Source organism: Pleurodeles waltl, chromosome 2_2 (genome assembly GCF_031143425.1).
Source record: "Pleurodeles waltl isolate 20211129_DDA chromosome 2_2, aPleWal1.hap1.20221129, whole genome shotgun sequence".
In the NCBI taxonomy this organism is placed as follows: domain Eukaryota; kingdom Metazoa; phylum Chordata; class Amphibia; order Caudata; family Salamandridae; genus Pleurodeles; species Pleurodeles waltl.
The window spans coordinates 659,791,367-659,863,455 of NC_090439.1; the positions used below are offsets into that span (position 1 = coordinate 659,791,367).

A 72,089-nucleotide genomic window follows, 5' to 3' on the forward strand; every position below is an offset into this window, starting at 1 on the left:
ATCAGAGGACTTCTACTCAAAGTTGAAACATTGTAACTTTGAACATTCACAAAAATGTGCAAAGCCTTTCCCACATCCACCTGCATTTGTGACTGAAGTCACCAACTGACTGAAAGTCAACTGTCTCAAGCTTAACACTGACAAGAGAGAAGTAGTGATTTTCGGCAAGAAAACCTCACTGTGGGACTCCAGTTGATGGACCCTCACCCAGCACCCATGTCGGGAACCTCGAAATATTCACGGAGTTCAAACTGGACATGACCACACAATTCAGCTCCTTCACTGCATCCTGCTTCCACACCCTGAAGATGCTGAGGAACATCTATGAATGGCTCCCAAGCAACACTAGAAAAACTGTCACTCACTGATACTGCCTTTTACCAATACACGACTTCTAAATGAACCAAACAAAAGTGGCACAGAAAAAGCAGAAATGTGAAACGAAAAGCCCTATTTGTGCAAGATATGCAAGGGTGTTTTTTTATGTCATGGTGAAGAAGAGAGGAAAAATATTGTGAACTACCACGACTTTCCTGATCCTGTGAAAAAGAAAATGGACTAGTGTGCACATTTTATTGGACTGTTGGTTTTATATTGGGAGGAGTAGATTCTTAAAGCCTATTTTAATAAAATATGATATTAACATACATTACGTACCCTTGTGGTTTTTATGTGCTATGAGTTCACTAGATGTAATAATTGTAGTTGGGACATTCTTCTATGCAGTTGGAAAGGGAAATATGGGGCATTAACATATTTGATCATTTTAACGATTCATAGTTTACTATATGTTTATTAATAAGTGTATTTAGTCCTTTTTAATGTTGTGATTTAGACTTTTGCTTAGGTTTTATGTAGGGAATAATTTAACAGACCATGTTCCTAATAAACTTATTTTTACTACTACTACTGATCCTTTGTATGCAGATCCACCCACTACTTATGGAACACAGCCAAGTTACTGAAGTCCTACTTTCAGAAAGTCGTGAAGGTATAATTCTGTGCCTCTGGAGACTAGAAACGTTTTTAGGAATCGAGCACGGGTTTAAACCGCTCTGGAGGAGAGGGTTTCACAATCAACTCTTTCCTTGTGGTGACGTGCTTACGCGTAGGTAGTGATACCTGCTGAGGCTACCACAGAACCCAGCAATTCATCGGACAGGCTGAGGAGGCGCATTTCTCGTGGAACTCTTTGAAGTGGTTTAGACGTGCACAATCAACACTGGAATAATATCCCTGCTTGTTTGAACTCATATTCTAAAAGGTGGCCTAATGCCAATCAGATTTGGCTGTGCCTATTCAATGAATACAATTTGATGTAAAACAACCTCTAAGAGTGTCAAATGAATGTTGCTCTGTTAAGAACATTAGCCAGTTCACTCTCGGGCGTACAGTACCCAGTTAATCAACAACACACTCGGTGTTCCAGATGGCGACGAATAAAAGACGGGCACATCAGAAGAGGCCTTTGAACTCAGCACAATGCCACATCCGACTGAGATACACAGTACTTCACAAAAATGTGTAGCAATTCAGCGAAAGGAATAATGAGGCAAAGTAACATGGGCCCAGATCAAAGTGGCTTTGTAGAGTCGTGTTCAACGTGTGGCTACTTGGAGCCTGGATTTAAAAAAGCATTGGCCAGGTCCTTAATGAAATGCACATTGGAAAGCTGCACTGTGCCAAAGAGTGGCTAGTCTCACGACATTTAACTCTACAGGGGATATCTGCACGCAGGATTAAGTAGCTGTGTTGTATGTAATGCACAAACCTAGGAGTATGGGTTTGTCATCTCAAAGTACGGCGCTGCCTCTGAATACAATCGAACTTGTGACGTATCAAGTACAGCTGCGCGTGCATTCTTAGCCATAAGAGGCACAGACTTAGGTAATGGAGTAAACTTCGCCGCATTGGGTCCAGTCTGACACTGATGTTGAGCTTTCGAAATATTAGCCAATGTCTAAGTCCTTCGGTGTCAGTAGTAATTAAAATATGTTGTCACTTGTGTGCTGTTCTTTGACAAACATTAAGGCCCTCATTACAACACTGGCTGTCGGTGGTAAAGTGGCGGTAACACCGCCAGCAGTACAGCGGTAAAAAAATGGAATCATGACCACGGCGGAAACCGCCAACACATACAGCCACTTTAACACTTTGACCGCCACGGCGGTAGCAACAAACACCACAGCAGTAACTGCCAACAGTCAGGCGGAAGACAAGGTTCCGCCCAATGTATTACCTACCCGCCACCTTTTCCGGGGCGGTACCAACACCATCAAAAGCACGGTGGAAACAGTGTTCTGAAGGGAAACAACTCACCTCTCGACACTCAAGGAAGAACCAGGACGACATGCAGCCCGAGCTGCAGGTCTTCCCCATGCTGGTGTATCTGCTCATATACAAGGAGTACCAACGCCGGCGGCGATGACCACTGTGAGTACCGCACCTAGCACACAGGGGAGGGGAGGAGGAAAAAGAGAGTGACACACACACGCAACACCGCCACCCCCAACACCATACACACAAACACATGCAACAACATTACATATAGACCCCGTAACCCTCTGGTATAACGCAAGTACAAAAGGAATGGATTAAAATGAGTGTTATATTAGAAATAGTTAGAAAAACGTTTATAATTCAAAAACAGTATTTACAAAATATTCAATATTTACAAAAGGCGGGACAATGTCCACTCAAAATGTCCGTGGCCCACTGGCCCAAAACACATAGGCCAAGCCCACACTTGACTCCTGCCTCAATACGGAGAGAACACTGCAGGGGCATCAGGTTGAAAACACACAGGCACCTCAGGGCGTGGGGGGGGCACCTCAGCCGGAAGATGGTACTACACCACTACTCTTGGAGGGGGCTCCATGCCCACTGCTTGGTCCTGGGGAGTGCAAAGCCACAGTCTCTCAAGTGGGTGGTTTGCCCACTGCCTGGTCCTGGGGAGTGCAAAGCCACAGTCTCTCAAGTGGGTGGTTTGCCCACTGCCTGGTCCTGAGGAGTGCAAGGCCACAGTCTCTCAAGTGGGCGGTTTGCCCACTGCCTGGTCCTGGGTAGTGCAAAGGTACAGTCTCTCAAGTGGCTGGTTTGCCCACTGCCTGGTCCTGGGGAGTGCAAAGCCACAGTCTCTCAAGTGGATGCCTTCTTCCACTGGTTCTGGAGGGGGCTTTGTGCCCAGTGTGATTCATATTGGCAAGGATAGGGTGAGTGGATGCCTTCTTCCACTGGTTCTGGAGGGGGCTTTGTGCCCAGTGTGCTTCATCCTGGCAAGGATAGGGTGAGTGGATGCCTTGTTTTACTGGTTCTGGAGGGGGCTTTGCGCCCAGTGTGCTTCATCCTGCCAAGGATAGGGGTAGTGGATGCCTTCTTCCACTGGTTCTGGAGGGGGCTTTGTGCCCAGTGATGCAGCACAGGGTGTGTGCAAGGTCACAGTCACTCACCTGGCTGTCAGATGCACACTATTTTCTGTGGGCAGGATGCATGACACACCATGGATGCAGGACTACAGTCCATCCATCGGCGGGGACGGCTGTACAGTGGTTGCAGTGCCGGTGCAGGTGTCTGTGCTGCCAGTGGAGGGGGGAGGCTCTAGCCCGTCCCCTGCAGCCTTGGATGGCTGCCCACTGGGGCTGCTGCTGCTGGTGGTGGTGCTGCTTGCGGCGGTGCTTGCGACAGTGCAGGTGGCGCTGCTGGCCGCGGTGCAGGTGGCGGTGCTGCCAGTGGAGGTGGGAGGCTCTGGCCCTTCCCCTGCAGCCTCGGACAGCTGCCCACTGGTGCTGCTGCTACTGTTTGCAGTGCCTGCGGTGCTGCTGGTCACGGTGCAGGTGGCGGTGCTGCCAGTGGAGGGGGGGAGGCTCCAGCCCATCCCCTGCAGTCTTGGACGGCTGCCCCCTGGGGCTGCTGCTGCTGGTGGCGGTGCTGCTTGTGGCGCTGCTGGCCGTGGTGCAGCTGGTGCTGCTGGCTGTGGTGCAGGTGGCGGTGCTGCCAGCGGAGGGGGGAGGGTCCAGGCCCTTCCCCTGCAGCCTCGGACAGCTGCCCACTGGTGCTGCTGCTACTGGTGGCAGTGCCTGCGGTGCTGCTGGTCGCGGTGCAGGTGACAGTGCTGCCAGTGGAAGGGGGGAGGCTCCAGCCCTTCCCCTGCAGCCTCGGACGGCTGAAGTGCCCTGGCTGGTGTTCTGTGCCCCTTCTTGCCCTTCGCAGATGGCGGTGCCTCCTTGCTTCTGCCAGCTGGAGTCTTTGCCTTGGCCTTGCTGGCTGGTTGTGCGTCCTTTTCCTTGCTGGATGCTCTCCCCTTTTTGCCTTTTCCTGGTGGCGGAACCTTCTTGGCCTTGGCAGGTGTTGGTGGCACACTGGCTGGCCTGACGGGTGCCTCCTTAGAGCCTCTCAGAGCTGCAGAAACCACAGCGGATGTGGACTTGGTGGCTGAAGTGCTGGGCTGGGTTCTGGCCACCCTAGCCTGCGGTGAAGGACGGGGGGAGGAGTAGGGAAGAGGTCAAGGGTGGAGAAAAAAATCTTCTCAGGGACACTGGGGTGGGAAGAGGGTGAAGGTTTGGGAGTGGAGGAAGAGGGAGTGGTAGTAGGAGGGGTCAGTCTGCTGTGTTTGGGTGCTGGTGCATGAGCTGGATGCTGTTGTGAGGTGGATGGCTGTTGGGTGGGTGTGTGCTTGCGTTTGTGTACTATGGGAGGAGGGGTCACATACACAGTGGGAGCAGACACGGGATGTGTTCATGGATGTGGTGGTGGTGTATGCCAGTGAGGGGCGTGTAGTGATAGGCGTGCTGGTGATGGAGGTAGTGGATGAGGATGTAGGGCATGCAGGTGTGAGTGGTGGTGCTACTGGGAGGGAGGTGGACGACGAGGAGGAGGGGGACACAGTGGAGGCAGTGGATGTTGGTGTGTCTGCTTCTGGATGGTGTTTGTGTGAGTGCCTGTGGGATGATGTGTGGTGCTTGTGTTTGCCTGAGCCACTTCTGTGTGTTGATTTGGGTGAATGCTGGTCTGAAGGTGTGCTTGGGATAGGTTGGGGTTGAGGGGATTGGGACTGGGTAGAGGAAGCTGGAGGGGGGAGGCTAGACACAGGGACAATGGCTGCCATCAGTGTGGAGGTCAGAGCCTGAAATGCTCCCTGTTGGGCCACCACGCCAGAGTGAATGCCCTCCAGGAACGCATTTGTTTGTTGCAAATGCCTATCAACACCCTGGATGGCATTCAGAATGGATGACTTCCCAACAGTTAGGGATCTCAGGTGGTCAATAGCCTCCTCACTCAGAGCAGCAGGGCTGACTGGCCCAGGGCCTGAGGTGTCTGGGGCGAAGGAGATGCCCACCCTCCTGGCTGAGCGGGCAAGGGAAACACTCTGAGGGGCTGCTGGGAGGGCGGTGCTGGTGCAGTGGGGTGTACCTGTTGTTGGTTAGGGCTAAGAGGTGTCCGCCACCGCCAGGGAACTTCCATCGGAGGAGGAGTCGCTGTCTGTAGTGTCCCCTTCTGTCTCCGTCGTGATACTTCCCTCGCCCTCTGTCCCACTGGTGCCCTCACCGTCGGTGGATTCAGCCTCCAGGCCCATGTGAGATGCAGCTTCCTGTCACCGGTGCCTCTGCTCCTCCACCAGATGATGCTAATGCACACAAGGACAGGGTGACAAAACAAAAAGGGGGGAGAGACAGAGGATACACTTGGTCAATGCCAGCAACAACACTACCGTTGGGGTCCACAACACACAGGGATCAGCCCTATGCACTAGGCCATGCACTACCAGTTACAATGCTAGTCACCAGCCCATGGGGTACATTGCCCAACACCATTAGCTGCACACCTGAAACCAACAGGACCCTGCCCAGTAGCAGATGCCCACTAACACTATTAGGGTTGGAGTGCTTCGGAGCCTGACCAACAAGGGACCTAACCCTGCCAATTCGCCCTGGCCTAGGGGCACCCACAGCTCACATTCCCCACCCAGGTACAACCTGAACACGTGCAAAGTAATGAATCTGAATATGTACTCACCCCCTTGTGGCTGCTGTGATGCCTTCAAGCGCCCATCCAACTCCAGATAGGCCACCACCACGATGCAGAACATCAGGGGGGTCAGGGTACGATGGGCACCCCTTCCTCGTTGGGAGGCCAGCGTCAGCTGGGCCTCTGCCGTATTCCTTGCCCAGCGGCGCAGGTCCTCCCACCGTTTGAGGCAGTGGGTGCTGCGCCTATCAAAGACCCCCAGGGTCCGCACCTCCTTGGGGATGGCACGCCAAATACCCTTTTTCTGATAGCCACTGACCTGCGGGAAAATATGGATAGAAAAAAGGGATTAGTCATACCGTCCTGACTGTTACACTCATGTCCCACAATATCCCTCCCATCCCCTTACACACAGACATTGACCACCAGACATACAGCACTCTGCCCAGGACCCCTCAGCCCCCCCCCACACGAGGCTTACACACACAGCAATCCATACATTCATGGCCCATGCATCATGCTCACAGTGTACTCACCTGTTTCTCTGGAGGACCATAGAGTAAAGTATACTGGGGTAGGACCCCATCCACCAGTCTCTCCAACTCCTTCAAAGTGACAGCTGGGGCCCTTTCCCCAGACACTCGATCCATTGTCAATTCCACATTTCGCCATTCACTCCTGGAACCCATAGGGCCCAATGATAACCAATGCGAAGTTGCACGGTGGTCATCGACCGCCGACCGCAACGGCGCACAACGCCAGCGGAATTACCTCATTTCCACTTGTCTCTCCTCACAGGTCAGGCAGCCGCCATTTCAGGGGGGCACAGGCCATGGCACCTAACTGTGTCACAGCAGACATTGGCACATCAACTGACTTTCGAATTCACAAAATGCATTTTTATTTTCACATATGTGTGAATATGACCCCCTGCTCACTGTTTTCCACCCTAGAGTTCAACCGTTGAGGATGAATAGGGGATGGAGACATCCCCCGTGTACAGACCCCTGGTGGACGTGGCGACTATGGAGGACAGGCACATTATCCATATCTACAGACTTGATCGGGCCACAATCCAAGAACTGTGTGCCCAATTGGAGCCAGACCTGATGTCAGCTATCCGCCAGCCCACAGGTATCCCCCCTCTAGTGCAGGTCCTGTCAGTGCTTCATTTCCTGACAAGTGGTTCCTTCCAAGCGACAGTAGCCATGGCATCAGGGATGTCTCAGCCAATGTTCTCCAAAGTGTTGACCAGAAGGTTGTCTGCCCTGCTGAAACACATGCGCAGCTACATCGTATTCCCCCAGGTGGAGGATTTGGCCACAGTGAAGGCTGACTTTTATGCCCTGGAACATATCCCCAACATCATTGGTGCCATTGATGGTACACATGTAGCATTTGCGCCCCCCCCCCGGAGAAATGAACAAGTGTTCTGGAATAGAAAAAGCTTTCACTCTCTGAATGTGCAGATGGTGTGTTTGGCAGACCAGTACATTTCCCATGTGAATGCCAGGTATCCTGGCTCTGTGCATGATGCCTTTATCTTAAAGAATAGCAGCATCCCATATGTGATGGCTCAACTCCAGAGGCACCGGGTGTGGCTAATAGGTGAGCCCAAGGTCCCCACCCAGTATATGTTGGTGTATGGATATGGGGTTGTCCCTAAGGGCGAGTGTGTGGCTAACAGGTATCCCTTGACATTTTCAGGTTACTAAAACCTCTCATGGCTACTGACCCCAGTGAGGAATGCCAGGGCTAGGGCAGAGGAACGTTACAATGAGGCACATGGGTGACCAAGAAAGATAATTGAAAGTACCTTTGAACTTCTGAAGGCCAGTTTCAGGTGCCTCCATCTGACAGGTGAATCCCTGTACTACTCACCCAAGAAGGTGTGCCAGATCATCATTGCATGTTACATGTTGCATGTTGCACAACCTGGCCTTGAGACGCCAGGTGCCTTTTCTGCAGGAGGATGAGCCTGGAGATGGCCTTGTGGCAGCGGTGGAGCCTGTGGACAGTGACAGGGAGGAGGCAGAGGATGAAGATGTGGACAACAGAAGTTCTCTCATTCAGCAGTACTTCCAGTGACACACAGGTAAGACACTGTAACTTCACCTTCCATTGCAGTTTTGTGTTTGACATTTAACCTGGCAGCCTGAATTCCCTATTTCTATGGCCACTTTCTGTACCCTTTGGCATCTCTATCTTCAGATCTCTGTGCCCCACTCTGGCTCCTGGTGTGTTCCTGCTGCCCACTACAGGTCATACCAATATATATATATATATAACCGTACATATGAATTGAAATGTTTACAGCTTTTTAAACTAATACATATTTCAATCAATTGACAGACTACATAGTTGCATTTGTTCCAAGGGTGTTTATTTAAGTGCTAAGAGTTGGAGGGGGTATTGCAATGGGCTGGGGTGATGGTGGAGGAATGTCCAGATAGAGTCCAGTCTCTTTGTATCACAGGTGCATTGTCCAAGGGGGCACAGGAAGGGGAGCAATGGCAGTTCAAGGTGGACAGGGTGACATAGTGGGACACAAGGGTGTCATTCAGGGGAGTCATATTTCCTGGCAGGGGTCTTGGCAATGTTCTCTGGCTTCTGCCTGGATCGCAGGGACCGTTTGCTGCGGGGTGGTTCTCCTTCTGCAGGGGGTGGGGTGCTGGTGGTCTGTTGGTCCTGTGGCGGGGTCTCCTGTCCACCAGCGCCGGCGGAGGTGGAGGGCTGATCTTCAGTGTGGCTAGTGTCAGGAGCCCGTTGGTGTGCCACTGCCTCCCTCATGGTGTTGGCCATGTCAGCCAGCACCCCTGCAAACGTGACCAGGATGATGTGGATGTGTTTGAGGTCCTCCCTGATCCCCAGGTACTGTCCCTCCTGCAGCCGCTGGGTCTCCTGCAACTTGGCCAGTATCTGGCCCAAAGTCTCTTGGGAATGGTGGTATGCTCGCAGGATCCCTGCAAGTGCCACGTGGAGAGTGGGTTCCCTGGGCCTGTCCTCCCTCTCTCGCACAGCAGTCCTCCCAGCTTCACTGTTGTCCTGTGCCTCTGTCCCCTAAACTGTGTGCCCACTGCCACTGACCCCAGGTCCCTGATCGTCCTGTGTTTGTGAGGTTGCCTGGGGTCCCTGTAGTGGTGGACACACTGCTGATTGACGTGGCCTGGGGACAGTGGTATGAGCCTGCTGGGTGTGTGCTGTGCGGGTGTTTCCTGAGGGGGGTGGCTCTGTGGTGGTATGGGACTGTGGCAGGATAACCGACTGTCCAGAGGTCCCTGATGGTCCAGGTTGGTCAGCGTGATCCAGGCGTGCAGAGCTGCTGTCATCACTGTGGGCCTCTTCTGGGGGGGACTGGATGTTGGTGGCACCTCCTCTCCGGTGACGTTGAGTGGGGGTCCTGTGGGGATGTAAATGCAGTGTTATTGTATCTGCATGTGCCATCTTGTGCATGGGTGTGTTTCCCTGTATGGTTGTGATTGCCCTGTCAGCTTTACCTTGTGTGGTGATTTTGAAGGCTAGGTGATTCTCTCTAATGTGCATGCTTTAGTGATGGGTGTTCATGCAGGTCTGTGATGGGTGTCCATGCATTGGTGTGGCATGCAGGGCTTGGTTTTGGGATGGGTGGGTTGTGATAGTGGGGTATATGTGAGGTGGTGGAGTGATGGGGATGAGGGTAGGGATAGGAGCTTTTGATGGCATGCAGGTAGGATGGGGATATAATAGTAAAGATTTGACTTCCCAGAGTCAGTCCTCCTGCTACTCCTGCGAGGCCCTCAGGATGCATTATTGCCAAAACTTGCTCCTCCCATGTTGTTAGTTGTGGGGGAGGAGGTGGAGGTCCACCACCAGTCCTCTGTACGGCTACCTGGTGTCTTGCAACCACGGAACGCACTTTCCCCCGTAGGTCGTTCCACCTCAATGTCATCCCTTGTTCTGGGGTGCTGTCCCACGGCATTGACCCTGTCCAATGCTCTCCGCCATAGCTCCATCTTTCTAGAAATGGACGTCTGCTGCACCTGTGATCCGAATAGCTGTGGCTCTACCCGGATGATTTCCTCCACCATGACCCCTAGCTCCTCCTCTGAAAACCTGGGGTGTCTTTGGAGTGCCATGGATGTGGTGTGAGTGGTATGTGTGAAGGTGTGTGGGGTGCTGTGTTGGGCTGTGTGCTGTGAGGTGTGTGGATGGTGTATGGGTGATGGTGTTCTGTGGCTCAGATTGAGTGGGTGCTCCTGGCTTGACTCTCTCTGTTAGCAATCTTTTTTTTCGTTCAAAGGGTTGTGGGTAATGTGGGTATGAGTTTTATATTGGTGTGGGTGTGTGGGTGTGGTGTGTGTGTGTCAGGTGTGTGTAGTTTGAATTGTCCAATGTAGTGTAGTTTTGTTACTGTGTGTATTTTGAGCGCGGCGTTCTGTACCGACAATGGTTTACCGCGGTTGAAAGACCGCACGGTGATTCGTGGATCCTGATACTGTGGGTGTATTTCTGTTGGCGTAACGGTGTGGGTTTTGGTACTGCCAGTTTATCACTGACCTTTGGTCTGGCAGACTTGTGTGTGTGTGTGTCTGCATAGTGGCGGATTTCTCTGTGTGGGTCATAATACCTGTAACGGTATACTGCCCCGGTCACGGTATCTTGGCAGCCGTCAGCACGGCGGTAGGCAGCAATTACCGCCAATGTTGTAATGAGGGCCTAAATGTGCTGATCAAATCAAATCATTAGCATTTATAAAGCGCGCTACTCACCCGTGCGGGTCTCAAGGCGCTAGGGACAAAGGGGGTGGTTATCGCTGCTCGAACAGCCAGGTCTTTAGGAGTCTCTGGAAAGCGGAGTGGTCCTGGGTGGTCCTGAGGCTGGTGGGGAGGGAGTTCCAGGTCTTGGCCGCCAGGAAGGAGAAAGATCTCCCACCCGCCGTGGAGCGTCGGATGCGAGGGACGGCGGCGAGTGCGAGGCCAGAGGAGCGGAGGGGGCGGGTGGGTACGTAGAAGTTGAGGCGTCTGTTGAGGTATTCCGGTCCCTTGTCGTGGAGGGCTTTGTGTGCGTGGGTGAGAAGTCGGAAGGTGATCCTTTTGCTGACTGGGAGCCAATGCAGGTGTCTCAGGTGTGCGGAGATGTGGCTGCTGCGGGGTACGTCGAGGATGAGGCGGGCCGAGGCGTTTTGAATGCGTTGTAGGCGATTTTGGAATTTGGCTGTGGTCCCGGAGTAGAGGGTGTTGCCGTAGTCCAGGCGGCTCGTGACGAGGGCGTGGGTCACGGTTTTTCTGGTGTCGGCGGGGATCCAGCGGAAGATCTTGCGGAGCATGCGGAGGGTGAGGAAGCAGGCGGAGGACACGGCGTTGACTTGCTTGGTCATGGTGAGAAGAGGGTCCAAGATGAAGCCGAGGTTGCGGGCGTGGTCTGCGGGGGTCGGTGCGGTGCCGAGGGCCGTGGGCCACCAGGAGTCGTCCCAGGCGGACGGGGTGTTGCCGAGGATGAGGACTTCAGTTTTTTCAGAGTTCAGCTTTAGGCGGCTGAGCCTCATCCAATCTGCGACGTCCTTCATACCCTCTTGTAGGTTGGTCTTGGCGCTGGCGGGGTCCTTGGTGAGGGAGAGTATAAGTTGGGTGTCGTCGGCGTAGGAGGTGATGATGATGTCGTGCTTGCGTACGATGTTGGCGAGGGGGCTCATGTAGACATTGAAGAGTGTCGGGCTGAGTGATGAGCCTTGAGGTACGCCGCAGATGATCTCAGTGGGTTCTGAGCGAAACGGAGGGAGGTAGACTCTTTGGGAGCGGTTTGCGAGGAAGGAGGCGATCCAGTCCAGGGCCTGGTCTTGGATCCCGGTGGAGCAGAGGCGGGTGATTAGGGTGCGGTGACAGACGGTGTCAAAGGCAGCCGAGAGGTCGAGAAGAATGAGGGCGACTGTTTCACCGTTGTCCATCAGGGTTCTGATGTCGTCTGTGACTGAGATGAGGGCGGTTTCAGTGCTGTGGTTGGTTCGGAATCCGGTCTGTGAGGGGTCGAGCAGGTTGTTGTCTTCCAGGAAGGTGGTCAGCTGTTTGTTGACGGTCTTCTCTATTACTTTGGCTGGGAAAGGCAGAAGGGAGATGGGGCGGAAGTTTTTCAGGTCGCTCGGGTCAGCCGTAGGTTTCTTTAGTAGGGTGTTGACTTCGGCGTGTTTCCAGCATTCGGGGAAGGTAGCAGAAGAAAAAGAAGAGTTGATGATGGTCTGGAGGTGCGGGGCGATGATGTCGTCGGCTTTGTTAAAGATGAAGTGCGGGCAGGGGTCCGAAGGGGCGCCGGAGTGGATAGAGTTCATGATGGATTTGGTTTCTTCCGTGCTGATGTGGGTCCAGTTGTTGAGGGTGATGGTCGAGGATGTGGGTTCTGTGGTGTTTGGTTGGGTCTGGTGTCCGAAGCTGTCGTGGAGGTCGCTGATCTTGCGATGGAAGAAAGTGGCGAGGGATTCGCATAGATCTTGTGAGGGCGTGAAGGCGTTGGCGTTGGCGCTGGGATTGGAGAACTCCTTGATGATGCTGAAGAGTTCTCTGCTGTTGTGGCTGTTTTTTTCCAGTCTGTCGGTGAAAAAATTCCTTTTGGCAGCGCGGATCAGGTGGTGGTGTTCGCGGGTAGCGTTCTTGAGGGCGGTCATGTGGTCAGCGGTGCGGTCCTTGCGCCAGGCTTTCTCAAGTGCGCGACAAGTTTTCTTTGATTCTTTGAGGGTGTCAGAGAACCAGAGGGGTTTCTTGGTGTTGTTCTGTCGCTGCGAGCGTTTGAGGGGAGCAAGGTTGTCTGCGCAGTTGGAGATCCAGTTTGTGAGGTTGAGGGCTGCGTCGTTGGGGTCGGTAGTGAGGGTGGGTTGGTTGGCGGCGAGTGCGGAGAAGAGTTGCTCTTCAGGGATCTTGTTCCACTGTCGGCGAGGGATGGGTTGAGTGCGGAGGTGGTGGGTCTTGCGTCGGAATGTGAAGTGGACGCAGCTGTGGTCGGTCCAATGTAGGGCGGAGGCGTGGCTGAAGAAGACGTGTTTGCTGGCGGAGAAGATAGGGTCGAGTGTGTGTCCGGCGATGTGGGTGGCAGTGTTCACCAGTTGTTTGAGGCCGAGGTTGGCGAGGTTGTCGAGCAGGATGGTGGTGTTGGGGTCGTTGTTTTGTTCCAGATGGAAGTTGAGGTCGCCTAGGAGGATGTAGTCCGGTGAGGCGAGGGCGTGCAGGGAGATGAAGTCGGCGATGGCGTCGCTGAAAGGGGCGCGAGGTCCGGGAGGACGGTAGACGAGGGATCCTCTGAGGGTGGTCCTCGGGTCGGTGCAAATCTGAAAATGCAGGTGTTCAGCGGCGAGAGGGGAGTCTTCAGTGGAGGTGGTGACGCTGATGGAGTCTTTGAAGACGATGGCGATACCTCCTCCTACTTGGTTGGTGCGGTCTTTCCTGGAGATCTTGTAGCCTTCGGGGATGGCGGTGGCGATGTCTGGAGCAGAGGAGGCGTTCATCCAGGTCTCCGTGATGAAGGCGACGTCCGGTGCTGTGGAGTCTAGGAGGTCCTAGAGTTCAACGGCGTGTTTGTGAACGGAGCGAGCATTGACTAGGATGCACTTGAGGTGGTTGATGGCGCGTGGGCTTGTGGTCGTAGTTGTTGCGTGGTGGAAGATGCGTTTGCAGGAGTTGCAGGCGAAGGGTCCATGGGTGCGTTTGGGGTGAGCTTGGAAGCAGGTGTTGGAGCATCCTGGGTTGAGGGCATGGAGGGTGGTGGGGTCGTAGCGGATCAGCGGGGCTTGGGAGAGCTGGGGACCAGGGGTCGTGGCGCTGGGCGCGGGCCAGGCGCCGACGGGCGCAGACGGGCTTGCCTCTGGCGCGCCTCCGGCGCGCCAGCTGCACGGACGCGCATCGGCCGCCATATGAGGAAGGAGGGGGCGGGGAGGGGTCAGCTGGGGGCGAATGGGAGCTGGGGGGCGGGGGCGTGCAGGAGGTCGCGGCGGGAAAGCGCGAGGGAGGGGGGGACAGGTAGAGTGAGAAGAGCTGGGGGAGGGGGGTTTAAGGGTGGAGGGGGGAGAGTGTTAGGAGGTTTAGGAGATTAGGGAGAAAGATAGGTGTAGGGTTGTGAAGATAGGGGAGGGGGGGTTGTAGAGGTGGGTGAGGGTGAGAGGTAGAGTGAGGGGATAGGAAGATAGGTAATAGAGGGGGTGGCGGGAGGGGGGGAGAGATAGAGAAATAGGTAGAGAGAAAAGGTAGATAGAGAAATCGATAGATAGGGAAAAAGATAGAGAGATAGGAAGATAGGAGGAGGTGGAGAGTGAGGGAGTTGGATAATGGGATAGAGAGATGGAGAGATAGGTAGATAGGAGGAGTGAGGGAGGTAGAAAGTGAACGGGTTAGATAGGGGAGATAGATGGGGGATGCGAGTGGGGGAGGGGGATGAGGCAGGAGCAGGAGGGCAGGCGCGGGGAGAAGAGGACGGAGGAGACAGAAGAGCCGAAGGCAGAAGTCAAGAAGACAAGAAGAACAGAAGAACAGAAGAAAAGAAGAACAGAAGAAAAGAAGAACAGAAGACCGGAAGGACTGAAGACCGGAAGGACTGAAGACCGGAAGAACAGAAGAAACACAGAAGAACACAGAAGAACAGAGAAGAATACAGAAGAACACAGAGGAAGACAGAAGAACACAGAGGAAGACAGAAGAACACAGAGGAAGAAAGGAGAACACCGAGGAAGACAGAAGAACACCGAGGAAGACAGAAGAACACCGAGGAAGACAGAAGAACACCGAGGAAGACAGAAGAACACTGAGGAAGACAGAAGAACACCGAGGAAGACAGAAGAAGACAGAGGAACAAAAGACGAAGAGACAGAGTGCAGAAGACCACAGCAGAAGATGAGGAAGAAGAGAAGAGGAGAGAAGACGGGGAGAAGAGAAGTACAGAAGAAGAATACAGACGAGGAGAGAGGAGGAAGAACAGAGAAGAAGAAAAGAGGAAAAGAAGCAGGAGAGAGGGTGAGTAGCGCGGGGCAGAACGAGGGGCTGGGAGGTGGGGGGTACTTACTGTGAGATGGGTCTCAGGAACTCAGGAATCTGGAGGAGCTGCAGCGGCAGGGGGAGCGACCTACCCTTGGGTCAAGGGTCGCTACCACTGTCGCGCAGCGGCCGCCATATGAGGTAGGAGGGGGCGGGGAGGGGTCAGCTGGGGGCGAATGGGAGCTGGGGGGCGGGGGCGTGCAGGAGGTCGCGGCGGGAAAGCGCGAGGGAGGGGGGGACAGGTAGAGTGAGAAGAGCTGGGGGAGGGGGGTTTAAGGGTGGAGGGGGGAGAGTGTTAGGAGGTTTAGGAGATTAGGGAGAAAGATAGGTGTAGGGTTGTGAAGATAGGGGAGGGGGGGTTGTAGAGGTGGGTGAGGGTGAGAGGTAGAGTGAGGGGATAGGAAGATAGGTAATAGAGGGGGTGGCGGGAGGGGGGGAGAGATAGAGAAATAGGTAGAGAGAAAAGGTAGATAGAGAAATCAATAGATAGGGAAAAAGATAGAGAGATAGGAAGATAGGAGGAGGTGGAGAGTGAGGGAGTTGGATAGTGGGATAGAGAGATGGAGAGATAGGTAGATAGGAGGAGTGAGGGAGGTAGAAAGTGAACGGGTTAGATAGGGGAGATAGATGGGGGATGCGAGTGGGGGAGGGGGATGAGGCAGGAGCAGGAGGGCAGGCGCGGGGAGAAGAGGATGGAGGAGGCAGAAGAGCCGAAGGCAGAAGACAAGAAGACAAGAAGAACAGAAGAACAGAAGAAAAGAAGAACAGAAGAAAAGAAGAACAGAAGACCGGAAGGACTGAAGACCGGAAGGACTGAAGACCGGAAGAACAGAAGAAACACAGAAGAACACAGAAGAACAGAGAGGAATACAGAAGAACACCGAGGAAGACAGAAGAACAGAGAAGAATACAGAAGAACACAGAGGAAGACAGAAGAACACAGAGGAAGAAAGGAGAACACCGAGGAAGACAGAAGAACACCGAGGAAGACAGAAGAACACCGAGGAAGACAGAAGAAGACAGAGGAACACAGAAGAAGACAGAGGAACACAGAAGAACACAGAAGAACACGGAGGAAGATACAAAAAACGAAGAGACAGAGTGCAGAAGACCACAGCAGAAGATGAGGAAGAAGAGAAGAGGAGAGAAGACGGGGAGAAGAGAAGTACAGAAGAAGAATACAGACGAGGAGAGAGGAGGAAGAACAGAGAAGAAGAAAAGAGGAAAAGAAGCAGGAGCAGGAGAGAGGGTGAGTAGCGCGGGGCAGAACGAGGGGCTGGGAGGTGGGGGGTACTTACTGTGAGGTAGGTCTCAGGAACTCAGGAACCTGGAGGAGCTGCAGCGGCAGGGGGAGCGACCTAGCTGATGAGCTAAATTAATGTTGCGTTGCTAACATTGATAACAATCCCATCTCGAAGATGGTGGCTCTATATTGGTATAGGCGAGCCTATGGCATGGGTAATGGTTTAAAAAATGTGCCAGAGCCTATGTAGTAGCCAAGAGGTACCTGGTTGAGCACTGGAGGGGTGAACAGGCCAGCCCGTGCATGAATGGATAAAGGGTATGGACTACTGCACCACAATGAAGAAACTGGTGTTCAAGGCCAGGGAGTTCCCCGATAAATATTACGGCATACGGACTCCTTGGAAACGCAGCCATGAGCTGCCATGTTGAATGTTATTGCAGAGAGAATGAACTTTCTGCCCTTGGGCGGGCTGCAGAGCGGGTGTTTTCTGCTGGTGACCAACACTCTTTGCTATGCGTTGCTTGTGTTGTTGCCACTTACCATTGCATGGCATCCTGGTACATTACTGACTACTTTGTAAATAAGACCATGTGCACTCGTGGAGGGCTTATAGGGCTACAGACGTACGCATCGCGGTCTATAAGTTTATTTATGTATAAAACAATACAATGTGTTATAAAATATAACAGATTGAAGGAAGTGGTGATATTTCCTGTACAGCAGTGCATGAGGTCGAACAAAAATATTTTATTGTGAATAAAGAGACACAACACTTTTGGTTGGGAATCACTCAGTTCAGACATTCCCGGGGGAGGGAGGGTTACCTGATTTTCTGATCCATACTGTTCACAGGTCTTCTGTACATTGGTGCCTCACTCTAAGGGCAAATAAAGGTACATTGAGGATTGCCAAGTGGCATTATTGATAGCAGGGATTTACCTTTTAGTTGAAGTTTATTCCTGACTTAAAGGTACACCATGGCAGGTTGTTAGTGTTGCTTTAGAATTACATAAAACAGAAGTACGACTCAGTGGTGGTTATCCCCTTTCATGTTACAGATTGATGTATTTCCAGAGAAGAGAGTGTAGGAGCAACAAGATGCATCCCTTGTTACTTCCGATTATGGGACACATCAGGCATGGTTTGCTCAGCTAGGACAACATTCAGGAGGATTTAATCACCTACGACAATGTGCCAGGGAACGTTATGTACGACTTTGGTGCTTTTTACAGAACTGGGGTTCAAATAGCATATATGACACATGAGGTACCTCTGGATGAGGACCATAAAATGGTGTATGAATGGGTAGCTTCTAACAACCAGAGTAGGATAAGACTGTGGACTACAGGGTTCACACCAGCATGCCCTGTGCTTAGATTGACACATCTCAGAGACCTATCATAGATCAAGCTTCAATTATTAATATATTAAGTAAATCTGGGGCCAAGGTCTGCTTTGAATATTTGATTGAATATTGGTCCTGGATGCTGGAACATGGAAATGCTCATGGATGTGTTAGTATGTGTAAAGACATTTTTCTGGTAAGGTATAGTTGGTCCCAGTTCTCTGAGCCATTGTACATAGTCTGGTAGTTTGAGAAGTGGTGGAAATCAGTGATGGCAATATGTGGCACAGTCTAATGTGGTATGTCTGCCGCGCTATGTCAGAGTGTTGCAAAATGCATGGAATATAGATTGTTGATGAAGACTTGGGAAAGGATTGTGATATTTTTAAGAAAAGACATTTTCAGGAGAGTGGGAGTGACGTTATGCAGACTATTCAGTGGGATAGATGTGAGTGATATGTGAAATTGATGGAATATGTTGATGTTGGTAACCACAAAACACTAAATGAAGGCCAGAGTGCTTGAATGATTTTGATGTACATTTACCAGTGTTCTAACAAAATATCTTCTGAACAGTATCATGAGACAAAAATGTTGGTTCATAGGGTGGGCCGTCAGAATTTCCCAGAAAAGCATATTGGTTTTTTTAAAACTATTTTTTAACATTATTGTAAAAATATTGTTTTGTTATATCATTATACAGCATAGCAGTTTTTAAAGTGCATTTGGGGGATGTTATTTTTGCTTAAAGATATTGTATTTACTTGAAAATGTTTGTATTTGTTTTTTTTATAATAATTTTAGGAGCTGCATGTTGGGCTTATGAGAGAATAGGGTGGGGAGTGAATACATTTTTTAAATAAGTTTATATATAAATAAAAAAATCACACAACAATTTTAAACGGTTCAAGATATTTTTTAATCAAATGTATGCAAATGTGCTTTTTATTTTTGTTATTTTTAATTATGGAAGATTTATTTTTTATATGTAATGTCAAAAAATACATTTTTCAATAACTTTTTATAGCTTGTAAAATTTGTAATGTTCTTATTAATATAATTCTGTAAAGCATTTATCATTCTTTGTTTAAACATTTTTTCATTTTGTATAATTTTTATCACAATGAACGGTTCATTATATTTATTTTTGTTTTTACAAATGTGTAATTTGCCTCCTAATTGGGAATTAATAATTTATAATTTGATTTTAAAATGTAAAACATTAAGGTTTCTTTAAAGAGATTTTTGAAATTATAAATTTATACTTGCACATTGTAATTTTGAAATAATATTTGTAAATTTGTGGGTGGTAATCTCAGTTTACTCTGTTATTTGGTTTACATTTTTGTGATACACAAAATGTGTACCTGCAAACTATTATTTTTAGTGTAATGTCTATTAAGGTTTGAGGGCATAGTTAATTATGAAACTTAAGAGCCCAGCACTTTCCAAGATTTAGTTAAGAAAGTCCACAATTTTCCCCAGTGGGGTAAAGTTTGGAGAGGGAATAATAAATATGACCCCTCCAAAGTCAATCACTTTCCTCAATTTAATAGTTTTAAGTGGCAATAGGAAATCTGACCCCCCCAAAAGTCTTACACTTTCCCCAAGTCTAATACTTTCCCCAGTGTGGTTAAGTTTATAGCTAGAATAGTAAATCTACTCCCAAAACTCCAACACTTTCCCCATTGTGGTTAGGTTTGAAGTGGTAATAGTAAATTGGAAATCCCTAAAAATCCAACACTACCCCATGTGTTTCAGTTTGGAGTGGGATAGTAAATCTGATCCCTTATAGTCCAACTATTTCCTCATTGTGGTTTAATTTGAGCCCCACTCCCCTTCCAAGTCCAACACTCTCCCTAACGTGGCTACGTTTGAAGTGAAAGTAGTAAATTAGACATTCTCCAAATCATTACACTTTCTTCAATACGTTTTTACTGAAAATAGTAAGTGTGATAGCCATAAAATATTTGTCACGGGACTGATGCCTAACGGGGGATCTGAGACTGTTGCTGAGTTTGGATGTCCTAGGGCCTGATTACGACCTTTGTGGAGGGGATTACTCTGTCACAACCGTGACGGCTATCCCACCCGCCATAAAACAAGCTCCATTATATCCTACTGAACTTGTAATACAGTAGACAGGATAGCAGTCAGGTTTGTGTTGAACTAATCCCCTTCACCAAAGTCGTAGTCAGGCCCTCACTCTGCCAGAGGTAGGGAGCAACCCCTTCATGTAGCCACATTGCTGTCAACACTAAGCAGAAGGTGCCTTCGAGAAGAAACCCCAAAAGGAGGAAAAAGCCCTAAAGCAAAAACCTCCAAAGTGCCAGCTAGACACCAGGGCAGGTCAGAGGTACCTAACTCGAGGATAGACGTGATCACCTGAAGAGGGAAGGGGTAGATCCAGGTGGAATCAAGGGTCACAGTGAGGAGACAAAGAATGGAAGCTGATTAGCCTTGGAGATGTGACGAACAGAAGGCTGTAAGTAAAGAGACAAGACTGACAAAATCCAGGAAAACCCCAGGAAAAAGTCAGGAGCATGAAACAAAATAGAACTACTCAAAGCATTTGTTCCTTTATATAGTGAAAAAACTGAAAATGACATAAATATACATGGTCTCCATCTAGGACTGGGAGATCTCTATATTGGACTGATTAATGGAGGTCATCTTAGTTTGGAGAGAATATACCTTCCACAAAGTCCCATTGAGGCACTTTGGGAAGGAGGAGACAACAGGAAGATGGAGAAGAGAATATCCCCAGGGACAAGACTCCTGGATGAGAAGACAACACCAGAGGCTGGCCCCTGTGAGGTAGCCTTGTCAGGAAATGTAGCGGCCCACCTGAGCTCCCAAGGCTTCTCCCACCTACAAGGTGCAGTGCATCCCACCCACTCAAGGCAATTCCTGCTACAATGTTAGCATTTGTTTGTATTTTTCATTTTATATATTAAACAATCATGGTAAATTATAGCATACACTGTTTATGAATGTAGTTTTTGTACTTGTATACATTTTATGCTCATTACTTTTAATATATAGCATTTTTACTGTGCATTATTTTACAACAATTAATACATGTTTAGAATATCTTTTTTTTAAAGAAACAATATTTTTTACTTCAGAATAACCATTACGCAAATTACAAACTTGTAGTGTACATGCATTTGTATCTATAGTTAGGCACTTGTTAAACGTGTTCTGCAGTAATGTTTATCAATTTATTTGTTAATTACATTGTTTTAATATTAAAATATATGTTTTAGTACTGCAAAAATATGTTGGTATTTTTAATATACATTTATATATAAAACTATGTGTCCATCTTTTACAACACAGAACATTTTAAAATGTTGAACATGTTTATTATTGCATAAATATTAAAATATAAAGTACCTTATTTTGATTTCTATGGGATGAAAGTCTTTTCTTAATTTCATTTTTCTGCCATTTCTTTCTTGTGTCTTTGGCCTTGCAGTTTTTCTTCATTCCTTAGGTTGTTTTAGGAATTTGCAGTCAAGGTTTTCATTTACTTGTCTCCGATTCAGGTAAAATTATTCTAAGCTTATTTTCTAAATGTTTATTAGTGGGGGGAAGTCTTTAGACTTGCTTAGGCCAGTCATTGTTACTTGATGTTTGTGTATCGTTTTTTAGTGTAATATGTTACTTAGTTTATAGGACTATGAATGTGGAAGGCCTAAGTGTAATGTGTATTATTTTATGTGTATTCTATTTGTTCAACATTGATTTTACTGATTTTTACCGTGCTCTGCTTTATAAGAAGTCTGTAAGGTCAGATTGCATGTTCTCATTTCTGGTTCATTTTTGTATTATTTGTGGCTCTTTTTTTCAATTTGTTTTAGAATTGCATTTTTGGATCATCATTTCACTGACCTGGACTTAATGAGTGAGCAGTGTTCATGTTTATGCTATTTTTGTTTGTGTTGATATATAAAGATCTGTATGCTGTTACCATATTTTTCTTGATAATAGAAAAGTATCTGCTTATTTAAAATAATGTTGCTTATTTTGCCTCGTATGTTTATTTATTTTACAATATTTATTAAAGTAAAATGTAATTATCAATCTGAATTTGTGTTTTATTTATTTTTTTAATTCAGATTGGTTTTAAAATTCCCTTCATTAATATTTGGAAATCTATTTTTATAAAGTGTTTGTGCTTTAGAGAGTTTAAAAGAACCACACGAAACAACAACACTGTTTAAAGTAAGGTCCCTGATATTGAGACTACATATGAAGGGCCTTGGTTGTTAGCAAAGAGTTCTACTTTAATTCTAGGAGTTCATGCACTTGATTAGTTTGTTTGGAGATTTTTTATTTAAGCTGGGTTTGAGATTGTTCCATTCTTAGTTACTGGTTGTGTTATTGTTTTTTTAGTATTTCTAGGAATTGGTAGAATGTAGGATGGCTTCTTACAAGTGTTCCTTGGAACAGTGAAGGAACAGTGTCACCCTTTCCCTGCATTGTCTTTGCTTCTTGGAAAATGGTGCTATTATAGACATTCCATTGTGGAATATGATACTTGGGCTTGTACCAGTGGCCTGAATGGTGCAATTGACCAACACAAGTATCTTCAAAATAATCTATTATTATAACTACTTTTGTTTCATTCTGTTAGTAATAGGGGAACTGGATTAGCATCTTATAATGTTTAGTGACTGAGTGACTTCTGTTAAAGGGATATATGCTAATGCTTTTAACCTTTTAATTTCTAGGTTAGTTGCATATTCTAAACTCAGGGTGAAGTTTGAAGGTGCCTTTGTATGCTCCGGTTAAAGCAATAGAAGAATCTCTAAATTGCAGTATGTGGGTTGATTTTGAGGATGGTTTAAATCATTGCCTGTTAAAAATGATTGATTCTCTGTGGGTTAGTTGTTAGTTTGGTGTTTTACAAGTTACCATGTCATTGTAAAGTGCATTATGTTTGCAGGGTTTCAGCACACATACTAATGGGATGTTTACATCTATTGTTGGCCATGGCTTGTAAAGTATAAACGTGGCATCCATCATTGTTAGACCTGTCAGCCTTAGGGTGGACTCCCCCGCCAACTCTTTGCCTTCATTCTCCACTTTTTCTGGCATAGTTTTTGCTGGTATTGGGACGCTGCGCACTTTACCACTGCTAACCAGTGCTAAAGTGCTTTCTCCCCTAAACATGGTAATATTGGCTTATACCCAGTTGAAATATTTAATATACTTGTAAGTCCCTAGTAAGTGGTACTCCATGTGCCCAGCGTCTGTGTATTGTTACCAGCTGGACTGTAGCACTGATTGTGCCACCCACCTAAGTAGCCCTTTAAGCACGTCTCAGGCCTGCCATTGCAGAGCCTGTGTGTACAGTTGTAACTGCAATTTTAACCTGGCAAGGCCCAAACCTTCCTTTTTAATACATATGTCACCCCTTGAGCAGGCCCTGGACAGCCCAGAGGGCAGGGTGCAATGTATTTAAAAAGTAGGACATGAACTTTAAAGTCTTACATGTCCTAGTAATGAAAAAATCTTCAATTAATTTTTCACTACGGCGAGGCCTATCTCTCCCTTAGGCTAACATTGGAGTTGCCTTATTACACTTAAGTGTAATTTCCAAATGGAAAGTGATGACTCCTTGAGTCAGCCCTCCTCTGGTGGGGGGCATTAAAGCCCTCCCCTAGGGCTTCTTTTACCATCCTGTAGTAGTGTTAGGACCAGCTTTTGCCACCAGACAGTTTAGTCATCAGGATCCAGTATCAGAAACTGTGGGTAACTATTCTAATATTGCTGCTCCCACCTCTAATGGATTTTCCCCTGTGGCTTCCTCAGAGCAGCTGGTCTGACTACCTTTTTCTGGGGCACAACTAGACATTAAAAGTAACCATTTGGTCATAGACCTAATTGATGGGTTTAAACCTCAGGCAGAACCTGCAGCCACGTTAACCTTGGCTGTTAGTGATGTATCAGTACCAGTGGCCATTAATATTGATATTGAGTGAATTACTGACTCATTGTTTATTAGAAGCTGAGTATAAATCGGATTTTCTCTAACTTTGAGGAACCTGGCTATGATTAAATCCAAGTTGAATGATAAGGACTGGTATTCTTTCCTTGAGAAGCCGATGTATGTTTATTTCAAGAAACTTGGGCTGTAATTAAGGTTTTTGTTAGCAGATTTACCACTTATAGGCCCTCATTATGACATTGGCAGTATATCCCGCTTACCGCCATGATGACGGCTGCCAACATACCACTGCGGTGGCCGATATCCATTTGCCATATGACACACACACACACACCAAACCGACAGAATACAGCCACATACACCAAATTAGCCAGCCCAAAGGTCAGTGGTAAACTGTCGGTACCAACACCCATACCGTTACGCCAACAAAACAACTCCCACCACATTATGATCCACAAATCACCACAACGGATATTCAATGGCGGTAAACCATTGGTACACACCGCTGCGCTCAGAATGGACACCCAACTACTAAACTACCCAACATTGGCTATTAAAAAAAAATAAGAAACTGACACCCATGCACACACCCACATTACCCACAATGCCCTCCGAATACAAATCATTGCTACCAGACAGACATCAAGACCACTGCAACAACCACACACACCCATACATCCCTCACGCACTCCACTACACACACCCAACCACAGTACCCAACACCCACACACTTACACACAACACCCATGGCCCCACAAAGGTACCCCCGTTTCACAGATGAGGAGTTGCGGGTCATGGTTGAGGAAATAGTCAGAGTAGAGCCACAGCTGTTTGAAGCACAGGTCCAGCAGATATTCATTACAAGGAAGATGGAGCTATGGTGGCGAATCGTGGACAGGGTGAATGCCATGGGACAACATCCAAGAACAAGGGAAGGCATCAGGAAGTGGTGGAATGACCTGCGGGGGAAGGTACCTTCCGTGGCAACAAGGTACCAGCTCGCCACATAGAGGTCTGGCGGTGGGCCCCCACCTGCTCCCCCACAGCTCACAGCATGGGAGGAGCAAGTCTTGGCAATACTGCATCTAGAGGGACTCACTGGAGTTGCCGGAGGACTTGACACTGGTAAGTCAACTTTTACTACTTATCACCCCCCCATACCTGCATGCCTTCTCACCCACTCACCCTCACTCACATCACTCCACTCCATCCAACACAATGCACCAACGCAGATGACTAACCCCAATGCCAAGCCCTGCATGCCATACCAATGCATGGACAGCCCTCCCAGCCCTGCATGGATACCCATCATCAAAGCATGCACAGAATAGAGGACCTAACAATCCGACAATGCATCGCCATACACATTCAAAGGTGACAGGGCAACAGCAACGATAGAGGGGAAGCTAGGGATGTACAATATGTAACAGGTATGAAGCATAATACATCACTTACATCCCCACAGGTGCTCCAGCCAACCTCGGGGGAGAGGAGGTGCCACGACTATCCAGTCCCCCAATAGAAGATGCCCCCAGTGATTACAGTAAAGCTGGACATCTGGATGAACTATCTGGCCAATCAGGGACCACTGGACAGTTGTTCACCCCAGCCCACTCACAGTCCACCACAGAGCCTCCCCATCTGTATCCAACACCCACCACAGCACCCACCCAGCGTCACCACACCTCTGTCACCAGGACACGTCAATCAGCAGCGTGCCTACCTGTGCAGGGACCCCAGTCCACACCTTGCCCCCAAGACAATCAGGGAACTGGGGTCAGTGGCAGTGGGCACACCATTCAGGGGACATTGGCACAGGGCAACAGGGACACTGGGAGGACCACTGTGCACCAGAGGGAGGACAGGCCCAGTGAACGGACTCCCAGGAGGCACTCACTAATGTCCTGGGGGTTTACAAACGATCCCAGGACACGATGGGCCAGATCCTTGACAACATGCAGGAGAACAAGCGGTTGTAGGAGGAACACCATCAGGAGATCAGGGGGGACTTGCAGGCCCTCAACACCACCATGATCTCCAAAGCAGCGGTGCTGGCAGACATGGCCAACATCATGAGGGAACATACAGAACAGCAGTGGACCCCTACCACTAGGCAGTCTATTGACCAGCCCACCACTTCCACTGCAGCTAGTGGACAGGAGGCCCCACCACAGGACGCACAGGCCACCAGCACCCCTCCCCCTGCAGAAGGTGAACCACCCTGCAAATGTTCCCTGCAACCCAGACAGAAGCCAGAGACACTTGCCAAGACCAAGACCACCGCCAGGAAATGAGACTCTTCTGATTGTCCCACCCTGTCACCTTGTCCACTTTGAACTGCATTTGTTCCCCTTCCTATGGCCCCTTGGACACTGGACCTGTGCTACAAACAGACTGGAAAAATACCCTGGACTTGCCTCTACCATCACACTATTCCATTGCACTTTTCAAACACTTATTTACACTACAATAAAAACCCTTAAACACAATTTGAGTGACACTGTTTTATGTGTTGAAAATGTGCATTTTTGGGAACAGTCATGTTTAGTGCAAATGTCTGAACACTGTGATAGCATACAATTAATGACCTGCAACTGTCTGTAGTGATCACATCAGGACATCATATCACCAACATCTAGAAAATGAGAAGCCATAGGTGACAGTAAGTTGTGATGCAAAGGAAGTGAATGCCATCATGCTACAGTCACACAGATGAAATCAATAGTGAGAGCAATGATCAGTTCCACTGTCTCACCTGTGTGTCATTGGAAGTATTGACGTATAACTGATGTTCTGTTGTCCGCGTCCTCATCCTCTGCCTCCTCCTCCTCTCTGTCCTCAGGATCCACTGCTGCCACAGGGGCATCTCCAGTCTTCTCCTCCTGCAGAAAAGGCACATGTCTTCTGAGGGCCAGGTTGTGCAACATGCTGCATGCCAGAACTATCTGGCAGACCTTTCCGGGTGAGTAGCACAGGGATCCACCTGTCAGATTGAGGCACCTGAACCTGGCCTTCAGTACGCTGAAGGTCCTTTCGATTATTCTTCTGTTTAGCCCATGTGCCTCATTATAACGGTCCTCAGCCCCTGTCCTGGCATTCCTTACAGGGGTCAGGAGCTGCGATAGGTTTGGGTAGCCAGAGTCACCTGCAAGTATTGAGGAACAACATATAGCCTTAAACAATGCTATGGGGAAAACACCTGAAGGCATACACTGACATACAGTGGGAGGGGACTCTGGCTCACCTATTAGCCACACTCTGTGCCTCTGTAGTTGGGCCATCACATTTGGGATGCTGCTATTCCTCAGGACAAAGGCATCATGCACCGACCCAGGATACTTGTCAGTGACGTGGAAAATGTACTGGTCCGCCAGGCACACCATTTGCACATTCAGTGAGTGGAAACTCTTACAAATCCTGAACACCTGTTCATTCTGGCAGGGAGAGACAAACACAATATGTGTACCGTCGATCGCCCCAATAATATTTAGGATATGAGTAAGATAATGGATTTGTAATATAAACCATTGCGTAAAATTTGGAAACCCTGATTAGGGTTGAACAATGGATATCAACGAGTCAAATCAGGACATTGAGAAGCAAACAAACACATAAATAACAAGAGTTGGATTCTATTGAATTTGGAATTTGGAGTTCATTAGTAAAAAAACAGAAGCCTTGATAAAGGCCCGGAATAGGATGAAATGCGTGTCGGCTAAAACATCGCACAGGCTGAAGCTTACCTCGATTGGTTGAGGATTTATACAGACTGAACATCCGGGCTCAATTGCCAAATGGATTTTCTTACGAATGGACAATAACTTTTTTGCATTATCAAAAGAAAAAAAAAATGTTGTTGTTTTTTATGTGATTTTATAATATCATGGATATGATGAGTCATATATTGTATTTCGAATACACAGAAATGTACTATTAAAGCTGTTAATGATTAAGAGAACGTTAACACCCATATGTTTCTGTTTTTTAATTTTGCATGTTTTTTCTTCACATTCTGATCTAATTTACCCTCCTAGATTGTCCTATTGGTCATTTTAGTAATGACTTAAAGAGAGTTTGAGTGCTCCACTAATATTTTCTACTGTGAATATTGAGGATATGCCCCATTGCGTAGAATCCTGCCTTCACAGTGGCCAAATCTTCCACCTGGAAATGGAGCATTGATAGCACTTGCACAAGAGGGGGGGAAACCCAGTGGGATGACGGATAGCTGATATCAGGGTCAGGCTCCAATTTGGCACACAGTTCTGTGATTGTGGCCCTGTCCAGTCTATAAGTCAGTATAATGTGGCTGTCCTCCAGTGTAGCCAAGTCCACAAGGGGTCTGTAAACGGGCGTTCGCCTTCTCCTCCCATTCATCCGCAGGGGTAGGTATCTAAGAGTAAGTAGGCTGTCACAATTTGAACAATGGAACCACAACCTCAGTGTACATGTTGCATTTATGTGATGGGTTAGTGGGAATGACAAGGCATGTGCAAATCTAGGCAGTGACGCAGTTAAGGTTAGTCTGATTGTTGTCCACCACCAAGAAATGGCGAACGTCTGTCCTATATGTAGGGGCAGGTGGAAATGAGGTAACTCCGCCGACGTTGGGCATCGTGGCGGAAGGCGGTTTTGCACCGCCATGCAGTTCCTCATTGGATAATATGGGGCTCTATGGAGTACAGTGGGCGATGGGGATCAGCACCAGCAGTGACGGTGTACACGGCTACGGATGTGACCGCCGTGTTCTATCTGAATCCTCACTTGTTTCCTGAGCTTCAACAGGAGAACACCTACACTGAGTGTGCTGCTGTGACCTGTGTCTGGAACCTACCATGTCCCATGTGACCAGGGAAAGGGCCCATGCCTTCACTGCAGAGGAGTTGGAGCGATTGGTGGATGGGGTCTTACTCCAGTACGGACTGCTGTATGGACCTCCAGACCAACAGCTGAGTGCACCTTGGGCACAATGCATGTGGGAAGGATGCATCGAGATGTGTGTGAAAGCATCATGTCATCAGGGGGATGTATTGTGGTAGTGTACATGGTGGGTGCCGGGCGATATGTCTGCCAATGGTGATGAAAACGGGATTGGTGGGCCATGTGTGACAGGCTGGATTGTATGTGTAATGGTGTCCTCCCGTCTGTATCGCCTCTGCAGATCAGCACCCATCAAAAGAAGAAATTATGGCGTGCCATCGCCAAGGACGTGTGGACCCTGGGGGTCTATGGCAGGCGGAGCACCCACTATCGGAAATAGTGGGAGGACCTGAGATGCTGGGCACGAAAGACTGTCGAGGCCCAGCTGGGGATGGCCTCCCAACGAGGAAGGGGTACGTGTCGGAACCTGACCCCCCTGATGGCCCGCATACTGGCAGTGGCCTACCCAGAGCTGGATGGGCGCTTGAGGGCATCACAGCAGCCACAAGGGGGTGAGTACAGTGGCTGTTACAACAATAATTGGTGGGTGGCATGGGATGTGGGAGGTGGATGTTAGTGTGTGCCCCTTAATGCCAGGCCAGACATTGTAGTGTGATCTAGCTCAAGGGTAATAGTTAAAAGGGAAATCCAGGTAACCTAGCTAGGTTGCATTCCATGTCAGACAGGGTTTAGTGGGTCCCAGGAGGGGTGCAGTTGGCGGTGGTTGACCTTCATCTTGCTGTGGCATCTAGCCAATTGATTGGCAGTGCAATATACAGTGCTCAATCCTGATCCCTGTGTGTGACGATTCTGTGTATGCCTTCTGTGGTGTTGGTGCAGTAATTAACCTAGTGCTTCCTTTCTCTCCCTCCCCCTTTTTTCTTCTGTCATCCTGTCCATGTGTGCATTAGCATCATCTGGCAGAGGAGCAGGGGCACCGGCGACAGAGGGAGCTGCATTCCACAGGACCCAGAAGGCAGAGTCCACCGACACCAGAGGAACCAGTGGGACGGAGCACCACGACAGAGATAGGAGGTGACAACACAGACTCAGATACCTCCTCTGATGGAAGATCCCTGGTGGTGGCAGACACCTCTGTGACCACCCCAGCTGCAGGTACAGCCGCCACCCCCCATACCAGCACCAACCTCCCAATAGCCCCTTAGCAAGTTGCCCGTGCCCGCTCAGCCAGGAGGGTGGGCATCTCCTTTGCCCCAGGCACCTCAGGCCCTACCCCAGTTTGCTCTGCTGCCCTGAGTGAGAAGGCTATTGACCTCCTGGGATCCATCTCTGTAGGGTTCACCATTGTGAACGCCATCCAGGGGCTGGCATCCCAGATGCAGCAATGCAATGCATTCCTGGAGGGCATCCACGGTAAATTGGCAGCCCAACTCCAACTACCACTTCCCAGTCTGTCTCCTGAACCCCAACCCATCCCATGCACACATACAGACGAGCATGCACACAAGACATCACACAAAAGTGACACAGTCAAACACAGGCAGCATACTTCAGCCCACAAACAGTCACGCAAACACCAGACAGTTGCAGACACAACCACATCCACTGCCTCCACTGTCTCCCCCGGTCCGCCTCCTCCTCCACCTCCCTCAATGTCATGTCCACACTCAAACCTGCATGCACTGCATCAACATCCACCAACAGCATCACCACACCAAGAAGCACACACACCTCACCAGCAGACATCGCCACAACATCCATCCACACATCCCCTGTGTCCTCTCCCACCCTTTCTGTCCCACCCGTTAAAGGACACAAATGCAAGCACTCAGACACCCAACAGCCGTCCACCTCACACACTCACATGGCCCATGCACTTGCGCCCAGGTCCAGCATACATACACCTCCAACAACCACTCCCTCAAACTCCACTCCCATCCCTCCTCCCTCTTCCCACCCCACTGTCCCTAAGAAGCTTTTCCTTGCCCAACTTGACCTCTTACCCCCCGTCCTGCCTGTAAGAGCAGGGTCCAAACGACCCAGCCCAGCACCTCAGCCAAACAGTCCACGGGGACAGTGGAGGTACCTCTTAATTGTGGAGGCAAGACAGTGAAGGATCCCACTCCACCAGCCATGAAAGGGAAGGAGCCCTCAACTCCTGCCACTAGGGGAAGAAGCCCTCAACGCCTGCCATGAAGGAGCCCTCCCCTCCAGCAGGGGCTGGCAGGGTGCCACCACCACCAGTGGTCACGGAGCACTCACCTCCAGCTGAGACAGGGCAGCCCTCACCTTCAGCAGAGGCTGCCCAGAAGGTACCTTCCCCAGCTGAGGCAGTGCAGCCCTCTCCTCCTACAGAGGCTGTACCTTCACCTGCTGAGAAAGTGCAGCCCTCACCTCCAGCAGAGGATGGCAGGGTGCCACCACCACCAGTGGTCACGGAGCACTCACCTCCAGTTGAGACAGGGCAGCCCTCACCTCCAGCAGAGGCTGCCCAGAAGGCACCTTCTCCAGCTGAGGCAGTGCAGCCCTCTCCTCCTGCAGAGGCTGCACCTTCACCTGCTGAGACAGTGCAGCCCTCACCTCCAGCAGAGGCTGCCCAGTAGACACCTTCAACTACTGACACAGTGCAGCCCTCATCTCCAGCAGAGGCTGGCAGGGTACCACCACCACCAGTGGTCACTGAGCCCTCACCTTCAGCTGAGACAGTGCAGCCCTCATCTCCTGCTGAGACAGTGCAGCTCTCACCTCCAGCAGAGGGCATGTAGGCCACCTTCCAGGGACTGTTGTACAAGGAGCCCCCTCCAGAACTAGTGGTCAAGTCACCCACCTGAGAGACTGTGACCTTGCACTCCCCAGCATAGGTAAACAGACATTGAGCCCCCCCCAGATCCAGTGGGCAAGCCACCCACCTGAGAGAATGTGACCTTGCACTCTTCAGCATAGGTAAACGGGCATGGAGCCCCCTCCAGAACCAGTGGGCAAGTCAACCACCTGAGAGACTGTGACCTTGCACTCCCCAGCATAGGTAAACAGGCATGGAACCCCCTCCAGAGCCAGTGGGCAAGTCACCCACCTAATAGACTGTGACCTTGCACTCCCCAGCAAAGATAAAGGGCATGGAGCCCCCTCCAGAACCAGAGGGCAAGTCACCCACCTGAGAGACTGCGACCTTGCATAGGTAAATGGGCATGGAGCCCCCTTCAGAACCAGTGGGCAAGTTCCTGACTTTGGCTGATGTGCCCCCCATTCTCCATCCCCCTGCGGTGCCTGCCCACTTGCAAAATGATGCCCCTGCAGAGTTCTGTGTGGATGATGTCAGGAAACAAGTTGGGCCTTGTACTGTGCCCTGTGGCCATGTGGGCCCTTAGTACTTTGGACTGGGCATTGGCCCTTTGTGGACATTTGTACGTAAATCTTTGTTATCCAATTGGTTCATTTGGTGGGTGTTCCCATTCAGTACATTCTCATTACTGCCTTCTTGTTGTCCTTGCATTATGACGTGTGCCCTGTGAGACTGGTTTTCCTCTGCAGCTGGTTGTGTGTATGGTGTGTGTTGTGTATGTGTGTGTCACTCTCCTTTTCCTCCCTCCCTCCCTTTTGTGCTAAGCGGCTGTACTCACCGTGGTCTTCGTCGTCGTTGGTGTTCCAGGTGAAGCATGGCGTAGAATCGGGAAGACTTTCAGTTACGGTTCCATGGCGGCGTTGTCCTTCGCTGTGTCTCTGATGGTGAGTCTTTCATCTCATGTGAAGTTTTCCAGACAGGCTTTTTATGGCGTTGGTTCCGCCCCGGAAATTGTGACGGTGTGCTGTGTCATGATATGGTGGGCGGTACTTTGTCTTCCTCCTGGCTGTTGATGGCTACCGCCGCCGTGCATGGTGTTAACGCTCTGGCAGATGGAATGGTACATTGGCTGTCTACAGGAGGGATCACCGACATGGTCATAATTTGGTGGTAATTACCGCTGGCCTGTTGGCGGTATTTTCACCACTCTATCACTCACCGCCCACGTCATAATGACCACCTAAGTCTTTTTGGCCCTGAGACTTCAGAAAACAGGAGGCAAGCTCAATCCAAGTCCTTGGAGAGCACTTCTTAGCAAAGTCAGAAGCCAGAAGGGCAACAGCAAGGCAGCAGTCTTTCACAGCAAAGCAGTCCAGGTGAGCCCTTTGGGGCACTTTTTCCGGGAACGCAGAGCAGAGGTAGGTGACTAACCGCCGAGTGGTCCAAGAGAGCGGGTTAATTATACCAGCTTGGACTGATGCTCACCGTTATCCCGATGGGGCCCATCCTTTAATACAAGGAGGGTTCCTGTGACATGAATAGATTCCCAATTAGGCTATAACATATGGATTGGGTACGTTTTGGTCCTGACAAATCGCACCGATATTAAATGACATTATTTGCGAGAAACATGTTGACCTTTGTAGTAGTAGTATAGTGATTTCTGTACTCATACTCCTCACATCTCCTGAATCTAGGGACTGTTGACTTAATTAAAATTTTTGGCCTTTGAGGGTGGATTAGACATTACTTCTAATCCTTACCCACATTTCGGTTTTCAATCATGACAGGGGTGTGTGTTTGATTAAAAATGAATTTTACAGACCTTTAGCCATTTTTATCTTCACCCACTTATATACCACTCCCGTATTCCAGCACTCAACAACCAGCATTTCTATAGCCAAAAGATCTCCGGCAAAGACACCCCATGAGGGGCCTGTCAGGCATTGCAGTGCCGGCCTGACAAGGAGCAAAAGCCTGATGATGAAGCATGTCACCAATTGGTGAGTGAGGGCTCTTGTTCTAAAATAAACAGATTCACAGGATCCACTGTTCGCTCTATGAACCTGTACAGAACCCACTGTTTGGAACTGTGTACCTTTGGTTTTTTGGAGTACTTTGGGCAGCCAGGCAGTTCCTCTTGACAGGTTGCAAGGTATGGTCCAGAAGAGTCTGATTTGGTGGGATAAGGGACCCAGTTTATATACCAAAAAATGCCTTTGAAGTGGGGGAGACTTCGAAGAGTGGTTTTGAAGTGCACAAGGTCCCCTTTCAGTACAGGTCTGTCTGCCAGCATCCCAGTAGGGGGTTTGGCAGTCCATTTTGTGAGGGCAGGCCACTAGCCTTTGAAATGTAAGTCAGGCCCTCCACCCGTCCAGCCCAGGAACCCTTCCATTGCATTCAGTATGCAGATGTGTGCAGGTGTGACTGAGCATCTTGTGTTTGTGGTTGTCTGGGTGAAATGCACACGGGAGCTGTCAACCAGCCCAACCCAGATGTTAATTGGAGACAGGCTGTAAGGCACAGAAGGATTTAAGTGCATGGAAATGCTCACTTTCTAAAATTTACATTTCTAAAATAGCAATATAAAATCCAACTTCACCAATAAGCAGGATTTTCTATTACCATTCTGGCCATACTAAACATGACCTGTTTATTCCTTTCCAATTAGAATCTACCACTCAAACAGTATATAAGTGTAGCCCTAATGCTATCCTATGAAAGGAGCAGGCATCACAGTAGTGGAAAACAAAATTAGGAGTTTTCCACTACCAGGACAAATAAAACACACAGGTATATGTCGTGCCTTCTACCTAACTAGCACCCTGCCCTAAGGGTTACTTATGAACCCTACCTTAGGGGTGACGTATATGTAGAAAAAGGGGAGTTAAAGCTTGGCAAGTACTTTTAAATGCCAAGACAAAGTGGCAGGGAAACTGCACACACACAGGCCTTGCATTGGCAACCCTGAGACATGGTATCAGGCCCACTAGTAGCATTTGATTTACAGGCCCTTTGCTAGGGACTTACAAGTAAATCAAATATGCCAATTCGGAATGAACCAATGTTACCGTGTTTAAGGGAGAGAGCATATGCACTTTAGCATTGGTAAAGTGTGCAGATTCCTGATTCCTAAAACCAGCAAAAACAGTGTCAGAACAGTGGAGGGAGACAGGCAAAAAGTTGGGGATGAACACACTAAGACTGTCAGGTCTAACAGTGGCTGCATGCCATGTGTATTATAAATGGAAAATATTTACTTGCAGATGGATTATTCAGCATTAGTATGAGTGCACATAAAAGCCAAGCTTCATGCTATGAACAGTTAAGCAACGGACATATTTAAATGCACACTAGAAAGCCAAATCTCTTCCTTAATAGACCCTTTAACTTCTCAGCAAGTAGTCTGTACTTTCCAGCAAATGTAGACATGGCTAAAATGCAATAAAAGAGAAGGCATCAGTACTTCTCACCAACAGCATATATCCACAAATAATAAGGGGATACCTCTGTTAGGCAATTTGCACAACGCAATGTGCATCAACTAACATTGGTTAGACCTTATTAGTATTTTAAAAACCACTATGCAAGATGATTATTCAATTTTACACTAAAATCCCTTTTAGAACATAAGGTGCAAAATTATGATTTGAAATCACATTGGCCCAGGTGTATTGACCAAAACATGTTATAAATTATACTTTAAATCTCCAGTCATCATTTCTCTACATGTACCCAGCTCTCATTTTGCTCCTGTAGACTCTCTCATACTTTTTCTATTCACTCCCAACCTCAAATATCTGCCCTCTCTGCCTCTCCCAGCCTTTTCCCTACTATTTCTTTCTGTTTGCTGCTGTATCCATCTTCCTATTCCTGTCTCTCCTGCCCTTGTTTGCTTTTCCTATTTACTCTTCTTTCTCTTACTCTTGTCTCCTTTTCTAGACTCTTTTCTCTCTATCTTCTCTGTACTTTGCAATATTTCTATTCTCTCTCTAGCCTTTTCTCCATATGCCATTTATGACAACTGACACATTCTCTGCCAACTTTCTTTGACCACTGAGCTTTTGCTGTTCCTCAGTCCCAGAAGCCTATCATAATGGGGGCCTCCTAGAACTGGAGATGTCCCCTACAATCAAGGAATAACGAAGCTAATGTAATGTGGCCATCATATCCCTGCAGCTTGTTGTCAATTCTTGTTGGAAAGGATATAAGACTGCATGGGTTTGGTGGGTTTTAACTGCTGTAGGATAGAAGACAACCAACGGATGTCCAAAACACTAGTTTTACAGTGTGATGGACTTCAACGGGTTATCCCAGGTTCTGGAAAATAAAATATTTTGGCTAAAAATACCAGAAACCTTTTCTTTTCCATAATTGAAGTGGGTTTGAATGGGAGATGTTTTCCAATAGTCTGAAATTTGATGTTGTTATATCGAACAACACACTGTGCCTACTGAGTTTACACTGCAAAGCAAAGTGAAAGAAGATCACAAAAGAAGATCACAAAACCGAATGTGCAGGAAACCACAAGTGTTTATTCTTCTCCTAATCACAGTAGAATACCACCCGTGTGACTAGGCTATCATCAGTGAAAGGAAAGGCTCCTTAAGATCCCTATGACAAAAGAAAGATCAAGATTTTGCCATGCAAATTGATTCATGATTTCAATGTAGGTAGCTGAGGTATTTTGGCCAGGACTTTGACAGCACCCGTGGAAATATCCCTGGCCCAAACATTTCTGAAAACAAAGTACCTAGGGAAGTCTGTGGTGGTGTAGTTCGTATGGATCCCAGTACTTTTTCTTAGCCAGAATGCCCTGCAAACACCACACTTTGTCTAAATCACAGATTTTCCTTATATTTCTGTGAAGTTTCAGAATCTAAGAGGGTCCATAGAATTCCTAATACTGAGCGTTTCCACACTTCTCCCAATGGAAAAACTGCCCCAAAATGTTCACCGACTATTATACATCTTGGATATTAATCACCTAGGACCTCATAACGGAAACTTATCTGCTTTGACTATACTTAAGATAAAGCAGAATCAATACATTTAAAAAATCAGATTCATACTACACAGATCATAAATTATAATAATCAAAAATCATAAAATGTTAATTTATGCTCTGCAGTGATGTCTAGAGAGGTCAATCATGGTACAAAATCTTTTCGCCTCAGATGCCCCGATTATTGCTTCCACTATATTTGGTTCAAGGAGATAAATCCTCAGTGCGTTGACCCTGGCAGGGTCACCTAGATAGGAAATCATTTTTTAAATATAGTCTGTTATAGCAGCCCTTTGTGCCATGGCACACTATATTGGGTTATTTCAGATTCACACTACTGCTAGCTAGGGTATTTACACCTCTCTGTAGCAGGCACATCAACCTAACAAAGTATCTGCCTCCTACAAATAAAATGATGTTCCGTAGAGCAAATACATTACCTCACCAGGCTACATTTCACAACAGGCAAGTGTAGGCTAGAGCAATGTCAGTCAAATATAAGTTGTACTTGACTTGTGATAACTCTGCATTGGGACAAAAGGCTAATCAAACGCCATTCTGTGTTGAAAAGTCTTGAGTTCCCTGATTGGACATTGCTTCTGAATGACAGGTAGGTTTGGATAGTCTGAACTACTTATATATCAGGAATAGGAAATGTCATAAAAGTTTCTCTCTTAAGAACAACAAGACTAAGGCCCATATTTATACTTTTTGGTGCAAAATTGCGGGAACGCAGTTTTGCACCAAAAAGTATAGCGTCAGCTTGCGTCATTTTACAAAGCCTGCCAGGCGCAGTATTAATAGAATGGCACAAGCCAGCGCGAAACTTGGGCTAGCGTCTTAAAAAAAACACTTGCCGGGTAGGGGTGGCGGTAGGGAAGGAAGAGGTTGTGTGTCATAAAATGATGCTAGCCTGGTTAGAGGAAAAAACGAAATGCCTCTAACCAGACTATCGCCATTTCTTGGCGCACAACCACCAAAAACATGACTCCTGTCTTCGGAAAGACAGGAGTCATGCCCATCACCCCAATGACCAGCACAGGGGACAAGTGTCCCCTGGCACGACCATTGAACCCTGTGCCACGCAGGGGGCCCCAAGTTAGGGCCCGATGGCAAAAAAATAAAAAAAATATTTATATATATATATATATATATATATATATATATATATATATATATATATATATATATATATGTATATATATATGTATATATAAAATACTTACCTGGACTTCCCCTACTTACCTGGAGTGAGGTCCCCCATCCTCTGGTGTCCCTCTGGTGGGGTGTTCCTGGGGCTTAGAGTGGGCACCTGTGGACCTATTCCACGGTGTCTGACCATGGAAATGGGTCCACAGGTCCCCTACTGCCTGCTCTGACCCGGTCATTAAATAATGGTGCTAGGCAAGCTTAGTAACCTTATTTAGCCCCTCCTTCCACCCATGCTTATTTTAGAACAGGGGGATAAATATGGGGCTAGCACCATTTTTTGGATGGAAACGCCTACCTTGCATCTCATTAACACAAGGTAGGGTCACTCATCCAAAAAATGGTGCAAACTCCTATATTTTGACGTTAGACTTGTCTAACGTCAAAATACAAATATGGAGTTAATTTTGCCCAAATATGCATTAAAAAAATGACCCAAATTTGGCACAAATAAGTATAAACATGGGCCTAAATGTCCTGTATAGGTGTACAATCTCTTCACACAGAATATTGTTGTTTGGCATACCATACATGAAGGGGAGAAGGGAGTCCAGCTAATGCCCACTGAATTCTTGGCCTTCCAGCTGTGATGCAAACTAATATTGATACTACCTTTCATATCAGCTCCTCACACACAACACTGTAGCCTCCTTAACAAAACTGATTCAATCATTCAACCTCACCTGTTATAACCCACATCATTTTTTTTATAAATAGATGGCCTGAAAGACCTCTACAATTTAAAACTTGATGACTGCCTTCAGGCCATAAACACATGGATAATGAATAACCACCTAAAGCTAAATATAGCAAAGACCAAGCTTATGGTCTGAAGACAATTATAAAAATACCAGCCTACCTCCATATGGTCTAAGGAACATGAGGCCCCTTCAACAATATCAAGAGAAGTCAGAAACCTACTGGTAACCATGGACTCAAACCTATATTTGATACCACATGTTAACAACATAAAACAGAGTGGCTTCTACACAATGGAAAAACCACATTGCGTCCTGCCATACCTTGGACCAATAGAAGCTGCAAGCCATCCTCATTTGTGTAATTGCCAAGCTTGACTATGCCAACATCCTATGCCTTGGTACACCAGCATTTATATTTTGCAAAAACCAACTCATCCAAAATATTGTTGCAAGATTTTGTCTCTGCCATCACTCAAGAGAGCTCCAGTCTTGCCCTTACTCCACTGGATACCTGTATCAAACACAGCAATGTTCAAGGTACTTTGCATTATTCCTAGAGCCTCCAAGGTAAAAGGCCCCATGCCTATAAGCTAGATTCAAGCAATAAAAACAAATTGATACACTGCACTCCAGCCTTCCATCACTTATCATATACTACGTTATCTTAAAAAATTTGGAACATCCACTTCTGTACTTTCTCAGTACAAGCCAAGCTCTGGAACACACCACTAAACAGCATTCAGAGCATCCAGGAGCCAATACACTTTAGAAGATAGTTGAAAACATGGCTATTTCCAAGACAACTATTCCATCAAACATCCCAGCTACACAACCTGGAAAGACAGGTGTACCCTCAAGTTCAATCTTTAGCTTACAATCCAGAGATTGAAAACAACCCAACAAGTAAACTACATCTGATAAGCTGGTAAGTTTAGCATGCTGGCCTATGCTTCGCATTACATTATGTCAGTTCATACATAACATTTCTGGCCCACACTAATACTAATACCAAACTGCTCAGCTGTTATTAGTCAACTGTAACTTACACCTCTTACATTAAATTAAGACATATATGCTACAAGAGTTGTCCATCAACAGTACTGTGCAGCCATTTAAACAGCCATCATTAAATGGAACAACTGAAGAGATATGTCATACAATCTGGATCAATTGACTTTAATTTAGCCCATGACTGCAGGTCCCTAAAATCTATATACTATGGCTGTTAGAAATGGGGCCTTTGGTTGACAGTCAGGTTACCCCCTGTTCAAGCAAGGACCTTCACTCTAGTCAAGGTAAAAGAGAATCACCCTCAGCTAACCCCTGCTTACCCCCTTGGTAGCTTGGCAGAGCACTAGGCTTAACTTCAGAGTGCTAGGTGTAAAGTATTTGTACCAACACACACAATAACTTAATGTAAACACTACAAAATGACACAACACAGGTTTGGAAAAATAGGAAATACTTATCTAAACAAAACAAGACCAAAACGACAAAAATCCACAATACACAAGTCAAGTTCTGAATTTTTAAAGATTAAATAAAAAAATAGTGCTTAGAAACACAAAATGCTTCGATGAGGTGTTACAACGGCATCGTGACGGAGTCGTTCTCAACAATTTGACACCAACGGCGCCGGCCACAGAGTCATGCAGATCCCCAGGTACAGTACATTGGTGAAGAATGAAAACAAGCCAATGCGCGAAGTCGGGGATCGCGGCATCTGTGCGAAACGTTAAATCTGTGCACTTCGAGCGGCATCGGTCACAACGTGGTGCGGCGACTTCCACGGAGTCACAGACTTTGGCGGGGCTGCTGCAGTGTCGGGCCTGCGAAGATCATCACATTCCAGCGAAGATCACGGAGTCGGTTGAAGGCGGCATCACCAGATTCAGCAGCGGTGTCTGTCTGGAGTCGTCTGAAGTCGATTTCCTTGAATTTTCACCAGCTTTTCCTTTCAAGAGTCCAGGGACTGGATAGGGCATCCCTTGTCAGGGCAGGAGTCTCAGCAGAGAGTCCAGGTGCTGGTAAGGGAAGTCTTTGATGGCCCTGAGACTTCAGAACAGGGGGCAAGCTTAGTCCAAGCCCTTGGAGAGTCTTTCTCAAGCAGGAATATACCCCAAAGTCCAGTCTTTGTCCCCTTGCACAGGCAGAAGCATCAACTGTAGGATAGCTCCACAAAGCACAGTCACAGGCAGGGCAGCTCTTCTTCCTCAGCTCTTCAGCTCTTCTCCAGGCAGAGGTTCCTCTTGATGGCCAGAAGTGACCTAAAGTCTGTGGTTTTGGGTGCCCTTCTTATACCCAATTTCTCCTTTGAAGTAAGCCTACTTCAAAGCAAAGTCTCTTTTGAATGTGAAATCCTGTCTGGCCCAGGCCAGGGCCCAGACACTCACCAGGGGGTTGGAGACTGCATTGTCTGAGGGTAGGTACAGCCCTTTCAGGTGTGAGTGGCCACTCCTCCCTTCCCTCCTAGCAAAGATAGGTCAAACAGGCAGAGTCACAGAAATGGTATAGGCAAGAAAATGCTCACTTTCTAAAAGAGGCATTTTCAAACACAATCTTAAAATCAACTTTACTAAAAGATGTATTTTTAAATTGTGAGTTCATAGACCCCAAACTCCACATGTCCATCCGCTCCCAAAGGGAATCTACACTTTAATCAGATTTAAAGGTATCCCCCATGTTAACCTATGAGAGGGACAGGCCTTGCAACAGTGAAAAACAAATTTAGCAATATTTCACTGTCAGGACATATAAAACACATTAGTATACGTCCTACCTTAAACATACACTGCGCCCTGCCCATGGGCTACCTAGGGCCTACCTTAGGGGTGTCTTACATCTAAGAGGAGGTAAGGTTTAGGCCTGGCAAGTGGGTACACTTGCCAAGTCGAATTTACAGTTAAAACTGCACACACAGATACTGCAATGGCAGGTCTGAGACATGATTACAGAGCTACTCATGTGGGTGGCACAACCAGTGCTGCAGGCCCACTAGTAGAATTTGATTTACAGGCCCTGGCACCTCGAGTGCACTTAACTAGGGACTTACTAGTAAATCAAATATGCCAATCATGGATAAGCCAATTACATACACATTTTGTAAAGGAGCACTTGCACTTTAGCACTGGTTAGCAGTGGTGAAGTGCCCAAAGTAACAAAAACAGCAAAATCTGAGTCCAGCACACATCAACAACCTGGGGAACAGAGGCAAAAAGTTAACGGAGACCATGTCAAGGATGAAAAGTCTAACACGTGTCCCCCCCAGCTGAAAGTGGGGAGCAACTACCCAACCTCATGGGACTTCTCATCACTAAGGCGGAAGAACCTGGACAGACCATCAGCACTGGCGTGCTCTGTACCAGGATGGTGTTCCACCGTAAAGTCCATCCCCTGTAGGGAAATGGACCACCTCAAAAGTTTTGGACTCTCACCCCTCATCTGCATTAACCATCTGAGGGGCCTGTGGTCGGTGTGAACTCGGAAGTGAGTCCCAAACAAGTAGGGTCTTAGCTTCTTCAGTGCCCAGACCACAGCAAGCGCTTCGCGTTCTATGGCACTCCACCTACATTCCCTGGGTAGTAACCTCCTGCTAAAGAAGGCTACAGGTTGATGTAGACTCTCTTCATTAAGCTGTAAGAGTACTGCTCCAATACCATGCTCTGAGGCGTCTGTTTGCACAACAAACTTCTTGGAGTAGTCAGGCGCCTTCAGCACAGGTGCTGTGCACATGGCAGCCTTCAGGGCATCAAAAGCGTTCTGGCAAGCCTCTGTCCAGATCACTTTCCTGGTTTGCTTCTTAGAGTCAACTCAGCTAAGGGGGAAACAATGGTACCATATCCCTTAACAAACGCCCTGTTATATCCTGTGAGACCTAAAAAGGCTCTCACTTCAGTCTGGGTCTTAGGAGGCTCCCAAGCCAGAATTGTGTCAATCTTAGGCTGTAGGGGTGCCACCTGGCCACTACCCACCTGGTGTCCTAAGTACACCACAGACCTCTACCCGATTTGGCACTTGCTTGCCTTAATAGTGAGGCCTGCCTTCTACAGGGCCTCTAACACACTCCAGAGGTGTTGCAGGTGTTCCTCCCATGTGGAACTAAACACAGCGATGTCATCCAGGTAGGCAGCACTGAACTCATCCAGTCCTGCCAACACCTGGTTGACCAACCTCTGAAAGGTGGCAGGGGCATTCTTCATGCCAAATGGCATCACTTTAAATTAAAAGTGTCCATCTTGGGTAGAGAATGCAGACCTCTCCTTAGCCTCCTCTGTTAAGGCAATCTGCCAGTACCCAGATGTTAAATCAAACGTACTGAGGTACTTGGCAGCTCCCAACCGGTCAATGAGCTCATCAACTCGGGGGATGGGGTGTGCGTCAATCTTGCTGACCGCATTGAGTCCCCGGTACTCCACACAGAACCTGAGTTCTGGAGTGGCACCAGGTGCAGCAGCCTTTGGGACCAATACCACTGGGCTGGCCCAAGGACTGCTGGAGTGCTCAATAACCCCTAGGTAAGCATTTTGGATACCTCATCCTTAATGCATGCCCTGACCCTGTCAGTCACCCTGTAAACCTTCTGTTTAATAGGGGTTCTGTCCCCAGTGTCCACATCATGTGTGCACAAGTTTGTGGCTCCTGGGATCAGGGAAAACAGTGAGGAAAACTGTCCCAACACATGGTGACAGTCACCTTGCTGCTCCTCAGTCAGGGATGGGGAGAGGATCACTCCCTCCACTAACCCATCTTTTTCTCCTGCAGATAGGAGGTCAAGAAGAGGCTCGCTCTCCTCCTCTACCCCATCATCTGTTGCAAGGAGCATTGACAGCTCAGTCCGCTCTAAGTGTGGCTTGAGGCGGTTGACGTGCAGGACCCTGAAAGGGTTCCTTGAAGACCGCAAGTCCACCAGGTAGGTGACTTTGCTCTTGCGCTCCACCACCTCAAATGGCTCAGTCCACTTATCCTTGAGCACCCTAGGCTCCACTGGTGCCATCACCCACACTTTTTGTCCAGGTTGAAACTCGACCAGAGTGGCATTCTGGTCATACCAGCATTTCATGTCCTACTGGCTTGCTTCCAGGTTCTCCTGAGCGAGACTCCTGAAGCAGGCAGTCTGGTTTGTCAAAGCCAGCATGTAACTGAATACATCCTGAGGGGATTTACTAGGAGCTTTCTCCAAAGCTTCCTTAACCAGATTCAAAGTTCCCCTCACAGGGTGGCCATAAGTCAGCTCAAAGGGACTAAATCCAAGTCCCTTTAGAGGCACCTCCCTGTAGGCGAACAGAAGGCATGGCAAGAGGATGTCCCACTTCTGCCTCAAGGACTCTGACAGACCCATGATCATGCCTTTTAAGGTGCGGTTGAATCTCTCAACCAGACCATTACTTTGGGGTGGTAAGGGGTGGTGAACTTTTAGGTTACCCCAGACTTGTTCCACAGAGACTTCATATACGTGGATATGAAGTTGGTACCCCTATCGGATACCACTTCCTTAGAGAACCCCATGCGGGTAAAAACTCCCATCAAAGCACAAACCACCACAGGGGAAGTGATTGATCTCAAAGGAATGGCTTCTGGGTACCGGGTGGCATGGTCCACCAAGACCAGGATGAGCCTGTTGCCCATGGCTGTCTTGGGATCCAGAGGTCCCACAATGTCAATGCCTACCCTCTCAAAGGGAGTACAGACAACAGGCAAAGGCTGGAGGGGAGCCTTACATTTCCTCTAACTCTTGCCACTTGCCTGGCAAGTCTGACACGACCTGCAATGTGCATCTGAGTGCCTGCGCATAAGGGGCCAGTAAAAGTGGGTGACAAGCCTCTCAAAGGTCTTGTCCTTCCCCAAATGTCCAGCTAAAGGCACATCATGAGCCAACCCCAGTAGGAAGGCCCTGAAGCACTTGGGTACCACCAGCACACAGGCTGACCCAGGCTCAGGAACCCTAGGCTCACTGTACAGGAGGTCATCCTCCCAATAAATCAGGTGTGATCCTGGATTCCTTCCCAGCCGCATGGTCTGCAGCCTGCTGCAGCAAACCCTCCAAAGTAGGACATGTCTTCTGTGCTGCACAGAATACTTCCCTGGTGGGCACCCCTTCCTGCTGCCACTGCAACAGCTCAGGGATCGCCCCCAGTTCAGCAACCTGTTCCCCTGTAGGCTCCGGGGCATCACCCTCAGGCTCTGCCTCCTCCCAGACCGTGGGAACTTCGGGGGCTGGTTTCCCACCCCCCGCCCTTCCTCTTCTTGGTGGTCCCCTGGGCCACTGTTTCCGGCTCCAGGGGCTCCTGATTACCCTGACGGGCTACCATTGACCGGGTAGATACGCATGCCCACCCAGGCAGACCCAACATCTCAAAGTGAGACCTGTGTTCCACCTCCTTTCAAGGGGAATCCTCCAGGTCATTGCCTCGCAAACAATCAACAGACATGGTTAGACTCACAGCTACCTTCAAGGAACCTGAGACCCCCCCCCCTTCAAAGGGAACCTGTGGCACTCTGCACAGGCGCTCTGAGTTGTCCACTGCAACTACTTGGTGAAGTACCCAGGGATCTATCTGCTCTTCAGACACCAGCTGACTCCTCACTGTAGTCACACTGGCTCCTGTGTCTCTCAGAGCCTCCACCCTCTGTCCATTGATGGTCACCCACTGCCTGTACGTCTTAGTGTTTTCAGGCACTAGGGTTCTCTGGACCATCTCACTGTCCCCTAGTGGGACAAGGGTCATCTCAGCTGGTTCCCACCCACCTGAAACCAACACCTCCCAAAGTGCTACACTGGCCAAACCCTGGGACGGCGCACCAGTGGGTGGCGGTGTACTTTTGGGGCATTTGGGGTCCCCCCCTCACATGACTCACCTGGTCACATGCATAGCACTTACGTGGGAGACCACCTGACACTGGCTTCCCTTTAGAGAACCATGGCTTCTTTGCACTGGGGGGTTGGGAATCCTTACCCTGGGAATCAGTCTGCGGCCCTTTAGAGAACTCCCCCTGTTTACCCTTACCCCCTCCCTTTCTTCTGAGAGGGATCCTGCCACCCTTGGCGTGGTCTCCCCCATACCTCTTTTGGACCCTGGTGCTTTCCCAGCAGTCTGCTTCCTGCACAAGCTTTCTGGGGTCAGTCATCTTGCTTTCAATCAGGTGCTGGCGCAGCTCTGGAAAACATAAACTTTACAAGTGCTCCCAAGCAATCAGATTGTAAAGCCCCTCATATGTAGTTACCTTACTGCCCTTCACCCAACCATCGAGTGACCTGCAATAAGAATCAACACATTCCAACCATGTTTGGGATTCCTTCTTCTTGTAGGACCTAAACTTATCCTTGTACTGCTCAGGGGTAAGACCATACCTTGTAAGCAAGGCATCCTTCATGCAAGAGTAGGTGAGATTCTGGGCATCCCCTAAGGCTGTCAGTGTATCCTTCCCCTCTACCTCAAAGTGCTTCCACAGACGTGCCCCCCAATGAGCTTCAGGGACCAGATTTATGTGGAGAGCAGACTCATGCCCCTTAAACCACAAGTATATGTCATCCTCCCTCTTGTAATCTTTCACAGGGTCTTGAGGAATGTGCACCCTCCTCTCAGGCTGCACTGTAGGATTGCTGCCACCATCTCTATTGGACTGGTTTCTATGGTCCATCTCTCGCAAGCTAAGCTCATGTGCCATCGCTAACTTCCTCTCCTCAAGGGCTAGCCTTCTTTGCTCCAATTGGTACTCCCTTTCTGCCTGTCTGTCCTGTAACTCCTCAGGTGTCAGACTCTTAGATGAGACACTGCTACCTGCCGTGGAGACCTTCTCCCTGGACATAACAGGCCCACACACAATACCATTGTGTACGGAACACTCTTCCTCCTCCTCCTAATCTCCCTCATCCTTTGTGTGCCCTTCAGTGCTCTTGGCTTTCACCAAGGCCCTCAGCGCCTTTTGCAGCTCCTCCTTCCTGGATGAGCACTTAATGGGACAGTCAAAACCTTTTTCAACTGAGCCGTTGTATTACTCTCCAATTTCTCAAGGTCAAAGTCAGCTCCAACTGATGCATCTCCAGCTTGGGACATGATGAAGATTCAAAAACAAGTGCAAAGTTCCAAAGGCAAAAAAACAAGTTCCCAAATGAAGTTCCAAAACAAGTAAATCAAGGAATCAGCGAAAAAAATGGAAGTATAACAAAAACAGTCCCAAAGAGAAAAAATCAAAAGATCACCAAACAAGTGGTATGTGGTCACCTAGTGGTCTGATCTCATAATATTAGTGTACACTTAATTACTGTATGTCAAGTACAAATACATGTCCAAATCCCAACCGCTGATCACCAATGTTAGAAATGGGGTCTTTGGTTGACAGTCTGGCTACCCCCTGTTCAAGCAAGGACCCTCACTCTAGTCAGGGTAAAAGAGAATCACCCTCAGCTAACCCCTGCTTACCCCCTTAGAGTGCTAGGTGTAAAGTATTTGTACCAACACACAGTCACTTAATGAAAACACTACAAAATGACACAACACAGGTTTAGAAAAACAGGAAATATTTATTTAAACAAAACAAGACCAAAACGACAAAAATCCACACTACACAAGTCAATTTGTGAATTTTTAAAGATTAAATTAAAAAATAGCATTTAGAAACACAAAATGCTTCAATGAGGTGTTACCACAGCGTCGTGACGGAGTCGTTTCAACAATCTGATACCAACGGCACCGGCCACGGAGTCACGCAGACCCCCAGGTACAGTACCTTGGTGAAGAATGAAAACAAGCCAATGCGGGGATTGTGGCGTCTGTGCGAAACGTTAAATCGGCTCACTTCGAGCCGCGTCGGCCGCGACGTGGTGTGGCAACTTCCACGGAGTCACGGACTTCAGCGGGGCTACAGCGGTGTACGGCCTGCAAAGATCGTCACGTTCCATCGAAGATCACGGAGTCGGTTGCAGGCGGCGTCACCGGATTCAGCAGCAGCGTCGGTCCGGAGTCGTCTGAAGTCGATTTCCTTGAATTTTCACCAGCTTTTCCTTTCAAGAGTCCAGGGACTGGATAGGGCACCACTTATCAGGGCAGGACTCTCAGCAGAGAGTCCAGGTGCTGGTAAGGGAAGTCTTTAATGGACCTGAGACTTCAGAACAGGGGGCAAGCTCAGTCCAAGCCCTTGGGGAGTCCTTCTCAAGCAGGAATATACTACAAAGTCCAGTCTTTGCCTCCTTGCACAGGCAGAAGCAGCAACTGTAGGATAGCTCCACAAAGCACAGGCAGGGCAGCTCTTCTTCCTCAGCTCTTCAGCTCTTCTCCAGGCAGAGGTTCCTCTTGATGTCCAGAAGTGATCTAAAGTCTGTGGTTTTGGGTGCTCTTCTTATACCCAATTTCTCCTTTGAAGTAGGCCTACTTCAAAGCAAAGTCTCTTTTGAATGTGAAATCCTGTCTGGCCCAGGCCAGGCCCCAGGCACTCACCAGGGGGTTGGAGACTGCATTGTGTGAGGGCAGGCACAGCCCTTTCAGGTGTGAGTGACCACTCTTCCCCTCGATTGTAGCACAGAAGGCACATCAGGATATGCAGGCTACACCCCAGCTCCCATTGTGTCACTGCCTAGTGTGAGGTGCAACCAGCCCAACTGTCAAATTGACCCAGACAGGGACTCCACAAACAGGCAGAGTCACGGAAATGGTATAGTCGAGAAAATGCTCACTTTTTAAAAGTGGCATTTTCAAACACACAATCTTAAAATCAACTTTACTAAAAGATGTATTTTTTAATTGTGAGCTCAAAGACCCTAAACTCCACATGTCCATCCACTCCCAAAGAGAATCTACACTTTAATCAGATTTAAAGGTAGCCCCCATGTTAACCTATGAGAGGGACAGGCCTTGCAACAGTGAAAAACGAATTTAGCAATATTTCACTGTCAGGACATATAAAACACATTAGTATACGTCCTACCTTAAACATACACTGCGCCCTGCCCATGGGCTACCTAGGGCCTACCTTAGGGGTGTCTTACATCTAAGAGGAGGTAAGGTTTAGGCCTGGCAAGTGGGTACACTTGCCAAGTCGAATTTACAGTTAAAACTGCACACACAGATACTTAACCATACATTGCACCCTGCCCTTGGGGCTACCTAGGGCCTCCCTTAGGGGTGTCTCACATGTAAGAAAAGAGGTTTAGGCCTGGCAAGTACACTTGCTAAGTTGAATTTACAGTTAAAACTGCACATACAGACACTGCAATGGCAGGTCTGAGACATGATTACAGAGCTACTTATGTGGGTGGCACAGCCAGTGCTGCAGGCCCACTAGTAGCATTTGATTTACAGGCCCTGGCACCTCTAGTGCACTTAACTAGGGACCTACTAGTAAATCAAATATGCCAATCATGGATAAGCCAATTACATGCACATTTTGTAGAGGAGCACTTGCACTTTAGCACTGGTTAGCAGCGGTGTAGTGCCCAGAGTAACAAAAACAGCAAAATCAGAGTCCAGCACACATCAACAATCTGGGAAACAGAGGCAAAAATTTAAGGGAGACCACGCCAAGGATGAAAAGTCTAACAATGGCTGCTTATTTTCATCTCACAATGGCTTCAAGTCTGAGATGATGGTAGCATTTCACATCCCAGAAGATCTCTCTGCTTCTCTCCCCCTCTAAGAATGCAAGCTATTGCCCAGATATATAAACTGGGGGCATATGTACTGAGATTTTGCATCTGGGTTGCGACACTTTTGTGTGAGTTCTTATATATGTGGATCGGTTCACACCTGTACCCCCTGAGCCAAGGCAAGCAACCAGCGTCATTCATATTCCCACCTAGAGGCCTGCATGCAAGATGCAGGCAATGGAGGCCCTGAGACAAACAATCTCCATCCCCAAAGCAAAGTCACACAGAATCTAGATTTGCTATCATTGTGTCCGGCACAAAGTCCGCTGCAGTACATGGGCTGTCAGAGACCAGAACAGCTGAGGAGTGAACTGATGCCCCTCCCCCCCAAGCAACTGTGGGGCATCAATAGCCAATACCTGCATGGTGCCATTGTGCTGGATCATGACTCGGGTGAATACGGTGTGACAACCTCTGACAGCCCCTACTGGAACCAATCATACCAAGAACCATGTACAGGTGCAGCCCCTCACCCAGATTGCCCACGTTCATCCAGCCAGAACGCCAGTGTTTTGTCCCACAGTTCCAACCACTCTTAGACCTCATCTGGATGTTCAAAGAAATGTGCTTTTCCCTTCAAACGTACTATAAATCTTGAAGGATACAGCCACACATATTTCAACTGCAGTGTATTTTTTAACACCAAGGAACTATTTTCGCTCCTGCGCCTTCCCAGCAAAATCAGGATATATGGCTATTTTACTGTTTTCAACTATAGGAACCATCTTCTCTCTGGCAGTGCATATTATACAATCCCTATCCTGATAGTTCAGGATCCTGGCAATGATGGCCCTCTGAGGAGCACTGTACGGCACCAAAGCCCTGTGTGCTTGCTCCACCACAAAGAAGTCCGGAAGCCCTGTGATTGCAGCTGCCGTCCCACCCAGGCTTCCAAGAATACCTCAGAAGGAGCACCCTCAACCTGCTCTGGGAACCCCAACACACAAGCATTGTTGTGCCGGACCCAGCCCTCTGCGTCCTTCACTCTGTGGGCCAACTCTCGGATAACAGTAGTCATTGTAGCCAGCTCCTGTTTGAGGGTGGAAACATCCCCATGTAGACTCTCAATGTTACTATCCGCCACTGTCATCTTATCAGCCACATCCCGCAAGTTGGCACTAAGCAGATTGATATCAATAGAGACAGTCTCAACTTTTTGATCAAGTGCCTCCGGGAGCCCTGGATGGCAGCCAACAATTCCACTTGCGATGTTTCCCCCCTTATGTCTCTGCCCTGACGGCAGGTGACCTTTTGGGACGGCTGTCTAGGCATTGTGTACTGAGTGATGGCATTGCTGGAGTATGAACCCACGACCTATCCTTCCACTTGACTCACTGCCCCAGGAGCCCCACCAAGCACAGCCCCACCAAGCGGTCCACTCCTAGTGGATCAGAATTGACCATCAGGCTCCCCAGGCCCATTTGGTGCAAAGACACTCAACTGCATGCTAAAGCTCAGTCCCAGAGTTCTTTCAGGCACAGTGAGGAAAGAGCTGTTGGGCCCCCAGGATCACAGGCTGGATGGCAAGGCTGGAGAATCAGTGCTGCACCCTGAGCCACAGTAGACAGGGCCAGCAATCTCCAATCACTAGGCCAGTCTCCACAGGTCAGGAGCAATTACTGCCCAAGCTGGTGTCAGACCACAGGGGTTTTAGCCCCCAAGTGGGGTACCTCCCTGACTTTCATGCAGCTGCACGACTCTCCAGCTCTTCCTCCCAAGCGGAGACTCTGAGTGCCCTTGCTCCCACCACCCAAAGGCCGTACTGTTGTGCGTTCTGATTTTGGTAATAAGACTGTGTTTTAGGGCAGCAGCACCCTCACGTGTGGGTCACTGAGTCAGTCCCACACCATCTGGAAGCTGTCAGCCTGATTCCCGTCCAGCTGGCTGTGCCTCACCCAACCCTAGAAAGGAAAGGTGATTTGTGGCAACCTAAACATGACACAGTTTGCTCAGTGACTCAGGGACTCACACATGCCAAGGTGGAATAAGAGATGCAAGACCGATTTCAATTAATTTATTTAAACAAATGCATCCTATTATAAAAAGCATGTTCTGCGATAATTAGGCAGATAAAACATAAGAAAGTGCTTATCATTATAATTAGTGTGAGGAAGATAAACAACCCCACCCTCTCTTTATGATCCTAAAAGGTTAAAGAATCCAACCTACACCCTAAGACTAAAATCTGAGAGCACAGCAGTGGTAACCCTCCTGCCTGTCCCGGGGTAAGAGAAAGCCCTTGACCCCATACCTCAAAAGGCTGGCAAAGGCCTACCTGTTGTCTGGATGCCAGTCCTCTTGATTGGCTGAAGAGTCAGTGCCAGAATCAGCAAAGCTCTCATTGGAATGATGTGTGTTGCAGGACAGTCATGAATGGAATGTAATTTGCCCCCCTTAGGCCTATGCGGTGTTTGTATAATAAATCCTGCAATGGTCTGAGAACCGGCCTCATATGCTACTATGTCTAGGAGTTAGGGACTGACTCCTGCGCTCCTGGAGCAGCAATACAAGTTAGAGTATTCTGCACTGAACATGACAGTCTTGAACAGGGCATAAAGTGTAATGTGTACAAAGGGCTGATAAAATGTGCAGAACAGACAACTATGGCCCTCATTACAACATGGGCGGTAAATGCCACCTACCGCCATGCTGACGCCCACCAACATACCGTGACCGCGGCGGGATATCGATATGGGTATTATGACCCACACATAGAAATCCGCCACCATACAGACACACACACAAGTCCGCCAGACCAAAGGTTAGTGATAAATTGGCGGAACCAAAACCCACACCGTTACGCCAACAGAACTACGCCCACAGTATCAGGACCCACGAATCACTGCGGCAGTCTTTCAACCACGGTAAACCATTGGCTGTACATACCGCTGCACTCAAAATACACACACACTAGCAAAACTACACCACATTGGGCAATTCAAACTACACACACCTGACACATACACACCCCACACCCACACCTCTATAAAACACACACCCACATTACCCACAACCCTTTCAAGGAAAAAAGATTCCTAACTGAGAGAGAGACAAGCCAGGAGCACCTACTCAATCTGAACCACAGAACACCATCACCCATATACCATCCACGCACCTCACAGCACACACCCCAACACAGCACCCCACAGACCCTCACACATACCACTCATACCACATCCATGGCACCCCAAAGACACCCCAGGTTTTCAGAGGAGGAGGTAAGGGTTGTGGTGGAGGAAATCATCTGGGTAGAGCCACAGGTATTCGGATCACAGGTGCAGCAGACGGCCATTGCAAGGAAGATGAAGCTATGGCGGAGAGTTGTGGAAAGGGTCAACACCGTAGGACAGCACCCCAGAACACGGGATGACATCAGGAAGAGGTGGAACGACCTACGGGGGAAGGTGCATTCCGTGGTTGCAAGACCCCAGGTAGCTGTACAGAGGACTGGCGGTGGACCCCACCTCGTCCCCCACAACTAACAACTTGGGAGGAGCAAGTCTTGGCGATCATGCATCCTGAGTGCCTGGCAGGAGTAGCAGGAGGACTAGACTCTAGTAAGTCAAATCTTTACTATTATATCCCCCACTCTACCTGCATGCCATCACAAACTCCTACCCCTACCCTCACCCCCATCACTCCTCCACCTCACATATACCCCACTATCACAACCCACCCATCACAAAACCAAGCCCTGCATGCCACACCAACCCATCACAGACCTGCATGGACACCCATCACTAAAGCATGCACATTAGAGAGAATCACCTAGCCCACAAAATAACCACAAACACAAGGCAAAGCTGACAGGGCAATCACAACCATACAGGGAAACACACCCATGCACAAGATGGCACATGCAGGTACAATAACACTGCATTTACATCCCCACAGGACCACTACTCAGTGTCACCGGGAAGGAGGTGCCACCAATATCCAGTCCCCTCCCAGAAGAGGCCCACAGTGATGACAGCAGCTCTGGATCACTATGACCAACCTGGCCCATCAGGGACCTCTGGACAGTTGGTTACCCTGCCACAGTCCCAAACCACCACAGAGCTTCCCCCCTCAGGAAACACCACCACAGCACCCACCCAGAGGGCCCATCCCTCTGACCCTAGGCCACGTCAATCAGCAGTGTGTCCACCACTAAAGGGATGCCAGGAAACCCCACAAACCCAAGACAATCAGGGACCTGGGGTCAGTAGCAGTGGGCACACGGTTCAGGGGACAGAGGCACAGGACAACAGGGAAGCTGGGAGGACTGCTGTGTGACAGGGGGAGGACAGGCCCAGGGAACCCACTCTTCACGAGGCACTTGCAGGGATCCTGGGAGCATACCACCATTCCCAGATGCTGGCCAAGTTGCAGGAGACCCAGCGGCTGCAGGACTGACAGTACCTGGGGATCAGGGAGGACCTCAAACACATCCACACCATTCGGGTCACCATTGCAGGGGTGCTGCCTGACATGGCCAACACCATGAGGGAGGCAATGGCACACCAACGAGCCCCTGACACTAGCCACACCAAAGAACAGCCCTCCACCTCCGCCGACACTAGTGGACAGGAGGCCCCACCACAGGACCAACAGGCCACCAGCACCCCACCCCCTGCAGAAGGAGAACCACCCGCAAACAGTCCCTGCGATCCAGACAGGAGCCAGAGAACATTGCCAAGACCCCCGCCAGGAAATAGGACTCTCCTGGATGTCACCCTTGTGTCCCACTATGTCACCCTCTACACCTTGAACTGCCATTTCTCCCATTCCTATGCCCCCTTGGACAATGCACCTGTGCTACAAAGAGACTGGACTCTATCTGGACATTCTCCACCATCACCCCAGCCCATTGCACATCCCCCTCCACCTCTTAGCACTTAAATAAACACCCATGGAACAAATACAACTATGGAGTCTGTCAATTGATTGAAATATGTATTAGTTCAACAAACTGTAAACATTTCAAATCATATGTACAGTTATATATACATTGGTATGACCTGTAGTGGGCAGCACTAAACACACCAGGAGCCAGAGAGGGCCACAGAGATCTGAAAATAGAGATGCCAAAGGGTACCGTAAGTGGCCATAGACATACGGAAATCAGGCTAAACTGCAATGGAAAGTGAAGTTACAGTGTCTTACCTGTGTGTCACCGGAAGTACTGTTGTATGAGTGAGCTTCTGTGGCCACATCTTCTTCCTCTGCCACCTCTTCCTCATTGTCCACAGGCTCCACCGCTGTCACAAGACCATCTCCAGGCTCATCTTCCTGCAGAAAAGGCACCTGGCATCTTAAGCCCAGGTTGTGCATCATGCATCATGCAACATGCAACGATGAACTGGCACACCTTCTTGAATGAGTAGTACAGGGATCCACCTGTCAGATGGAGGCACCAGAACCTGGCCTTCAGGAGGTTCTTTCAATGATCCTCCTTGTTTGCCCATGTGCCTCATTGTAATGTTCCTCTGCCCTTGTCCTAGCATTCCTCACTGGGGTCAGTAGCCATAAGAGGTTGGGGTAACCAGAGTCACCTGCAAATGTTCGAGGGATACCTGTTAGACTTACACTCACCCTTAGGGACAACCCCACACCAATATACCTACATCAACTGAGTGGGGATCATGGGCTCACCTATTAGCCACACCCGGTGCCTCTGGAGTTGAGATATCACATATGGAATGCTGCCATTCCTCAAGATAAAGGCATCATGCACAGAGCCAGGATACTTGGCATTCACATGGGAGATGTACTGGTCCGCCAAACACACCATCTGCACATTTAGAGAGTGATAGCTTTTTCTATTCCTGAACACTTCTTCATTCTTCCGGGGGGGGGGGGCAAATGCTAGATGTGTACCATCAATGGCACCAATGATGTTGGGGATATGTCCCAGGGCATAGAAGTGAGCTTTCACTGTGGGCAAATCCTCCACCTGGGGGAATACAATGTAGCTATGCATGTGTTTCAGCAGGGCAGGCAACACTCTGGTCAACACGTTTGAGAACATAGTTTGTGACATCCCTGATGCCATGGCCACTGTCGCTTGGAAGGAACCACTTGCCAGGAAATGGAGCACTGACAGGACCTGCACAAGAGGGGAGATACCTGTGGGCTAGCGGATAGCTGAAATCAGGTCTGGCTCCAATTGGGCACACAGTTCTTGGACTGTGGCCCTATCAAGTCTGTAGGTTAGGATAATGTGTCTGTCCTCCATTGTCGCCAGGTCCACTAGGTGTCTGTACACGGGAGGATGTCTCCATCTAATATTCATCCTCAACGGTTGAAGTCTAGGGAGAAAAACGGTGAGCAGAGGATCATATTCACACATCTATTGAAATAATGATGCATCTCTTGCTTTACAGAGACAGTATGTGAATTTGAGAGTCAGTTGATGTGCCAATGTCTGCTGTTACGCAGTTAGGTGCCATGCCCTGCGCCCCCTGAAATGGCGTCTGCCTGACCTCTGTGGAGAGACAAGTGGAAATGAGGTAATTCCGCAGGCGATGGGCACTGTAGCAGTCGGCGGTCAGTGACCGCCGTGCAACATCGCATTGGCTAACATTGGGCCCTATGGGTTCCAGGAGCCAATGGTGATGTACGCCGGCGGTGACGGTACGCATCACCGCGGACGTGATCACCATTTTCTGTCTGTTCACTCACTTGCTACCTGACCTTCAACAGGAGAGGACCTATGCTGCAAGTGCTGCTGTGACCTGTGTCTGGAAGCGACAATGGCTCAAGTGTCTGGGGAAAGTGCCCCTGCCTTCTCTTCAGAGGAGTTGGAGAGACTGGTGGATGGGGTCCAACCCCAGTACACTTTACTCTATGGTCCTCCAGACAAACAGGTGAGTACACTGTGAGCATGATACGTGGGCCATGAATGTATGGAGTGCTGTGTGTCAGCCTCATGTGGGGGGGTGAGGGGTCCTGGGCAGAGTGCTGCATGTATGGTGGTCAATGTATGTGCGTGAGGGGATGGGAGGGATATGGTGGGCCATGAGTATGACAGTCCGGACGGTATGACTAATCCTTTTTCTGCTGTCTTTTCCCTGCAGGTCAGCGCCCATCAGAAAAAGAGTATTTGGCATGTCGTCGCCAAGGAGGTGCGGACCCTGGGGGTCTTTGACAGGCGGAGCACCAACTGCTGCTAACGGTGGGAGGACCTGCACTGCTGGGCAAGGAAGATGGCAGAGGCCCAGCTGGGGCTGGCCTACCAACGAGGAAGGGGTGCCCATCATACCCTGACCCCCTTGATGTTCCGCATCCTGGAGGTGGCCTATCCAGAGTTGGATGGGCTCTTGAAGGCATCACAGCAGCCATAAGGGGGTGAGTACAGATTCAGATTCCTGACTTTGCACACATTAAGGTTTTACCTGGGTGGGGGATGTGGGCTGTGCAAACATGGCAGGGTAGGTCCCTTGTTGGGCAGGCTCTGAAGCACTCCAACCCCAATAGTGTTAGTGGCCATCTACTACTGGGCAGTGTCCTGTGGGTTTCAGATGTACAGCTAATGGCATTAGGCATTGCACCCCATGGGCTGGTGACTATCTGTGTAACTGGTAGTGCATAGCCTAGTGCATAGGGCTGCTCCCTGTGTGTTGTGTTCGCCAACAATAGTGGTGTTGCTGGCATTAACCAAGTGTATCCTCTGTCTCTCCCCCTTTTTGTTTTGTCACCCTGTCCTTGTGTGCATTAGCATCATCTGGTGGAGGAGCAGAGGCACCAGCGACGGAGAGAGCTGCATCCCACATTGGCCTGGGGGCCGAATCCACCGACGGTGAGGGCACCAGTGGGATGGAGGGCGAGGGAAGCACCACGACGGAGACAGGAGGGGACACTACAGACAGCGACTCCTCCCACGATGGAAGCTCCCTGGCGGTAGCGGACACCTCTGTGCCCACCCCAACAACAGGTACAGCCACCACCCCGTACCAGCGCTGCCCACCATGGAGCCCCTCAGCGTGTTTCCAGTGCCCGCTCACCCAGGAGGGTGGGCATCTCCTTCGCCCCAGGTACCTCAGGCCCTGCCCCAGTCAGCCCTGCTGCCCTCAGTGAAGAGGCTATTGACCTCCTGAGATCCCTCACTGTTGGGCAGTCAACCATACTGAATGCCATCAAGGGTGTCGAGAGGCATTTGCAACAAACAAATGCATAACTGGAGGGCATTCACTTTGGCGTGGCGACCCAACACAGAGCATTTCAGGCTCTGGCCTCCTCACTGATGGCAGCCGTTGTCCCTGTCTCCAGCCTCCCCCCTCCAGCTTCCTCTACCTAGTCCCAATCCCCTCAACCCCAGCCTATCCCAAGCACACAGGCAGATCAGCATTCTCCCAAATCAACACACAGAAGTGGCTCAGGCAAACACAAGCACCACACTTCATCTCACAAGCACTCACACAAGCACCATCCCCATGCAGACACACCGACATCCACTGCCTCCACTGTGTCCCCCTCCTCCTCCTCATCCACCTCCCTCCCAGTAGCGTCCCCACTCACACCTGCATGCACTGCATCCTCATCCACTACCTCCATCACCAGCACCTCTATCACTACACACCCCTCACTGGCAGTCACCACCCCCACATCCATGCAAACGTCCCCTGTGTCCTCTCCCACTGGGTCTGTGACCCCTCCTTCCAAAGCACACAAACACAAGCACATACCCAGTGGCCAGAACCCAGCGCAGCACCTCAGCCATCAAGTCCACGTCCGCTGTGGTTTCTGCAGCTGTCAGAGGCTCCAAGGGGGCACCTGTCATGCCAGCCAGTGTGCCACCAACCTCTGCCAAGGCCAAGAAGGTGACCGCATCCAGCAAGGAGAAGGAGCCACAACCACCCAGCAAGGCCACGTCAAAGACTCCAGCTGGCAGACCCAAAGTGACACCACCATCTGCCACGGGCAGCAAGGGGCACAGAACACCAGCCAAGACACTTCAGCCATGCGAGCCTGCAGGTGAAGGCCTGGTGGCTACCAGCACAACCACCAGCACCGCCACCTGCACTGTGGCCAGCACAGCCAACTGCACCGCCGCAAGCACTGGCCCAAGCACTGCCACCTGCACCGCCGCAAGCACCACTACTGTCTGCAGCAGCAGCCCCAGTGGGCAGCTGTACAAGGCTGCAGGCGAAGGGCTGGAGCCTCCCCTCACCACTGGCAGCACCTGCACCGCGGGCAGCACTGCCACCAGCACTACCGCAAGCACCGCCACCTACACTGCTGAAAGTAGCACCACTGCCAGCAGCAGCAGCCCCCGTGGAGCCTCCCCCCACCACTGGAAGCACCCCCACCAGCACCGGCTCTACCACCACTGTGCAGCCGTAGCCGCCGGCGGATGGACTGTAGTCCTGCCTCCATGGAGTATCATGCATCCTGGTCACTGTAAGTCTCATAGCTCTGACACCCAGATGAGGGGCTGTGACCTGGCACCCCCCAAGTGCTGCATCACTGGGCACAAGGCCCCCTCCAGAAACAGTGGAAGAAGGCATCCACTCACCCTATCCTTGGCAGGATGAAGCACATTGGGCACAAAGCACCCTCCAGAACCAGTGGAAGAAGGCATCCACTCACCCTGTCCTTGGCAGGATGAAGCACACTAGGCACAAAGCCCCCTCCAGAACCAGTGGAAGAAGCCATCCACTCACCCTATCCTTGGCAGGATGAAGCACACTGGGCACAAGGCCCCCTCCAGAGCCAGTGTAGAAGCCACCCACTTGAGAGACTATGGCTTTGCACTCCCCAGGACCAAGCAGTGGGCAAACCACACACTTGAGAGACTGTGGCCTTGCACTCCCCAGGACCAAGCAGTGGGCAAACTACACACTTGAGAGACTGTGGCCTTGCACTCCCCAGGACCAAGCAGTGGGCAAACCACCCACTTGAGAGACTGTGGCTTTGCACTCCCCAGGACCAAGCAGTGGGCAAACCACCCACTTGAGAGACTGTGGCCTTGCACTCCCCAGTACCAAGCAGTGGGCAAACCACCCACTTGAGAGACTGTGGCCTTGCACTCCCCAGTACCAAGCAGTGGTTGAACCACCCACTAGAGAGACTGTGGCTTTGCACTCCCCAGAACCAAGCAGTGGGCAAACCACCCACTTGAGAGACTGTGGCCTTGCACTCCCCTGTCCCAAGCAGTGGGCAAACCACCCACTTGAGAGACTGTGGCTTTGCACTCCACAAGACCAAGCAGTGGGCAAACCACCCACTTGAGAGACTTTGGCCTTGCACTCCCCAGGACCAAGCAGTGGGCAAACCACCCACTTGAGAGACTGTGGCTTTGCACTCCCCAGGACCATGCAGTGGGCATGGAGCCCCCTCCAGGAGCAGTGGCTTCCGACTGAGGGCCCCCCTTCCTCATCCCCCTGAGGTGCCTGTGTGTTTTCAACCTGATGCCCCTGAAGTGTTCTCTCTCCGTATTGAGGCAGGAGTCAAGTGTGAGCTTGGCCTATGTGTTTTGGCCTAGTGGGCCACGGACATTTTGAGTGGACACTGTCCCGCCTTTTGTCAATATTGTATATTTAGTAAGTACTGTTTTTGAATTCTAAACGTATTAATAACTATTTTTAATATAACACTAATTTGACTCCATTCCTTTTGTCCTTGCGTTATTCCTGAGGGTTACGGGGTGCATATGTAATGTTGTTGCATGTGTTTGTGTGTATGGTGTTGGGGATGGGGGTATTGCATGTTGTGTGTGTGTGCCACTCTCTTTTTCCTCCCCTCTCCCCTGTGTGCTAGGTGCAGTACTCACCGTGGTCGTCGTCGCCGGCGTTGGTACTTATGGTATATGAGCAGATACACCAGCATGGGAAAGACGTGCAGCTCGGGCTCCATGGCGTCCTGGTTCTTCCTTGAGTGTCGAGAGGTGAGTTGTTTCCCTTCAGAGCACTGTTTCCCCAGTGTTTTTGATGGCGTTGGTACCGCCCTGGAAAAGTAGGCGGATAGGCCTCTTGTTATACAGTGGTGGGAACCTTGTCTTCCATCTGACTGTTGGCGGTTACCGCTGCCGTGTTTGTTGATACCGCCATGGCGGTCGGAGTGTTAAAGTGGCTGTCTGTGTTGGCGGTTTCCACCGTGGTTATGATTCCTTTTTTTTACTGCCGGCCTGTTGGCGGTGTTACCGCCGCTTTACCACCAACCACCAGGGTTGTAATGAGGGCCTATGTCTTCTCAGAATGAAGCCACTAATTGAAATATGAAAACAATGAGCTAAAGGCTGGCTGTGCTAAAAAAATATGAAATTAATAAAAAGGCAGAGGCTACGAGCCTAATGCTAAAACAAGGTGCCCAAACCAGGCACTAAGGAGAACCCACAACAGTACCTGGTATGGCGCAACCAGCTAAGTATTACCAGTCCTCTCCATGAGGTCACTGAAGATCATCAAGCACTCAGGCCTGATAGCTTCTCCAACGGCCTGGGCAGACCCGCCTCAGCTTCCTCTCATGGTATCTCCCCCTCGGGTATTTAGCAGTTGCTAGACCCTGCAGTCCAAATCTAAGACCAGCTTGAAGCCCAGTTACCACTGGCTCGCAATCATTGCCGGACGTTCACCTTCCTCCCAGGGCCCGGACCAACACGACCACAGGTGCCATACGATCAGGCTGCTTCTCCTTCATTTCAACCCGGGGAGCGATTCTCCTTCTATGCAGCTCGTGGGACCACCCCGCCACACTGGGCTTCTCGTTCACAGGTCCACCTCCAGTGCCCGCCCCTCATCGGCCACTCAGTGAGTGGAGCCTTGCTTCCTAATCCTCCAGACTGAGAGCACCAGATCCACACCACAGAGGCCATCCGCTCCCAATGCAAAGCAGTCCCTGGCCACCTCACAACTTGGCCACAGAGGCACAATTCCAAATCACCTCACCCCGGGTAGGTTGCGTCAGGCCTCATTTGCATAGTAGCCACAGCGTTCTTCCCTGTGACTGCAGCACGCATCCACCAACCCTCAGTCAGCAGGGGCCCCAGCGATCATCATACCACACTCTGCTGCCTGTACACAGCAGTCAGGAGGCTGGACTAATTAGGATTTAGGCGGTCAAGTCCGGAGCTGCTGGCAACTATGTCCTCTCGGCCATTTTGACGTATAGTTGACATTGTTATGCAGATGAGGGTGAAAATAATGTACCACAATCACATGAAGTCATCAATATGGTTGGTCATAATCAGTAGGGAAAAATGTATACTAAAAGGGACCGATAAATGGGACACTGGCATTGAATATAGAATATTTGTCATTTGTAACAATATATTTATTTTTCAAACAAAAAAAAAAACTATATTTCTCAGATGTGAAACAACAACATATTCTACAATAACAACTTCAGAACAACTGTAGAGCCTGTGTCTGACCAATGATTCATGAGAAGATATAAAAAATGTATTTCTACTACTTGGGGATATAGCAATCATCCGTTTCTACATATGTTTACTAACAAAAACAGTGCAACTCTATCCATCTGGTCTCCTACATATATGAAATGAATGCAATCAATTAGCATAAATATGTTTCCTTTGGACTTAATTCACAACTTGTTTCGATTCAACACCAAGATCCAACTCTTGGCCATTAAAAAAACATTTGTGATAACAAATGACGAATCCTTAATGACAAATCAGAAACTGTGAAAATGCGTGCCTGTTGATGGAAAATTGTACCACAGAAAATAAGTCTGTCCAGGACATTTTCCACAATTCTGGTTTAGTGGTAGTTATGGGGGGCACATGTTGCTAGTGAAGGGTTGCCCTTAGAAAGAAAATGCTAACTCTAGTTTTGTAACTCTGTGGGTACTCTCATACCTTACAAAGGGTTTCTTCCATCAGATTTACACATTGTAAAACATCTCTCAAAAATTGGCTTAAGCGTGTTAATGTACCAAAAACATTCCAACATGCCTATATTTGATGAGGATGTAGGAAAGGGATGTTTTCATCAGATCTTTCCTGCCATACTTACACCTGCTGATTGTTCACCAGGAAGACAAATCGTGTAAATATCTGTAAAGGAGGAGTGCTCATCGAACTATAGCACTTTTATAGATTTCTATGACAGCAACTAAGCACTTTCTTGCTATAATTACTCCTGCTGATTGTCCACCAAGAAGACAAGTTATGCAAGTTGCTCTAAAAGAGGAGTGCTCATGGAACTATATTACTTTTATGACAGCAACTTTCCTGCTATAATTACTCCTGCTGATTGTCCACCATGAAAACAGGCCATGCAAGTTCTGTAAAGGAAGAGTGCTCATGGAAATGTATCACTTGTATGATTTCTGTAACAATATGTTTGTGAATCCCCAATATTTGAAAACTGAAAATTCAAAAGTAATACACTTCTAAGGCAGGGGTAAAATAAAATTACTCACAGAAAATCCCTCCAGTTGTTTTCAATGTTCCATATATTAAAATCAGCATCAATATAGAAAACAACACAACAGAGAAAGGTCTGAACTTCAAAAGAGTTCATTTTGAAACAGCTCCAATTACTGCTTCTTTGAAAGGAAAGCAGTGGTTTTACAATGAAGGAGCAGGAATGGCTTGTGGTGCAATCTGAAGGTTAGAGTCCAGCATGAATTAGCTCTTCTAGCTAATCCATGAGAATGGTCCTACATCTCACAGAGCAGACAGAGGCAAACCAAAGTCCCACTAGAATGTTAAAAGTCTAGTAGATGAAACTGCATCACAGTTCAGGTTCCTCAATGTGCTGCCCATAAACATACTATGAAAGCAAATCAGCTGGCCTCCAAGAAGAAATCAAAATGCAACCCTTACAAATTGATATGTCTCCTCCTCTTTAGAGATAGAGTTTAGTGTGTGGTGCAATTCTATGCGACTCATATCATTCATTCATTCATGCATTCAATTATTCATCCAATCATTCAGTAATTTCGTCATTTATTTAGCTAGTAGTCAGCTAGTAGTCATTTAGTCATTCATTCAGCTAGTAGGCAACTCTATAATTTACTTGAACTTTTGATAGTAATGCCTTGGAAACTATTTAATTCTGATACATAATTAAAATCCAGATATTTAGAGTTTTCAATATATAAGCCTAATGTATGCTCCGTCTTGAGAAAACACCAGTTTTAATCTTTAATGTCTCCAAGTCGTATCAATATAATACACTTCATGCAAGTGTTATTAAAATATTCATGAAAAAGTATCATGTTGTTTATAATTTAGATATTATCATGCTGCTTCCTATTCTGTTATTCTACGGAGAGAATCTTGCTCATAGTTTAGTGAATTCATCAAACAGGAAATTATCTTCTTTTGTCTTTGTTTTCTTGTTCATACACAGGAATGCCTCCAAAAATGCTAATGTGATATTTTGCCTCCCCACCCCCGTACCAGTATTATTTATGGAAGTGCACACCAGAGTAATTACATTGCAAAGACTATTTTCTTTATAGGATCACATTATAGAACATACAGTTGTGTAACATGGCAGTATTGATCCTTATTGCAGTACACTTACTGCCCATCAAATGTATCCTTTGAGTGGTAATGCCTGGAACTAGAGTGGTTATAAGTAATGTGGAAGGAAACTCATTTCATCCGCACAACTCCAGGTGAATGGGAACTGTTTGCTCACAGATGGCAACAAGTAGAAACGTCATCCAGTGAGATGTTCTTACCTGCAGCAACCTCTCGTCATCTGGCTTTGTACTGTGGGTTAGTGGTGCCACCGGCAACTAGGAAGCATTGCTTGGTTGTAGAAGCCACCCATATGCAGAGTGGGTCTCTTTTACTTTTTAAGGGCAAGGATAACTTCTAGATAGGCACTGAAGAAGCATTGATGGTTTGGCCACGGGAGAATGCTTAAGAAACCTTACAAGAAAATCTGTAACACTATGAGATGATGTACTGACAAACTCCTGAAGTCAGTGCATTGCAGTATTCATCCAGACAGTACCACGTATAGGATTATTCACTCTGAGGAGACATGCAGGAACTTCCCATCAGCTTTTTACTAAGTAATAATGAGGACCCCTAAGACGGGATCGTCATATCTTTCATCTCCCTAGTTAGCCCTACTTCTAGGTTTGGGGACATTTATTGCAATGGTTGTGCTGATGACAACAGACTGCTTACAATTTGATCTCATATTCTCATGATATACTAAAGAGATGTTTGAGAATTTCTCCTTAAGTAACCATTTTGGTCAACTCCTCTGTCTGGGGTCTCTGTTAAAGCCCCCTATATAGCCACTTACTAAGACCCCATGCTAGGATATTGACATTATTTCCACTGATGACTCTACATAATCCAATCTTTTAAGTATGTGAGGGATTTAGTGAAGCCTAGACCAGCAGAAGCCTTTCATATAAACAGGGTTGGCTTTTGGGTGGGCGCTGACCTCAGGGGGGTACTGTGTTTAGCAATAACTTCCGAAACCTGCAATTTAAAAGCACCTGCTGAAAAGTTCATTGTGTGTTTATCCTTCATGAAACAATTAAAGCGGGCCAACCAACATGGCCGACCAGAAGTGAGCTAGAAACTCCCCACGACCATGTCTAGTGGAGCGTAGAGAGGGGAGCTCCAGGCTATTGGTGGCCCAGTGATGGTGCCGACCGGGGAGGCGGCGAGGACGCCAAAGCAGAGGCCCCTGGGCGTGAGCAGCATGAGGCAGGGACCTGTGGACGGCCGCGCCGCCTCCTGACTCCGGTCCGGTGGAGGCCGAGAGCACGGCCCAGATGATTCTGTGGGCCGCTGCCCCGTGACGGAGTGGGGGCCGCACACGGAAGTCGAAGAAGGGGGGTGCCGGCCCCCTTTGGCAGCCGAGGCAATCCAGCAGGCTCCCCTGAGGAGACGGGAGCCTGTGCGGTAGTGACGCAACACAACCGCACTCTGGAGGACGCCAGAGCCCGGGGTGATCAGCTGCGCCCAGAAGACCGGGGCTGATGATTGCGGCCACAGTGAGTGGGCCTTCAGGGGCCCCGGCGCGGCAAGTGAAGGCACAAAGGTGAGCCCTTGATCACCTGGTGGAGGGGTGATTGGAGGACAGATGCCTGACCCTGGGATGGCACTCAGGGGCCTGACCTGCGGAGGCTCCTGCAGAAGTTTGAGGCGGTTAGGGGGAGCGACCGTTCCCCCACTTCATGTGAGGGGTCCCTGGTAGGAGCTTCCCAGCGGGCGGAGAGGATCCTGAGTGGGGGAGCATACCCGTGGACCAGCACACAGAGGCGGCAGCGTGAGATACTGGGAGAAAAGTCCCTGGGGGGCGCATATGCCTCGGCGGAGGGTGCAGGCCAACGGGGTATTCAACTATTTTGCGCCTGCTGGAGCAGGAAGCCCTGCCTCGCCGCAGGAGGGAGAGATGGCGCTAACAAAGTAGGACCTCCTGTCCTCCCTTCGCACCTTCAAGGCGGAATTACGAGAGGAGCTCACAGCCGACATCAAGGCGACGTTGGATGCGTTCCAAGCAGACAGTAATGGTAAACTGTCCTCACTTCAAACTGATGTGGATTCGGTTGGGGCCCGCACTTTGGATCTGGAAACGCAGGTGCAGGAGATACAACAGAGGGTTACCCCTATTGAGAGGGAGGTCACGAGCATTAAACCACAACTCCACCTCGCCATGCTCAAGTGCAAAGATTTGGAAAATCGCGCTCGCAGAGACAACATCAGAGTGCGGGGCCTGCAAGAGGTCAGCGAGGGAGTGGACCTGGAGGCCTTTGTGGTTGGCCTCTTCTCCACCCTCCTGGGTGAGGCTCAACCGGAGGTTCAAGTAGAGAGGGTGCACAGGTTGGGCAATCGGGCCGCGGGCGAGCGGAGGTGGCCCAGAGACATATTGGTGAAGCTGAGCTCGTTTAAAGTCAAGGAACGCATCCTCCAACAGGCGCGCCAACAGTACTCCATCTCTTTTCAGGGGGCGCATTGCACCCTCGTTCAAGATATCGCTCCAGCGACACTGGCCCGAAGGCAGCAGTTCCACCCTGTGACAAAAGCACTAAGAGCAAAAAAGATAAGGTACCGATGGACATTTCCCTTTGGTCTTGCTTTCGAACTCCATACAAGGCTTGCCACTTTACGACCGTTGATGAGGCGGCGGCCTCACTGGGATTACAGGAGAAGAGTTCGGGAGACGGGCTTGCCGCACTTGGGGACACACGAGGACGGGACAAGTGTTCCACTTTGGCAGATCAATGGAGACAACAGAGGAGGGGGAGGAAGACCCCAAGAAATGACACTATCCACATGGCAAGCACGTAAAAGAGAACCAGCAAGGAGCTAGAGGGGGCCTCTCGAGTGGCCCCATGTGGGGGTCATCTCGGAGCCTGGGAGGGGGGGAGGGTTCCCCCGTAGAGGAGGGTCTGGAGTGTTGCAGCTCAGAACTGACATGCGCACCGGAGGGACAGGTCTGGTGTGGTACCTCTCCTGCTGCATACGAGTGATGAGGGGGAGCTCCACCCTTGACGCTGAATTGGCAATTGTGAAAGGTCTGGGGGAGGCGGTTGCATAACCGTCCACGCCATGAGGAACACAAGGAGGTTTGATATCCTACGATCTCTTGTTCATGGCTCTTTTTCTCTTATGAAATGTTTTTTCTGTTTGGTTATTGTTCACTATCCCTATTTAGCGTGGGAAGGCTTTAGAGGAGGCCCGGGGAACATTTGGGGCACCAGGCTGATGAGTGAGGGGGGGAGGGAGCGCGGAGATTGCTACGAGACGAAGCTCACTCGGGCGCGGGAATTTAGGTTGCAGTGGTGCAATGTTGGAATTGTTATCATGGAATATTAACGGGTTAAACTCACCCAATAAGGGGTCACAGCTGAGAAAGTACTTTGATGATCATCACTATTATATCGTGGGCTTGCAGGAAACACACCTTAAGAGGGGGGAGGGTCAGCATCAATGCCACAAACAGTACCCACAAATATTCACTGCATTGGTGCGAACAAAACACTGTGGGGTGGCACTGTTGTTCCACAGGTCTATTCACTTCTAGATCACAGGGTGCAAACAGGACAAGAAGGGTAGATATCTAATGCTCAAGGGCAGCCTGGGGGGGAGAAACTGTACGTTAGCCACTCTTTACGCGACTAACAGTGGACAAACACAATTTCTTTTGAGCTTCCTGGAAGGGCTGGAGGGTTTTGCGGAGGAGGAGATAATACTATTGGGTGACTTCAATCTGATCTGGGACCCCGCCCTGGACACAACACATCCCCAGAGAACACAGGCAAGTGCTTTTGCCAGATCAGTGAAGTTGGTCCTCCGCCAATTAGTGTTCTTTGACTCTTGGCGTTCCCTCAAACCCACAGAGAGGGACTGTACCTTCTTCTCCCATTCCCACAGATCCCATTCAAGGATAGACTATATATTTCTAAGTCGACCTCTGCGTCAGACTCTTCGATCAGTAGCCATTCATCCAATTATTACATCTGACCATGCTCCTGTGGAGATTTGCCTGGATTGGTTCTGCGCGCGCTCAAATATTAGACAATGGTACTTCCCTTATGTCTTAATCCGTGACTCAGCCTCCCACAACGACTTGCGGAGAGCTATTAGAGAATACTTCTAGCATAATAGAGTGGGGGACACTGACCCCCCCATTCTCTGGCACGCATTCAAGGCGGTCATCAGAGGCACGTGCATTTCCTTAGCGTCTACGCTAAATCGGTTAAAATCTGAGGACCGTCACCTCTTAGAAAATGACCTAAAAGTAGCCAAACAGGCCCATAAGCTCTTCTCGACCTGGCAGGCCCAGAGGAAAGTAACATACATTAAAGGTAAAATGCAATCCATATACAAAAATAGGGCGGAAATAGCACTGTTTAGACTTCAGAAAACTTACTACGAAAAGGGCAATAAGATAGGCACACCACTGGCAATACAACTATGCGCCAAACAAGCTAAGGACTATATAGGACAGGTAAATGATGAGTCAGGGGATCATTACACTGAAGATATGAAGGCACAAGCTTTCATGGGGTTTTATGCCTGTCTTTATCAATTGTGTCAACCAAATGCCCATACTCAGGAAAGCTACTTGCAAAACACCCAACTTCCACAGGTCTCCAGGGAGAAGAACGAAGTGCTGGCGCCCCCGTTCACCATAGATGAAGTCCAGGCGGCTATCGACTCCCTCCTGCTTCATAAAGCACTCAGTCCTGATGGGTTTACTGCCCATTTTTATAAATCCTTCAGTTCAGAACTGACAGAGCATCTCACTGCACTGTTTAATTATGTAAGGGCGGAGGAGGCATTGTCCCCCACTATGGGAGAGGCCCTGATCACACTTATTCCCAAGGCGTGGAAGGATCCTCAACTGTGTGCATCTTATAGGCCTATTGCACTACTTAACCTCAAGGAAAAATTATACTCTAAAATTCTGGCAAGGAGACTGGAGGATGTACTGCTGGAGTTGATACACTCGGATCCATTGGGCTTTAACAAGGGCCGCCAAACGCATGACAAATTGCAACGAGTCATCTACCTGATGAAAAAGTTAACTAAGAAGCGAGTTCCCACTCTTCTGCTCGCACTGGATGCTGAAAAAGCATTCAATAGGGTGGAGAGGTCCTTCCTGGTGGTGACAATGCAGCATTTTGGGTTAGGGGAACAATTTATAACAATGGTGATGAGCAATTATTCCTGTCCCGCATCATGGTAACTGGGGTGACCTCTGATTTCTTTGATCTGTCGTGGAGAACGAGGCAGGGGTGTCCTCTTTCCCCACTGCTTTTTGCGCTAAGTGTTGAACCTCTGGCGACATGGGTTAGGGATGTCCGAATTTTCAGGGCATTAAGTTCGGCCCGACCATCATAAAATCACCCTGTTTACTGACAACATTTTGCTGTTCGTCACTGAACCCCGCACGTCCCTTTCAACAATCCAGGGGGAGCTGGCTCTCTTTGATCAAGTGGCAGGCCTTAAAGAAAATACGGGGAAATCATAGATCCTCAATTTGACCATACCTGCCACTGAAATGGGACAGAGAGCTTCCACATCTCCATTTATATGGGCTAAAAAAGAAATTACATACCTGGGTATTAAGCTTGTTCCTAAGGTTGCCGATTTCTTTCGAACCAACTACCCACCCCTACTTAGATTGTTGCGAGAAGACTTTAAAAGATGGTAATCGCTCTGGCTCACGTGGCTGGGGCGTATCAACAGCATCAAGACAACGGTGCTCCCACTCCTCCTATATTTATTCCAGAAGCTACCCATTGATGTTACTACAGATTTTTTTGCTGAGGTTCAAATGTTGTTTATGAGGTTCATTTGGCAGGGATCAAGAGCCAGATTGTCACATAAGGTACATATGCACCTTTGGGAGAAGGGCGGATTGGCACTCCCCGACCTCCTCAAGTATTACAGAGCGGCATAACTTCGTGTCATAGCTGAGTGGTCCCTCCGAGAGTCGGATAAGTTGTGGCTTCATATGAACAGGGCAGTGACAGGACGGACATTGTGGGACGTCCTTTGGAAACCCAAAGGGGCACGACCAAAGAATGCATACCTTAGTACCCCCACCGCCACCACCCTTAAGGTGTGGGACATGGTGACAATACCTTATGAGATTACATCCTTTCCTCGCCGCATACCCCCATCCATTTCAATACAGCCTTTCCCCCGGGAGAATCACCGGGGCTCTTCGATAGATGGAGGGGGGGTGCCTGCGGATCGCAGACCTGTACCATGGGGAACAGCTACGTACGTCTGATAACTGTTGCAGGGACTTTCAACTGCCCCATCCGAACACTTCCATTACACTCAGTTAGTGCATTGGGTTACACAGTCTCACATGCAGGAGGCGGCCACCAAGGACCTTCTTCCTATTGAGAGATTTGTGAAGCGGGGAGGAGAGGCGAGGAGTAGCATATCTACACTGTACAACATATTGGCCTTGGCGCAACGTGCACCTACCCCTCAACACATCACCTTCTGGGATCAGGTGTTGGGCATCTCAGTGGGGGAGGACCGCTGGCATCACCTATTTCAAGATATATCCAAATATAACCGCTCGATGGGTGCCAGGGAAGCACACTATAAACTAGTTTACAATTGGTACCTCTATCCTGAGAAACTTAAGAAAACATACCCCCAGGCATCAGACCGGTGTTGGCGAGGTTGGGAATGTTGGGGGATTTCACACATATTTGGTGGGATTTCCCTGCCATCCGCCCTTACTAGAATGAAATCCTCTCCCACTTCAAAGAGATGGTGGGCTACCACATACCGACATCTCCAGAGCACATCTTGTTTGGCCTTTGCGCTCCGGAGCTGAAACATCAAGAGGCATATTTAAACTCTGTTTGCGCCGAATTAGCGTCGTTTTTTTCGACGCAAATTCGGCGCAAAACTAACGCCATATTTATACTTTGGCGTTAGACGCGTCTAGCGCCAAAGTATGAGGAAAGAGCGTAATTTTTTTGCGTGAACACCTTCCTTGCGTTAATGAGATGCAAAGTAGGCGTTCCCGTCCAAAAACATGACTGCGACACAAATGCGTCGTATTTATACTCCCGGGCAAAAATCACGCCCGGGAGTAGGCGGGGCAAAAAACCCCGCATTTGCGCCTCTTTTTAACGCCTGGGTCAGGGCAGGCGTTAAGGGACCTGTGGGCTCAAAATGAGCCCACAGCTGCCCTCCCATGCCCCCAGGGACCCCCCCTGCCACCCTTGCCCACCCCAGGAGGACACCCAAGGATGGAGGGACCCATCCCAGGGACATTCAGGTAAGTTCAGGTACGTATATATTTTTATATTTTTTTTTTGGCATAGGGGGGCCTGATTTGTGCCCCCCTACATGCCTCAATGCCCAATGACCATGCCCAGGGGACATAAGTCCCCTGGGCATGGCCATTGGGCAAGGGGGCATGACTCCTGTCTTTACTAAGACAGGAGTCATGTAAATGGCGTCTGGGCGTCGTTAAAAATGGCGCAAATCGGGTGGAGGCGATTTTTTAGCGTCAACCTGACTTGCACCATTTTTAAGACGCCCTAACGCCATTTTCCCCAACGCCGGCGCTGCCTGGTGTACGTGGTTTTTTTCCACGCACACCAAGCAGCGCCGGTTTGCTAGCGCCGGCTAACGCCATTCAATAAATACGGCGCCCGCATGGCGCTTCAGAATGGCGTTAGCCGGCGCTAATTTTTTGACGCAAAACTGCGATAGCGCAGTTTTGCGTCAAAAAGTATAAATATGGCCCCAAATGCAAAGAGATTGCTCCATTTTGTGGCTGACGCTGGGGGCGGCGAAGACAACCTTAGCGCCTTTTTGGAAAAAAGTGGACCCACCTCCAATAGATCTGTGGTTCATGAGGCAATGGCAAGGCCTCACCCTCAGCTAACCCCTGCTTTCCCCCTTGGTAGCTTGGTAGAGCAGTAGGCTTAACTTCAGAGTGCTAGGTGTAAAGTATTTGTACCAACACACAGTAACTTCATGAAATCACTACAAAATGACACCACACAGGTTGAGGAAAAAAAATAGGAAATATTTATCTAAACAAAACAAGACCAAAACGACAAATATCCACAATACACAAGTCAAGCTATCGATAAAAATGCAAAAAGAGTCTTTAAGTAGTTTTAAACACACACTAACACTGTTAGCGTGAAAAAGTACCTTGGGTGCGTCAAAAATAACCCTGCACTGGCGAGTGTGCATCAAAAAGGGCTTGTGATGTATTCTTATACCCAATTTCTCCTTTGAAGTAGGCCTACTTCAAAGTAAAGTCTCTTTTGAATGTGAAATCCTGCCTTGCCCAGGCCAGGCCCCAGACACTCACCAGGGGGTTGGAGACTGCATTGTGTGAGGGCAGGCACAGCACTTTCAGGTGTGAGTGACCTCTCCTCGCCTCCCTCCTAGCACAGATGGCTCATCAGGATATGCAGGCTAAATCCCAGCTCCCTTTGTGTCACTGTCTACTGTGAGGTGCAACCAGCCCAACTGTCAAACTGTCCCAGACAGGGAATCCACAAACAGGCAGAGTCACAGAACTGGTATAAGCAAGAAAATGCTCACTTTCTAAAAGTGGCATTTTCAAACACACAATCTTAAAATCAACTTTACTGAAAGATGTATTTTTAAATTGTGAGCTCAGAGACCTCAATCTCCACATGTCCATCCGCTTCCAAAGGGAATCTACACTTTAATCAGAATTAAAGGTAGCCCCGATGTTAACGTATGAGAGGGACAGGCCTTGCCAGAGTGAAAAACAAATTTAGCAATATTTCACTGTCAGGACATATAAAACACATTACATATATAGGTGGTCATTACAACCCTGGCAGTCGGTGTTAAAGCGGCGGTAAGACCGCCAACAGGCCGGCGGTTAAATAAATGGAATTACGACCGTGGCGGAAACCGGCAACATAGACAGCCACTTTAACACTCCGACTGCCACGGCGGTACAAACAA

The 72,089-nt window shown here is 48.9% G+C and overlaps 1 protein-coding gene across 1 annotated transcript; it reads left to right on the forward strand.

The window, feature by feature from the left end:
- Positions 1–30,574: 30,574 nt before the first annotated feature.
- On the forward strand, positions 30,575–30,985 carry LOC138276978 (uncharacterized). Its single transcript, XM_069219213.1, has one exon. The coding sequence runs from the start codon at positions 30,575–30,577 to the stop codon at positions 30,983–30,985; it is 411 nt and encodes a 136-aa protein (XP_069075314.1).
- Positions 30,986–72,089: the final 41,104 nt, after the last annotated feature.

Coding starts and splice junctions, on each gene's coding strand:
- LOC138276978 (XM_069219213.1), top strand. CDS start 30,575: ATGAAGGAGCCCTCCCCTCCAGCAGGGGCTGGCAGGGTGCCACCACCA.